At 45.2% G+C, this 72,089-nt stretch overlaps 1 protein-coding gene across 3 annotated transcripts; it reads left to right on the top strand.

Annotated features, from left to right (window-relative positions):
- Positions 1–1,065: 1,065 nt before the first annotated feature.
- LOC144104993 (venom metalloproteinase BumaMPs1-like) lies at positions 1,066–36,473 on the top strand. 3 transcript variants are annotated; one of them, XM_077638216.1, is made up of 16 exons: positions 1,066–1,227; positions 2,227–2,406; positions 3,283–3,446; positions 5,501–5,590; positions 7,051–7,183; positions 12,517–12,573; positions 15,831–15,952; positions 19,262–19,336; positions 25,335–25,480; positions 28,279–28,328; positions 30,041–30,149; positions 31,927–32,094; positions 32,169–32,310; positions 32,528–32,629; positions 35,880–35,926; positions 36,350–36,473. In XM_077638216.1, exons 2-16 carry the CDS (start codon positions 2,346–2,348, stop codon positions 36,375–36,377), a joined length of 1,494 nt encoding a protein of 497 aa, XP_077494342.1. In that variant the 5' UTR covers positions 1,066–1,227; positions 2,227–2,345; the 3' UTR covers positions 36,378–36,473. The 3 variants fall into 3 exon arrangements, with proteins under 3 accessions (XP_077494342.1, XP_077494341.1, XP_077494343.1); XM_077638215.1 differs by lacking the exon at positions 35,880–35,926; XM_077638217.1 differs by lacking the exons at positions 12,517–12,573; positions 35,880–35,926 and having other exon boundaries at positions 1,108–1,227.
- Positions 36,474–72,089: the final 35,616 nt, after the last annotated feature.

The raw sequence follows: 72,089 nt of genomic DNA on the forward strand, positions 1-72,089 counted from the left end.
GCTTTCTAGAGCGTGTCCCTTGTAACCATTATCTCCATGCAGGTCCTGCAAGAATGGAACTAAGAGACGGTCTGACTACTGCTCCCATAATGCGGCAGAGGTTTAGAGTGAGGTTTGAGAACCTCTGGATCTTGTCTGGGCCGATCACACTGCGGACTCTGCAGAGAATATTTTACTATGGAACCTTACTCACATGAGAGATGGCTTTTGAAAACAGGCGCGGAAACATGATTGATTCGATCGCACTTAATGACACATTCACAGACGCCAATGTCAGGCAGCTGAGTTACCAAGTCATCAAATTTCCGCTGACCATACACTGCAGCCGAGGGAAAAACACATTGCTCGATTCCATAGTGGCACTAGACAAGTCGACCACCTGTCGCCAAATCAAAATTTAAGATTTCAAGGAGATTTAAGTATTGTTCACGCCACTGCTGTTCTATTCGCGGGAAAAAAAATTGCAGATTGGCGCCACGACTGGTAATCATGGTCACAAAAGGTGAACCAGACTGGCTTATCTGGCGGATACACTCTGTGTCAGCAGGAGGATTTCAACGGATTTTCGCGGCATTAATCGTACACAAAAAGTGTTACAAGTAAAGAGACAGGCATGAATGAACGCAATGTGTAAACTGGCGCACAAATATAAATGATAAGTAAAATTTATAAATAAAAAATAATATGAAGTGACGATATTTAGCAGCCTAAGTGGAACTTTTTTTCACTATTCGTGGCTTCGTCGTCTCTAGCTGTGTTTGGTAGTTGAGACGTAGAAGCTTTAAAAAGAGGAGTGAACAGACGAAATATATTCTTTATTCAACTTAAAAGGACGGCGAGAAAACGTTCGATAGCTGAACACATGTCTAATAAAGCCCGGAATCATCTGCGCTAATTTTGCACAAGCGGATATATAGGACTCCTACTGAATGTTCGGCAAGTGCACACATGTTCAAAACTGCGCCGCCGCAAGAGGTCAAAGCACTCCTTGATATGCCAACACTTCTGAACTTTATTGTGCAGAGAAACTGAGCCGCAGAAAATGCCATCCCTCTTGATGCAGTTGGCAGCAGCGCCTCGGGTACTTTCCTCACAAGTGCCGCGACAGCTGCATTCACTCGTTGGCGTGCCTTCTGCGCCGCACTCGTCTCTTTGCAACCATACGCTATCAGCGCACCGCGTGAGCAGCCAGACAGCGAAATTGAACGGTCCGACTTTTTCAGCGAGGTAACATTTAAGCATGCATGCCACTATCCTGGATGTGTCTTGTCCTTGTTACTTTTTACTTTCGGCTTAAACCTGCAGAAATGTGATTACTGAATTTTCGCCGTCTCCAAAAAGCATAATACCTTGTCTTTTGAGTCCCGTCGACAATGTTTGGAACTGACGAAATTACTCAAAACTAGAGCCATGGAATTATTGCGATAAGGGTTTTCAGTCGGCAGTATAGGTAATTGTAAATACCACAGATTATCACATGCACTTCTATTTTAGCCAGTCATTAAAAATGCATTGGCTGCTCTCCATCGCGACATCTTAAAATCAAAAATGCTTACCCGCAAGTTTATATGCTTCAGTGTACCCGTTGCCTTCAAAATACATTTTACGTGCTTGATTTTTTTACTGTACTTGTGGCAGAAGGAGGTCTTTTTTGAAAAGATCAAGACTTAAGTGGCGTTTCTATAATCGGAAGTGAAGTTCTAAGCAATGCAGAAATTCAGTTCTCACTGATCGGCTGCCGGCCCAAGATAATATTTCTCTTTTCTTCTTAGTCATATTGCACTGAATGTGGCCAGTGCTGTAGAGGATAAAACTGATACTTGGGCGAGTTGGTATGACATTTTCATGAAGAACAGCGCTTGCTAGGACAATGATTGAACAAGGATTATCACGTGCACTTCTGTTTTAGCCAGTCATTAAAATGCATTAGCAGCTCTCCATCGCCACATCTTAAAATCAAAAATGCTTACCCGCAAGTTTATATTCTTCAGGATTCCCGTTGCCTTCAAAATACATTTTACGTGTCTTCCTTCAGTCCTTGTCCAAGTTTGCGCTGTGCTGAGTAGAAAGAACTCTCATTTCTGGCGCGTGGAAGAGAATTATTGAGTAAATATTATTTTAGACAGCATGTTCGCCTAATAAGACATATCGTGACTTATTATATGCTGTTGTTTTCTAGAATGAAAGTTATTCTTACGAAACTGCTTTTTGTCTCTTGTTTTCAAGGTCTGTGTACCCAAGAAAGATTGCGAACAACGGACAGACAACGCATTGCCTTTTTGACCGAATACGATGTGACTAAATACAGCCTTCAGGTCGATTCTAGCCACGAGTTCAGAGCAGAAATGACTCTTTTCACGTTCATCGCCGTTTTCATATTCTGCACATCATGTCGTGTTACAGGAGGTGAGCCATCTGATGCCTTTTATTTGTTAAATTAAGCATATGATGTAGTTGATGAAATTCTATACATCTACAGGCTGCTGAGGCCATGGTAAGCGGAACGTTTGGCTCCCGTCCGCATCATGGCACACTAAAACCCTTTCATCAGGTGGACGTGAGCTTGTGTGAGAGACAACCGAAGAGTTTATAATGAGAGGGACCCTGATTTAACTGGCTCAAATATAGGCTGGCACTAAAGCAATGTCCTTTCTCTCCCTATTCCTTTGCGCTCAGTGCGGTGGGCAAAGTAGCGGCAACCTAAGCATATGACTGCAAATAGAGTACACATATTTTCTTCACTGTTTGGTTTTGTGCCCTTTCCTGACATTCCGTGGCTTTGAGCATGCGCAGCATTGTATATATGCTTCTACTTGGTGAATGCGATAATTATTTCATCAGGAAATTGGCACTGACTCTATCGAAGTGATTTGTAAGTACCTGATGGAATAGGATATGTCGCGGGGTAGTTTGTTAAAATAAGTTTGAGTTCTAGGCTATAATGGCGATCCTCATTTTTACAATGTAATGCACACTTAAATTATTAACCGAACAGTTCTGTTTAAAATCCAAAAATCGATTGATACACTCCTATTCGATGAAAGACGGTGAATGGATGATGTTGAGTTTCTTCACAGTAACTGGTGTTTGGAAATCAGAAAACTACGTTCATTATGAGCAATAGAAATAAAATATCGACCCTGAGCATTCCGAACAGTCATAAAATCGTGACAGTGCACAGGGATCTATGCCAGTGTTGTAGTCTGTACGAATTTTTATGTTAAGCTTAGATGCAATTGCATGCCGTCTCTTTATATTTTCAAACCTCTTTCTCCATTACAGCCCCGACATTTGTTTTTCCGCAAATCTTCCAAAGCAGGAGTAAAGACGGTGAGAAAGTCTTGACGATAACAAGAGATTTGACACTGAACCTCCAGAAAAGCTCCGTCTTCGCACCGGAATTCTTCATTCATTCAACTCGAGATGGCGCACCCGTCCGATACCACGTGAGTATATTTATACGGCTAAACACTGGCACCTGGTAATGAATGTTTCAATGCAGTAGCTAGTTTCTTACGCACAAAATTACCCATTTAGGTAATAGTAACAGATTTTAAAGAACAACTTGCTTCTTTATTGTGATTGCCGGAGAAGAGACAAAAAGGAACGTGTTATAATGCACAGGGGCCCATACATTTCTACATTCTTGTTGAAAAGAGCGGCCACCATTAGGCAAGAATTATCTCCATACGAATAAAGCAAATATTACCAGGAGTAACTAAAAAGTCCCTTTTTATTTTAATTAATCGCCATTGCTGTCACTTTAAGAGGCTTCAAGAATTTTAGCTTTTTCACGCAAAGCGTACCGAACCCAACACGTTTTATTCGTTAGATGCTCAAAAAGTACATATTGGAAGCATGTGGTACGCCCAGTATTTCTCCCCCATTCAAGGAATACGAGAGAAAGTATGATTGCACGCACTATGAGCATGCTTGAAAACGTACTGTCTGTTGTCTAACCTTAGGAACACATTCGATTTAAGCAGCCAAGGAGGAAACTTGCAATTGGAATGATGTCCTTGTGAAGACATTGCACCGGGTTGATTGCCAGCCGATAGTTGTTTAAGAAGCTTTGCTCGCTCTTATTAGCAGTTTTTTAGGGCATCCAGCTTTTGTCACTAAAGCAGGCTCTGCGGCCTGGCTGCTTTTGATATTAGAAAACTTTCCGGGGCATCGCTTTTGAGAGGCAAGTTATTACGTCACACATGCGTTTAACGCCACCTAACGCCTGAACTATCACAGTTGAAACTCTTAAAGCATATTTTAAGCAAGAAAATGCCTGTTATATCTTCATCGCGCTTCAGGCGTTGTTTTTTAGGCAAGATTTCAGGCAATGATAGGACGTGACAAAACATTGGACCTCCATGAGCGCTTCCTTCCGAGTAGCACAAGAAATATGCTCAGCTGCACTGCTTCTCTGTGACAGACAACCCTGTTATGACGAACTGTTTTTTTCCTTTCTCGGGGTTTTGAGTTTCAGAGCATACTCTTTGGACAAAACGCGTCTAGAGGCCGTCATGTGACTTTAGGTCAAAATACTATGTCCCAACTATGTCCCAAATACTATGTCCCAAGTACTATGTCCAAAATACTATGTCCCAACTATCGCTCTCACTTGTTCACGCCAAAGCAGGCGAAACATTTCGCATCGGTTGTTAACTTTGTACGTAAAAACTATGAAACCACTTAGTAAACATGATACCAAAAGCACACTGAAAAGTATAAGCCATGAAAAAACTACTCAGGCCGTGTAACAAATACCTTTGAGCTTGTTATGCGTTAAAACCTCCGACAACGCTGCAAATAATAAATATTCATCTGTTCTTTACGGCCAAGAAGGCTGCAGGTTGTATTAGTGATAGAAAATGTTATTTCTTCAACTTTCCTAGCTGAATGATGTGCACACAGTGCGCTAAGAATTTATCGTCACGTGCCTAATGCGCCGCGAGGCCTCCGCGCTTAGTCGAAACGACAACGAAGCGGTGGTTGGCTCTCGAGGCGCTCTCGCTCCGAGACCTGGAACCTGGCTCTCTAATTAAAAGAGGCTCTCGGTCTCGGGTTGTTCCCGACCCCAACCCGCTCAGCTCGTGCGGTCGTGACAATATTTTGAAGCCACAATCTCGAAAACAAGATGCACATTTTCTAAAAAGATGTAGGTTTATAGAATGCAACAAAGATCGGCTAAAACACCTTTCCTATTTTTGAACTTTTGCGTTTTGCGACAAGAAGTCCATAACTTGCGTGCAAGGTGCACATACTACTTAAAAATAGAGATTCCTTCTTGTCATTGCAGTAAGTATTTCGGAAGCAATGAAAGTGTGTCACGACCATACAGAAATATTTTCCTTTTGCTTTTTTCCGCAAGAAATGGAGGACATGCGGATTACGATTCCTGTTGTCGCAAAAAAAGCATTGTTTATTTGAACCAAAGTAATTTTAGGAAGTTCGCGCGCTGTTTAAAAGAAGATAGTTTTTTATACACTATTTAATATGTTTTCAGATGCAAGGACCTGAAATGGAGAAGAATCTTTATCACTCAGTTGAGAGCATGGCCTCCGTCGATGTATCCGAAGAGGAAGGAGTAAAAATAGTACGCATGAAACCTACCTGTTTTACATGCTCGAGAACGTAGTTATGCTGCCGAGTAGACTGGCGCGTTTCTGAGTGAGCGCATTCCTAAAGTGTTGCGTGTAATTCTTTATTGCTGGAAAGAGATAATATGTAGCGGCCATCTATTCAGCCACTCCTAGAAGCGCACAATTTAATGCGTATTTTGAGACGACCTTTCAGTTCAAGAGCGGTAACGTTTTATTTCTGGAAACAAAGGGCAGAAAGAGGTCCACAGGATTAAAGAAACAGACACATCTCTCCGCTTATGATATCGTGCGCAATGTTTCACAAAGTAATGAACCAACACTTAAACTAGTCGATTCGTCGCAATTTCGCTGGCTGATTAGGCAGTTTATTCGCGATAGAAGAGTTGGACGCTAGATGCGGTCATGTAAACTCGTAAAAAGCAGCTTTTTCGTCCACTTTATCATTGCAAAAACAAAAGAAAAAATCAGGTTGCGGAGAAGCTGGTTTTTCTGCTAATGAAACTGAAGAATATCTGGGTGTACAAGATTTTGGGGGGCTGGTTTTGAGATTCTTTAAAACTGCGTTTTTCAATCACTAATTCTAATACATGACAAAAATTATGCATTTACGCAACAAATTTACGTCGCACAAATAGCAGGCGTTTTCGAGAACAATTTTTTTTAATAGGCTTACAGGGAAGAAAGTCGGTTTTTGCTGCAAAGTATTACCAGGGTTGGCGGAAAGCAGAAAACCGGTAAATTTTTTTGAAAAAGAAAGCTGGGTACCTAATTTTTGTTCACTTTCTGATTATTAGGATTAGACGCCTAGTTGCAATCAGAGATTTGAAACCTGTCTTTAGTAATTTCAAAATCAGTTTTTAGAATTAGGATTTATTTTTAGATTTTAGAATTTACTGTGGGCGCTCTGTCTCGAGAAAAGTTGGCTACATCTTGCAAAAACATGCGCTTTCGAAAAGCATACAGGCCAGGCAACCTTTCCAGTGCGCGTAACTACTCACAAAAACCAAATTTTGTTGAGCCGCAGTGATAAGTGTAATCGCGTTTTCTAAATTATAGAAAGCAAAGTGGCTATTACTAACAAATCTCTGATTGCAACTAAGCACCTACCTCTAATCACTAAAAAGTTCATTATTAAAAATTAGTTAGCCAGCTTGCTACTTAATTCGATTCAGTAGTTATCTGATCTCCGCCAACACTGGTAATACTATGCAGGAAAAGCAATATTTTTGCCCTAAATCCATATTTTTGAAAAGAAAAAAAAAGACTGAATATTCCCTGAAACGCCTTGTAAATTATTCTGTTTGAAGACAGAGACTGAAAGACTATTCAAGCATTCGTTTTTACTTGGTGTTGTGCGCCAACTAGAATAAATGCCAGGCTGAAGCAGAGTCAGTAGCAGAAGACCAATGTTTCTCACGACAGGAAAGTTTTTTCTTTATTCCGCTCATTTTAGGAGGGCATTGTTGGCGACCGCCTGCGGATAAAACCCACGTCTAGAATGGCACGCTCTTTGGATGGCGCAGACGCCCACTTGCTGTACACTGCAGAAGAGCCCGTTCGGCACAGCCAAGGTCACAGTGATTATGGTATGATTCATTTAGTACATTGAATCAACATTTGGCTTGTTAAGGCAACATAAAGCTGTACTTTCTTGCCAATGCAATACTTTAACGTCTGAGATTTATAACGTGGCTCACTTGTGACGGGATTACAAGACAGCTACAGAAACACAAAACTAAGCTGCTTCCTCATTTTACAGCAATCTCAGTCCTTAAAATATTGAAGTTTCATTAAGATTAGCGTTTTAAACGGCAAACAATTAAATATATTTTCCTGTGTGATCCTCATCAAGTTTCTTTTTTAAATCCGACGAAGCACAGAACCCATCAAACAAACATATCGCAACTGAGCCGCAATAGAATTTCTAGGTTTCAGAGAAGCATAACAGTTCTGGGCAATAATACTGTTCTTTTTCCCTTTCTATTATTGTTTTCTCGCAAACCTGTGACCTCAACCAGTATTGCTGCCTCGCATAGCAAGTGAACTGAGAGAGAGAGAGAGAGATAATGAGGAAGAGGGAAGGCGGGGATGTTAACCGGAACGGTGTTGTGATTGGCTAACCTACACTGGAGAAAAGGGATGATGGAGAGAGGTAAGCGAGATGGGGCGATGGGCACTGTCACAATTGTTAATTGAACTGAGAGTGCACATGAAGGCAGTTTGCATTTCTCGTTTATGATGGGCTACAATATCTCACAGTTGACCAATTGAAACTGAAAAACCTGTAAAAGTAGGGAAATATTCATGAAAAAAATCTTCCTCTTTCCCACACGAAGCGCAGGTGATAATAACCCCTCCTTGCTCGAGCGGCGATGATGGCGATGCTGTGATCGTGAAAGCGAGAGGAGTAAGCTATCATATCGGTAGCGGGCAAAAGGACGAAAGGTGGGAGGAGGGTAACATGAATGCAAGCGGCTTGATCTGGACAGCGAAATTGATGGGATCCGAACCTAACAAATTTAACAGCTTACTCCAACAGCGCTCATACCACAGGTTTCGGCAACCACTTTAAAAAGATCCTAAAGATAAGGCTTTGTAGAAAAAATGAAAATCTTTACAGGAGGCAACTCAGCAGTGCCGGACGACAGTGACTGTTAAAAACATGCTAGTTAGCTAGGATTTACTAAGCTTAAGAATAAAAATTTTAATTACAAAGTTTCATGGTGATTGACTAACAAAATTTGGTAGCCACGAAGAAGACGATGCCATGCCGTATCAGCTTTTCAAGCGAAACAAATGCGTCATTTACTAAATACCAGCAGCACAACAAAACCTCTTGCTTGTTGACGCAAAACACCGTAACTCAGCGCGTAAGGAGCGTAGAAAATCTGGGCTAAAACCAACCTCTGCTGTTGGCGTGTTGAAAAATACTGCGGTGCCCAATTCGAAACACCTAGGGAGCCGCGATCCACAGCTTTGACTGCGGGTTGGGTTTACTTCGTCGCACTGCCCAGAAAGAAGGCAATTAATCGCGTACTACGCGGCTGTCAATTATGAGAGCCTTGGTAAGCGCAGGGTGCAGTTTCCTTTGTGTCTGCTTCTTTTGATGCAGCTATCCGTCGGGCTAGATAGGAGGCGTCATAATCCGGTCATTTATTCACCAGGTCTAGATACTGTTCGTGTACAATCACTGATTGTTAGTAAGCGCACCAGACAAAGAAGGGTTTCGTTAGCGAAGCAAGGATAGCTTGCGCGGCAGTGGCTGTAAGCTGGTCGAAATATATACCTGTGGTTTGTAGTTCCAGTCTCACAAAAGCATTCACGTTTGCTTTCAAGGCTCTTCTTTTGAGGGTACGCGGGCGACATGGTCATTGTAGTGTCAGGATCTCAAATTACTTTAATAAGCCGGGGTTTGCCTTCGCCCGTGTTGACATCAAGGCTTCAACGTTGCAGCGCAAATGTCATGAGAATGGCCGCTCCATTGCAGTTTCAATACTCCGCCGCCGACAAGGTGTACACTGCGATCGCTTTTGTTAACGCTCAAATGGACGGAAAGCTTACATTCAGACTATATGCTGCCCAATATCCCGACCGTCGTTAGCCCATTAGGCCCACTTTTATATAGATATTCGGTTTCCCTATACGACCATTGGATCTGTCGATGTTAAGAAAAAGAAATGAAAAGCCAGTACTGCCAGTGATTTTGATTTTGACATCCATATCCTTACATACATCCCCGTCAGGCAGGAAGGAAGCGTCATGGAAATTGCTGGGGCATATAGAGCGTGTCGGTTTAAGTGTGAAGGTCACTTGGAGGACACAGCTCTATCCATATCGTGTTTGCCTTCACCAAAAGCTAGACGAAATGAATTTCAGAGACAGCTCAATTTTTGCAACTGATGCCTAATTTATTGCGACGAAGAATTATAATTTCTCCACAGGGTGCTTATGACCGACGGGGCCTTTATTGGCCCGTCTTGTGCGAATACATTTCCAACATTTGGCCGATTAGCTGTGCTGCTGGGGATCGTACGCAAGTGTATGGTGTGGCATTTATAAAGACATCATTATTGGTCTTTGATTCGTTAGCGGAAAACTTAGTGGAAAGAAGTACACTGTCTGCGTTCTAAACATATAGTTTCTTAATTTGCCCCTAGTTGCCACTGGTTGTGTTGAAAAAATGTGGCTCGGGCATGGCAGAGTTGCGCCGTATTTTTCTTCATCGCCTAGGCAAATCATTTATTTATTTGCCAACAATGTATTTGGCGTAGTGAACACAAAGCATTGCATCCTAGGTCACCCAATTTATTACCTTTGCATTTTTTCTTCTGGAGATATATTTAAAAGATGGCGTTTACAAGACAAAGCCAGCCAGCCTCTACGATCTCAAACAACGTGTAAGAACACCACATGAAATCATTTCCAGACCTAATCTTTCCCTTGCTGAGAAACGCCAGTAGATACCTCTTTAATCTGCGCATCGAAACCTAGGTAAACTAATTTGAGCACATAACGTAAAAATTGTTCATTTTCATCCCAAATGATAATCCTTTCGTGGGGGAGGGCTCGAAATGGGCTGCAGCCAAATCAAACATTCAAATATATGAATTTTATTAATTCAAGTTTGTTATACTACTTGTAACTGCTAAAAACTAGTTATTAAAGTTTCCTATTTATAGGATACCACTTCTAGCAACAAATGAGACATGGCTGCTTCCGCACAAGGCAAAAAAAACTGAGGCATCTGGTGGAATGCAACGTCGCGCTACAATTCCAAAAAAGTTTTTAGCCCCGAAGTGATTCTCGTTTATTTTAGCTGTCAAGCTGGTACATCGTAAAATAAACGCTTAAGAGAAATTACCCAATGAATGTGAAGAAATCCGCACCGCTAAAGAGAAATCTGCAAGCCCTCACAGAAGCGTGGCTTTATTCTCCTAACGAATGTAGTGTTATGAGAAACAAAAGAAAAGCTGGCCTCCCAAGTGAACTGCACAAGCAGCGCGCATGGCCAGTTCCTATGAGAGTTCTTAAAATTGACGGCACAGTATTTGGCGATGACTAGAGTTTTATTGTGCCGAGCGAAGAAGCACAAGTTAACGACGGCTGCGATCTAAGCCTATTCACGCACGTAACATGAACATGCTCAGCTAAAGAGAACCACTTAAAGCCACACAACTTTGAGCTGGAGCACTGCGAGATGACGCCGGCCAGCGGCACCCTGCCAAAACGAGGAGGCGCTAGTCGCCATCGCTAAAGCGGAAGCCACTGGAGTCTTGGACTCACGACCCCACCCACAATTCGTTCCGGCCTCCTTTTATAGAAATAAATGTTTATTCTCTCTCTTTCTCTCAACGTCGAGGCTTGGAAATAGCACATCTATTTCGAACTCACCGCCGCAGTCAATGGAACAAGTATGTCCTCACTAGACATTGCGTCTGTGCTACCGACAGTCCTCCTACATTGAGTTTGTGTTCGGTGTAATAGCAAAAGGACGTTTTGCCGCATTGCAGGGTTTTAAAAAATACTTTTCCTTAGTTTTAATAATTGATACAGCACCCTTTGACGCATGGCTACATGCTGCTGTTTGGCTGGAACCGGTAAATATTGTTAAATAGAAAGTTCATTACGAATTTAGGTTGAATACTTTTGGCAATTAATACGTTTTATATGAACACTGCCGTCCGCTGCAGATGATATTGTTTTTCTGTAGACGTTTGCTTTTTGTCGGAGAAGTCTATTTTTAATAAATTTGTAAAATGTTTCCTTAAACAACCTTTATATCCTCCCCTATTGGCTCATGTACAATGTGACAGCGCGGAATTAAAACTGAAAATACGACGACAAACAGACTGTGAGCACGGGTACAGGATGGTAGTTGCTCGTTGAGGAGGAGATATATTTTGATCGCTAAAACATGCACTGCTGAATATCGATTGGAAAAACTGCCAAACGCGTCCTGTCAACTCGCTATGTCAAGGTGACCGGGCTTGTGAACTTCAGAGACGCGGCTGAAAGCCTAATGCTTGTATTCCGTAGGCGCCGGTGCTTTTTCGGCGCAGATTTTATGAGGCGTCCCACGGTCCCAGTGGCAACTATCACTGAAACCTTGGGGAAAATTGGAATGAAAGAGGAGCAGGTTGCAAAATAAGGAGCGAAGGAGCTTCGAAATGCGCGGCGGAGTCGGTTCTTGTTCTCTTCGATGCCACCCCGTGGTGCTCCGTAATGACCGCATAGAAAAAGCGCCATGGAATTATTTGTGACGTAAAAAGAACTGGGAATAACCGAGTGGCCTCAGAATTGAACGTGGTAGCTGGCAGGTGTCCGGATTACCGGTGCTTGCTGGGTACATATAAAATGTCTGTTTAAAGCCGTTTCTGGAGAGTATGAGTTAACAAAAAATATATAAAGTGGATGCCACATTACCAATAACAAAAATGCATTAGTGGATGATGTAGAAAAAAATTAACATGCGTGTGGACGGAGCTAGTTTCAGGAGGAGCGCAGTAATCTAAAACACAACCTCTATAATTACCTTTTTCGCTGTATCCATCCTTCCCATCTCCATGCTATTATATATAGGCAATTTAACGTCGTTATATAAACGGCAGAACAAATGCACAAAATGAGTATCATATGAACACAGAAAAACCTGTGCCTCTATATGGAATCTTAAGACTTGTAGATAAAACAGTCTTGAGAACATGAAGTGCGGATGGTTGGTTCAGCATGACTGTAAATTAGTGCAAAGGATGGGATGTAAAGAAGTTGGACGTCTTGATCTCTTATAGTCCTAATATGGTCACAGATATATTTGTTGTTATAAACACTTTTGCGCCTGCATGCAATTTAAACCGGTTGAGTTCTCTGGGGCAAATTTTGCCTTTCAGACAATCAACTTTCATTTGCTTCTTTCTCAAAGGAATCCCAGCAAACGAAGCATTATTCTCACCAGAGCCAAGAAGTCTAGGCTCGGAACGTGAGTATATGAAACCATGCGGTCGTAGCCTGCGTTTTCTTCAGTCATTTTCACAAACACTTGGCAGGAGTAATCCTGTATTTAGCTAATGTGATATTTCTTCCTCTACTTCTTCTGTGTAGTTCTTCAAAAGAGTTAAATTGTTTTGTCTCAAAACGCTGTCTCACAATGCAGTAGGCGTTCCGAAGCATACTGCCTGGAAGTAACGCGTTAGAATGAAGAATTTCTGGGCTGAGAAAACAAATTATCTCTCTTTGAATTCCTGTGAATGTTTGACATGAATTTTATTACCACAAAATACATCACGAGAGGTAGTGCTTCCTGTTCCGTCTTAGCAATTTCTGTGACCACGTTTTGCTTACTTCGGCTTCAGTTTGATGAGAGATAAAACGGCTGCCAAGTATGACGTTTAACACATAACGCGAGTGCAGCCATATACCAATAAAAAACACACAGATAAACGGCCAGACATGCAATTAGGAAAGTACCCAAATGTATTTCGACTTCGAACCCTATGAAAACTCCTATATTTATCGGAAAATGTTTATACCTTGAAGCTCCCATTGTCTGAATGAAGCGAGGTAGTTTGCTTTTAGGGAACGAACTAATGGGCAAGTAATTTCCAACTGTACACAGGGAAATCTCAAGCTCCTCATTGACATATGTAGCCGCTAGAACGCTCTTTTAATATTTTCACCGTTTTATCAAACACTTTATGACCGCGGGAACTTAGAGAACAGAAAGAATGCTTTTAGAGTACAGCGAGTGAAAGAAAAAAAATGAAAAGTGTGCTTTGATTCAGTGCACAAGATGTGTCGTCTACTACACTAACCATATATTCATATGCGTTCAACACTGATATCAATTTCGGCGCAGAATTAGTCCATGCATTTATAACGACCCGTAAAGGATTCCAATACAGCGCAATCGGTGCCGTGATATTCATTTACAGTGGTGAATACGGCGCGGAGTTAAGAAATGTAGTGAGGAAAACCTGTTCGGCTGCTTAGCAAGAATATTTTCAATCGTGTTTCTGTGCGTATAATTGAGATAATCCACTATAGTTTTGCCGGAAACGTAGTTGGCCTGTTAGCCTGCTTTTGAGGTGCAAAATGGACCCCCGTGTCTATTATTAATCTATCCTCGTTACAGTAAGCATACAACAGGCCTAAGTGTATATATTCAGTATCACGAAACTCAACAAGCTATTAAATATGTTCGCGACCGCCATCGAGCATCCTGTCACGAACTGGTTTCAGTGTATCGTGTTTGGAAAAGCTCCCTGTATTTTAAAAGTCCGCTTAAACAGGGAAGCCTAAATTAAGACCTGTCAGTGTTCATATTATTTGCTCGTCACAAATCTGAATAAAACATCTCATTCAACAGAGATCCCACAGTCTAATCTGAAATGATGTAAGTTGTTGCAGCTGTATGTTTCGTATAAACCCTTTTCCCTAATAATAATGCTGTTTCGGTAATAATAAACATAAATACAAAACAAATGTGCCCCAACACTTGCCAAGCACGGTAACGGTCTGAAAATATATGGTAGTAGAAAACTAGCAAAAAAATTTCACTCAGAAAGGAAAGTGGGAAAAAAGATAAAAACATTTGAGACTATTAGAACCACTGCATTTGGAAGGGTTTTTACACAGTGATGTTTTTTTGTGAAACCGGATAAACAATCATGAAATATTTACTTGGCGAGAGCCTTAGCTAGTGAAAATTAAGAGAGTTAATGTGTTAATAGCAATGATGTCAGGCCAGGATATCGGGCTGTAATCCCGTGCGGGCGGATGAGGATTATTTATGGACCCAGACGGAAGCAGATTAATGGTAGAGAAGCTTGAGTTTTGCTTCCTCCTCTTGCGGCACTGGAGGGAGAATATGTAGGTATGTGTGAAAAAGAAGTAACAGCAGATAATGAATGTCACTTCCCCCCCCCCCCCCCTCACATACACTTGGTCTATCATACCGGCCACATCCCAGTATAGTTTACTCCAGCCACATGCTATCAGTCTACCAGCAAAGCTTTCATATGAAAAGTATGGTGTTGCTAATTGTCAGAACCCGGTGCACAAAACAAACACACTTAGATGCTAATCTATTATTGCAATGTGCAATTAGGGATGATCAACTCAGTGTACTCGCAGGAGTGGTTTCAGACACGGGAGAATCATGAAAGAGGACAGTTATTGCTCGATTTTTTCGAAGCGCACTTTTAGCTGCCAGAACGTCTGATAGATGCAAAGGACTCCAGATTCGAACATAAAACGTTATGCTCAGCCTTTTTTTTCTTTTTCTCCTTTTTTTCAAAGTACCATTGCGTTGACAGAGAGCCTCCTCCCCAAAGGCCTTCACTTCTCACTCTTCTGCATGTAAATAAAGGATTGCTTTCAGATCCTGGCCTCCGTCTTCTTTAGTAGTCGCTATATTGTCTATAACTCACAGTACTGACTGCATTACTTTTTTGGGGGGCCAATGAATGGCCCTGGTATGTTTACATATACATATTCCAAGATATTTTGTTCGACATTTCTGCGCTACTCTGTCTCAGGACGCCGAAACTTTATTGCATTATGAAGAAATTGAAATTTGTTTTGGGGGAAAGGAAACGGCGCCGTAGCTGCCTCAGATATCGGCGGGTACCTGAACCGCGCCGGAAGGGAAGAGATAAAGGAGAGACTAAGATAAGAAAGGAAGAAAGAGGTACCGTAGTGGAAGGCTCCGGAATATTTTCGACCACCTGGGGATCTTTATTGCGCACTGACACCGCACAGTACACGGATGCCTTCTGCGTTTCGCCTCCATCGAAACACGGCCGCCACGGTCATATTCTGAGCCGGGTACTGCGGCTCAGTAGCCGAGCGCCCTAACCACTGAGCCACCGGGGCAGGTATTACATTATGAGCCATAAGTAATTCTCACCTGAGTACTTAATAATGATAGCATGCTCTTGTTGCGAAGTGGCACCCAATTAAACAAGCACACTGATAAACGAATATGCAAATCAAACACTAATGTATATGATTCGGACATTATGCGTACAGGTACCAGTTTCTACATCGGGCGTTTCTTCGCTCTATATGAAAATTAGGAACTGGAAGATTTCTCTATAAAGAACAAAGTTCCAATGGGCACAGAATTATTGAAGTACACAGCGACTCATTCAATCTAGAAGCGAAGCTACAAAAAGTGCGCTCAACAGCGGAAGTGCTCCCGGCAATAACTGAAACACATGCTTTCCGTCTCCGCAGGAAGGCGTCTGCCTGAAGAAATACACCCTGAACTTCACATTGTGGTAGACTACCAGTTCTGTCTTGAGCTGGCCTTCGATGAAAAGAAAATTTCTAAGTACCTGGCCATTATGACTAATTCGGTATGCTACAGCTTTGGTCTATTACATTTCAACAGCGGGAATACTATACCTGGTAACGTAGTCCCCGAACCACCAAAGCTCGAGCTTAACCGGATTATGTGTATTTCACCATTATCGCGCGAATCAGAGCTCTATCCAGGACGATAGCGGAAAGGCCATGTAATGATATCTGCGCTCTCGTACCAAAATCTCCATTCACAAATGTACAGCATGAATTGCAGTCCAGAGCGCTGATTTTAGGCAGTACAGTGCTTGTGACGTGAAATCATATTTCAACCAATAGATCTTCAAGGCTTCACAGTATTACACATTATGGCTGCTTATAAAAATTGGGAAGCTTCCGGTGCAACGCCCCCAACTGAATGGTAGTGAAGCGTCCCGTGTTAATTTCGACCACCTGGGGTGTATTGACATGTGCTCGCATTACACAGCTCACGGGAGTTTTTATATTTCCCCTTCATAGAAATATCGCAGCTGCGGCCAGGATAGAGCCCGTGACATCAGATCAGCAGCCGAACGCGAGAGCCACTCTGCCAGATTGGCCGGGTGACTGCACTCACATAAAATCAGTAGCGAGTGGGGCTGGTCCGGTCCTGTGAGTTCTACTTTTGTTGTCGTTCGTCGAGTCGTTTTGATTACATGTTCAAGACTACGCTAAAGTCGGCTTATAAGAAAGGTATTCTCAGCTTCCTGAGCATATGCAGCAGATGTTGGAAGAAGAACGTGATATACCGAGGTAAGTAAAATGTGTTAAATGAGGAAGAGTGGCCACCACCAAGATTGAACGCAAATAGTGGTATGCAACAGCTTAGATTAAGGAGTTAGCCTTTAAGACATGAGGAAATATCTTCAGAGTAAAAAAATAAGCATTTTTCTCCGCTTTTTTTTGCGGCCACTGGTTGACATCCGGGGAGATACGCAAGACAATGTCAGTAATAGACACGTCAGCGATACATGTGCGACATGCGCCCCAGGAAAGCGTATCTAGCCCAATATGAGAACGGTGTCTATATTTGCTTTTCTAGTGAAAATTCTTCATGTCACATGGTTTGCTGTTCAGCCGTGAAGTGTAGATCTTATGAAATCTCACAAACCCACATTCACTGCGGGATGAAGACTCTTCTTCTTGTGTTTCACGAAATTTAATCATTAACACTAGATCAAGAGATTTGCGACAGGACTTGAAAGTGAAACATGGTTTTAGCGTTGCACACATAAGACCATTTTTACCCTCTTTTATTTGATTGTCTGGAGAAGTGTGTTGTTTGCTCGAAAATTTTGTCGTTGCATTGAGCCAATCGACAATAACCGTCATTCTGACTGACCTTGTTTCATTTGAGCACACTGATCTACTCGGAGTGGATAGGCAAAAAACACTAATTTTTTCATAAACAAGCAGAGAAAATTTCACAACTGCACATTTCATACAGATCTTCCGGCAGTGGGCAAGAAGAACGAAAATTGTAGTCACGCCTGAAGAACCGCTTTGTCATCACATACAAGCTTCTTTGCTGCGATCAAAGCCTTAAGCTGGATCTTGATATTAACAGTTTCTGGGCATGAGGCGTAACGTACATATATCACGCGTAAGTAAAAACTAGCGTATATTCTTTCTTCTGCACATGGTCTCCCTATATAAAAGCGCTCCGCGAATTTTGCCAAAGTGGCCCTAAAACTTACCTTTATTGGCGTTAACGGGGAGGCCAGCATTTCTTTCAGTGGCAGTTGGAGCTAGGCACAGTCTTGGTCAAAATCCTTCGGGCCAAAGACTATACCATCGACCCGCATTATGGTGTCATGACGGCATTATTAAAGACCACAGGGCTTTGGAAAGCTAAAAGATAGTTTCCTCCTGCTGCCGAGAAGCTTGCTGCTTAGCGTGTTTCTTGAATGGTCCTTTACAAAGGGAATTAAAAGAACATTCATACTACTACACGCGAACGCTGTGGTCCAAAGAGTTTTCACCTGAAACGTTCATCTAAACTGCGGCTTGAAAAATATCTTAACATGCATGAGCCCTCTTATCGAAACTTGTTTGTTTACTTCTCAAGCATGGAAACTCTGTTTTCACTCGATGAATGGCGGGAGATGTTGTGAAGGGCCCTAGAGTAAATGGTTTTAGCACTCCCAATGGTTGTGCGATGAACTGTACGAATTTTACTTCGGGATCTCGAATCACGGTAGGTTTTATTAACTTCAAGCAATGCACTGTGACAGGCAGTGATAGCTGGCGTAGTCACGGGACAAACTGCTTGGCCAGTTGGTTGCACATACCAAATGTTTCCCGGCGCACAAAGAAAGGGCGAAGAGTGGCAGGAAACACAGCGTATTGCGCCTACTTGTTCGTTCTGAGAAAATTCGTGTGGTGCTTTGTGATGTATTTTGTTTCAGCCTTCATCTCTTCCTTGTGTGCAGAAAATCGTTTGGTAGTCACAGAGATTTGATTATGTGTGCTTAACTGACCACGACGCCAGCTGCAGCTAGTTGTCTGTTGCCCATGAACACAGCCGCTTAGCTTCAGCACAGGACTGTTTCTATGAGATGTATGAGGTGTCCTACTGCAAAGTGGTTTGCGTTTTTGAGCAAAATGAAATAACACCTACAATTTTACTTCACGGTTCCTAGAGACCAAGTGAAGTACACCCGTGAAAGCACTTAAAGCGCACTTAATGGCTTAAGAGTATATATATTTGTTTAACAGTGTGCGCTGCATACCTTCTACTCAATGGCTAACAATTATACAGGGTAACGCTTAAGGGTATTCCAAACCTAAAGTTAAATCTGTAGATGGGCCATTATTTCCGACAAAAATTTCACCAGAAATTATGCAAGGCGTGTTACTCACTCACTACAAAAATGAAATATTTCAAAGAGATGCTGTTTTCAAGACCAGCTGTTCCGAGAAATACTGAACAACAGCCTCTGTATCGGCAATGCAGATCTACAACAAAAATGATGCAAATGTTTGCTAATATTTCTGGAGCTTATGAGTCGATCACTTTCTACAGTTCACTCAGCCAAAGTTTCTCTTAGTTTTCAGGAGTAAAGCATAGAAAAGATATTCATGTATGATATAATTACCGTTTATGCTTAGGTATCTGAAACGAAGAAAAGGTGCTCTACCTTCAAAAACATGTCGTTAAAGGGCACTTCACACTCCATTTTCTTGAAGAGAGCTGTAAAGCAGCTATCGCACTAGCGTAAGACCACTATGACGAGAATCTTTGCACTGATCAGTGGTGAAATTTCAATTGTCATTGCGTTACCTGACTAACAGTGTTCAGGTGTTGCTTCTATGTCATGTGCCAGGCTAACCTTCGGTTCCGCAGCATGGTCCAGCCCAGAGTGCAGTTACGGATCGTCGGAATCACCGTAACTAAAGATGTAAGTGAACTTCTTCATGAACTATATTTCGGACTTACGGCAAAGTGCTACTATGAGAAATTTAGGAAGCATGAGCAGCGTGAAGAGAAGAAACCAAGATGCTACTTAGCGTGTGTATAAACAATTGTTATTATACATGCTGTGCCATGAGTGACTGTTCTACCATGTCTATCTTTAAAAGGTTAAAAAGAACAATTTGGCCTTGAAATTTGCGGTATGAAAAGGTAGACAATAGTGGCAAGAAGAAAAAGTGATTATTTTGCAAGGCCGTTTTGATTCTGTCGGGAGTTACTTGTGCCCCGCCACACTTCCTTGCCTAATTTTGCTCATTGTAGTTCGTTATATTTGGGAATTCAAAGATATGCTTTCTTACTCTCTCTTTTACATACTTAGAATATACTGATCTCCTAATGCTGCATTTTATTATACGCGAGCGAGATCAACGCAGTCAAGGAATAAGAACTGCCAATTATTTCCAATTATTTGTTTTAGTCATTGAAAATTTCCTTTTTTAAACGTTTTCACACCTCACAAGTGTATTGCTACCTGAGGCTCCAGATCAGTAACTATTATAAGACGTACGATTTCATAAAGTGAATTGCATGTTTACTAGAGGGCAGAAAGTTTGCTGAAGGCCGTTATGGTTGTGATAGAGAAGACCGCATTTGAAACGAGCTACGTAGTCAGTGGATAACAACCGTTTATTACTTACTATAATAAGCTGTTCATAACTCATACTTCCTTGTTTACAGGTTTCACTTCATATTTCATCCCTCTGCTTATTTTGATCCGCCGCGGTGGCTCAGTGATTACGGAGCTCGGCTGCTTACCCGAAAGACGGGGGTTCGAACCTAGCGGCGACGGTCGCATTTCGATGGAGGCGAATGTTACTCGTGTACTCTGCGATGTCAGTGCACGTTAATAAACAGCTGGCGGTCGAAATTTCCGGAGCCCTTCACTACGGCGTCCCTCACAGCCTGAGTCGCTTTGGGACGTTAAACCACCTCAGCCAAAATCAAATATGCATCTTTAACGTGCAGAGTGCAACGTTTGTTTCGAAATACATACAGTAGCTTAAGCTAACACAAATTTCAAGGTAAGGAAGAATGAGGTTTAGCTGCGTTTTCAAGGCTATTTCGATCGTCATTAAATTCAGTAAATTAAATTTTGCTTTTCGTAAATACGTTACTAGCCTGCAATATATGCGATCGTCTTTGTGTATTAAAAAAAACAAAACCTTCATGGGGGCAACTTTTCTTGAGAACAGTGAAGATGTAGGGGTAAGGTGTCTGCTCGAATATGGTTGTATTCATATTTATTGGGCACAACATGCAATATTGTTGCAGGATTTAAGTAACCAATTCAATTCTCTAAAAGTCGAATGCTTTGAAAACCAAGTGATAGCTACAGATTCACTTCCTGAGCCAGATTCCAACTTCTTCAAAGTGCTAAAACTCTTCGTGTGGTGGCCAAGAGAAAAAAGTAGTAGTTATCACAATAAAGAAAAAGATACAATGATTTGTTAATACGAAATGAAATTAGCGCTAAATACCATACTATTAGCGGTAAATAACATACTCCAGGTGTATACCAGAAGAAGTGCTGTGAGAAAGCGATGAATAAAATAGTACCCTGACGCGGCGCAGCACTTGGCTGGCCACACTTTACCTCCATCGATGTGAAGCCGCGAAAGCACAGAACTTAAGTTTGGAACTTGGGCTGGTAGCGCGATCTACGTGCGGCCGAGGAACGAAAGAAAGACGATACGTGCTAGCAGCGGAGGTCAAGACAGACTGACGTTATTTATAAAAAGGAAAACGCAACCAAAAAGAGTCATAGGAAGGAAGAGATGGACCTTCCCGGTAATGTATGGTCCAGTGAGCCGGCCATGACAGGCGCGTGCTTTTTTTTTTAGTTTTCGTTAATAGCACGAAAAATCTATCAATAGCTACATTATTTCAGGCAGGAAACAGGCCAGAAGGACCCTCCCTAGAGTGCGGAGAAATGGCTTCAAGACCCGATATTGGCGCTCATATGCCGCTGTCACTGAGGCTTAACTGCGTGGCGGTGCACAACCACTGTCGTTGCAGTGTCGATTGCTAAAAGTTGAAACCCTAATATTTTTAAGAAGGCGTGTCGGAAGGTCGGCTGTAGCTGCTGCAGCAAGTTTACGGGCTCTCAATGGGATATCCAGATGTTGGCTTGGTGTTTTTCTCTTCATCGAAAAGTTCTCTGACGAGTCTGACCGCCCAAGAGTGGAGCATTTCTGCTGCGCTGAAGCCTCGGTCCTCTTTTAAGATCAAGCGCAGAACTGAGAGCACAAAGAGACCCTTTGTTCCTAATGATACAGCTCGAGTTCTGCAGGGAGCTGAACTCTGGCCTCCTTTCGCTGCAGTCGGTCCACCCTGCGGCTTCTTGACACGTTTTTTGCCGTAGTGTGTTATAGGCGTGACTCTGGTGTCCTTGAAAGGGTGCAGAAAACAGTCCCGCGGAATTGCTTTCCAGGATAACTTTTCGGCCACAGTGGACACCCAGTGCGCGAAACTCTCCTCACCGTAGGTTCTTGTTCCACGGCTTCAACGGGGATATTCGTGACAGGATTTGCTTGTGGCTACCGGTAGTATCTTTCTACGCACGTGAACATTTATGTGAAGCCTTAAAACTGGGCCAAGGGCCCTAGTGGGTCCTCGTGGGTATGTTCGCAACGGTGTTCAGGGCGTCGAAATCTTTGACGAGCCGTCCGGCTGTGGCAAATGAGCTTCACGGACGTTCAATTCTGGCGCATTTGCGCCGAGCTCAGAACATAAGCCTTATCCTAGTCTTAAAGGAAGCGCTCAGTGATGAATCGCTCGTTGTCGCGGATGCCAGGTTAGCTGATGCCGTGCAGTGAATCAGAATGTACTCCTTGAAAATTCAGTGGGACGAAAGGTTGCAGATTTGATTTCGATGTTTCAAGCAACACCGTTTGGTCGAAAAACGCGCTGGTCGAAAAAAATGGCAGAAACAATCTCGTGTGTTATATACAAGGTCATTTCGGAACTAGGCTTTTTGTTCCTGTATTTGGAATATATTGCCGCCATCCTTTGTAGTGTTCTTTCCTTCTAAAAATCTGCCGCCACGCCGCTTTATCACTTTCTGCAGTGAAGACGCGATCAGAATTATCTAGATTGATCGCAGCCAGGCGGAGCCGATTAAACCTCGTTCCAGAATTTTCTAGGTACTTTGCATACAATATCTCGAAAGTTCGCTGTCAGCATCAAATTGAGCACTGCCGCAGCAGGGGACATACTGTTCGACGACCGCTGAACACGCTTGTCGCTACGCCACCCCGAGTGCTTCATTCAGTTCATTGTGGGCGCAAGTCCATCCAAATAAAAGTTTTGTTTAGAAGCCATCTTCGCTGTCTTTCCGCTCTCCGGATAGCAGTCACCACCACGTGACAATATCTGGGTATCGAGCACTAAACCGGACGAGGGCGACCAACTCCTCCTCGAGGGCCTCGAAGAGCACGGTTGAAGCCCAAAATTGCATGTTTGTAGAAGAAATCATCAGGGTCCTAAGTCACTGCGTCATTTTTCAATGTATTATGACACTGCATTCGCAATCGAGGTTCTTTTCACCCAAACTCCCTACCGGAATATTCAACAGTTCCGAACATCATAAATTTCTACCGGCGATATATCCCTTCCTCTTCGAATTTCCCCGATCGCTGACTGACCCACTCCGCGGTGCCTAAAAAAAACATGCACGCCCAAATATTTATTTAAAAACCTCCGCAGCGCCAAAAAAGGCATTACTGCAGGGGGGATATAATACGTATCAAAATTTTGAAGTGCGTTTCTCGGACCATGATACTTTCAAAGAACTCATGTAACAGCAATGATACAGAAGAAAAACTCATGCACGAGCACAGAGTTATTAACGGAATGTTGATATGCATTCTATTGAAGAAAAAATGCACGAAACTCCCATTGAAGCATGGTCTCTTTCTTCACCCCTAGCTGGTCGTTGCCGTTACACTCCATCCTAGAATTAAATGGCAGCGCTACCAAACCACTACTTCCTCAGCCAATGAGAGCTGCACATTCAACGTGTTCCTCCGCCTAGTCGTCTGCATCTCGTTTGCTCGCGGCATACAGAGATATGGTTAAGAAGTGCATGAATCGACGCTTTCTGCGTACTAAAAGCGTATGCACGCTCACGTATAGGATAAACGGAAGTTTTTTTGCGGGTAGTTAGGCCATTCGTCAAATTTGCTCTCAGTTCAGCATATGCAATTCAATTAGCAAAGATACATAATGGTGGTTAGGCGCCGGTTTGCGTGCCTCGCCTTTTTCCTGGTCTGTGTGTGTTTGCGCTGTTTAATCATCATTATGTATCACCACCAACAAGCCCAATCTGCAGTTCTTGTATAGCAAGGATATTCGGCATAGCGGCTTTAGCTGGTTGTTACAATGAGAAGTGATTTTCTGAACAAACCGAAGCTGCTCATCAGGAGCACAAGCCGCAGAATCGCCTCTCTGAATAAATATAAAACAAGCATATCGCTCGTATGTTTCGTTATAGGCGAGATGAGGCGAAGCAAAAGCTCTATGCCCCATTTATGACCAGTGAGCGTATTGAAAGTGGCAGTAACATAGACGAATTTCGTCCGAGGCGAGGGGTCATGAATCCAATGGCACCGCTATTCTGGAAGTATGATTTAGAGCACGCAATAATCACGCACGCTAAGCTCGGGAAATAGCGTACATCAAAGCTAAGAAATACCGCTTAGAGCGTTCACGCTTTAAAACACGCTATCCAAAAGGCCCTAATGTCTATTTTATGCTGGCACTACACTCCACAGCGTCAGAACGTTGCCTCTGCGCTCATGGCAGCTTTGGTAGCGCTGCAAGTAACTACAAACGAGACTACACGACAAATGAAAAGCGCATGAAGCCTCTGCTTTGTCTGAAGATGCCCGCACCTCAAAGTTTTTGCGATATCAAGTGCCAGGTCTTCAGATTACTTCGGAATTTTTCAAGATGATAGGCTTCGCCCGTACGCGTCGTTTCACGTCAGAGAGAGTGGGAGGTGCAAACAGGCTAATGTTTTTGGTCTGAAAGAGGTGACAAAAAATAATTCGTCCTATTTAATGGCATTGAAAAGCTTTCTTTTTCAGCTTTTTACAGAGTATATAGAATGACGCCATTGCCAGAAAAACATAAATCACGGCGGTAGCGCTCTATCGGCAGCCGCCTGTTCTTCGCCGTATGAATGCAGCACGGCTACGGTGCCATGGCGTCCTGCCGTATTGGTACCAGCCGTCCGATGTTCGCTGTGAAAGTTCGCTCCCTGTAGGCTGCCGTTCACGCGCGCAATCTTGGAAATCTCTGAGCTGTGTCTGTATTTTGGAAGCCTGCTTGACCTGAAAAAAAAAAACTAAAATCTAATACTTTGTGGCCGAAAGTGCGTTTGGAACCCGGGGCGGCGCGAACAGATTATTTTTGCTGGCTAAAAGATGGTTGGTTGGTCTCACGAAAATATGGCGCATATCCACCACGGGGGAGCGGTCAAACCGCAGACGGTGAACTGCAAGAAACAGAAGCGTTTTGGGAAAAAAGCAATATAATATTATTAGGTTATTGCCTGAGGGATTGCACATAGGAACAATAGGAGTGGTACTACACAATCGTCGCGTTTTTTGCTTTATTAGCTGAAGTTTATATACCCTGACAAAACATTAAAAAAACATCAAAAGAAGGTTTAGACGAAAATAAGAACTTTTGCCAATAACAACCAACCAGCAGGACTGGCTTCAGGACCGTCGAGCATCCCGTGTCCGAAAATACCATTCCCCCACTGTGGTTTAGATTTGGTTATAATGCGCAACTTCCACCAGTGCGCAGTGAATCGGAACACCAAACACAATTTTTTCTCCAACACTGTAAAGTGCTGCATTCATTTAGCTGGTAGTAACGGATAATTTGAATCAAAGTCGCTATTTGTTTTCTTCCAGGTTAGCGACGAGCCTTACATCGTCCATCTGGAGGGTTATAATCATACTAAAAATATTCTCTACGAAGAAACAGTTCAGAAATTCAACGCATTTGTTCTCAACCATACGTACTTTGCGGACGCCGACATTGTATTCCTTCTCACAGGGCAAGTGAAATTATGCGCAGCCTTTCAACTAAGCTTTAATTATATCTATATTGCTTCAGGTTGGTCACTTAGCAACGCGGACTCTAGGAAGTAAATGCAGTGGGATGTAATGTAGGTAAGCGCTCTGAAATAAAAGCGTTCAGCTGACATTGTGTTTCATCTCTTCTTCGCACGCCCGTCGTATTTTTGCAAAAAATCAGGCTACTAGCAGGGTGTTCAATTTCGGCAGAACTAGTGTCATAAGCCAAAAGTGCTGCATTCATTATAGCTTGTAGTCTGGAAAGTCGTCTTCCAGTTGCATCAGACTATCAGCCGAAATATGAATGCCTCTTGATTGAATGGAAAATATGCCGTTAGGCTCACCTCTATTGGAGAAGTAAATGACGTCATTGAAAGATGTAGACCCTAGTTTTCCTCGCTTACTTTGCGTTCAATCTTTACATTTATTGCATGGCTGACCTCCTTATCTCTTCCTTGCTTTCTAAACTCTATGTACAGCAACAACAGGTTAATTTTTCCTATCTAGACGAGCACTTGGCTATTTATTTCAGTAGCATTCTCTGAGGCCAGGATAGTGCATGTTTTCAAGCTGGAATACATTTGTAGCGCCAAACATAAAAGGGACAGGAAAGGAATTTAATAGGCGTTTTAAGTGTTGCGCTACAAGTATTCCGCCCTGGTCATCCATGAAGCCTCTATCTTAGTCTTATGAAACCCTTAGATATACACAACAGGCTTTTATCGTAAACGATTTTATCTTCCCAGTTGGCTTATATTTTTAAGAGAAAATGGTACTGAAAGGTATTACAGTCCATAGCGTCATAACTTTACAAAATAAAGCCAGCGCTGTCAACCACAAAACGCGAGAAAGGCTTAATGCAGTAACGGCCAGGTAGGTACATATGAGGGCTACTATTGGCTAAGTGCATACGGCTCATGAAAGCTTATGTTGTGTTTTACAGATGTACGCTGCGTCTTTTTAGCCCTGAGGAGGACGGAAGGGTAGAAAACTAAGTGCAAAAACAATCCGTGGAGGCTTTCGGAGCTTGACAGAGGGTCATATTAAGATAGTCACTGAAAGCAATTTAGCTGTTTGTCCGCAGCGTGAAGACCATTGGTCTCTCACCGCTTCGCTGGCTAAGTGATCCGTGATGGGTTTGAAATTCAATACGATATACTGAGGATACTAGTCTGCGACATTTAAAGTATCTGCAGGTTACTGACCCTCGAAGAAATGGCAGGTCTTACTCTGTCCGCTGCCTGTTTTATCTTTACACCATGAAACCTTATTCCTTGAAAATCTTTTTGCATTGAACTGCAAAGAGAAAGGCTGGACGAAAACTTATGGCTTCACAGAATGAGAAACATCATACTATTGGCACAATGAAAGTCTTTAAGACTGTAGAGGAACGTCTGAAGAGCTTCAGGAGCGGAGTGTAGAGTAGCTAAATTGCGGGCCCCTATTGGCTGTGTTATGGCAACCAGTTTACAGGAAATGAAAACACTGGCAAGAAAATTCAACGAAAAACAGGCACGTCCTCTTCGAAATAATTGCCATACCCTACAAGAGTTATTTATTAGCTCATGTAATTGTTACCAGACCAACTATGCCTTTTTCACGGTAGCTGACGCGTGACGATAGAAGTCATATGTTTCTACGCCTCAGGAAAATGTGCCGGCTCTTAAATGATAGCATCCTGACGAGTTCTCCAGTCCTGAGCCAAAAAGCGTCGATTTCAGCGACGTTTAAACGATCTCTTAAGGAGGCTGTCAAAAACAGTACGGTATTCCTGGGATGTTCATGACTGGCGCTTCATGAATATGCTCTAGCAAATTTTTTTTTAAATAGGTTTTGTTGAGGTTGTGCTATTTGAATTGAAAATGTTCCTTTCAGCGACGGCGCGTCTTTCCATCTCCGCTCATCACTGTTTGCATGCTCAAAGAATGGCGTGCCTCTGCCGGCACGCGCCGATTCCCCGGGGTACAGTCAACTTTCTGACTCACCGGAGCGACGCTCCTGACTGGCGGCCGCCATGGTAGCTGCGTGACGCCTGAAAGAATATAAACCAATAGCCATCTCTGCACAGAAGGGCGCACTAGTGTGCGACGGAGAAGAGCACGAGCATGAAAAAGTCGCCGGAAAGGGCTCGCCAACTGTCGCGCGCGATTGTGGGTTCTCTGCTGCGTGTAGAAGTGCACTACTTGGCTCAGGTGTTGATGAAGAGAGTACGAAGTTATTGAGCGGGTTATGTGCTCTCCTTATAACGTGTTTCAGAGCGCCTTTAAGCACCCTACTGAATATGATTTTTATATTTGCAGTCGCGCTGAAGCGTCTTCTAAGGCAGTTGCGATTTGAAATGCGCTGGCGCTACCTGTTGGAGAGGATGGTTTGTATGCTTCCTAAAGGTGGCACCTCCTAACTTTGCGAAAACAAAATCGGCAGTGTTTCCCTCTCTATACGGGCCAGTGCAAAAATGGAAGCAAGCTTAAATCAGTTTTTAAGATTTCAGCATTTGACGTGTTTTAAATACTCCGTGTTCACGTTGATGTGCATGTGATATGCACAAACAGGTTAATGGAAGTACCGGAAAATTGCCACTGCCACATGGTGCACCTCAGCATAATTTATTAGCATTTTTATTTGGGTCTAGCATATTGCATGAGAGACTCCGATCATGACGCCTCGTAGAAGCATGTGAAACATTTCTACTCCTATAATATAGCATTTGTTTGTGCGGGCTTAAACAAATTTTGAACAAATTTACAAGGTGCGGCTAAAACGACAGTTCATTTTCCAGAAGAAATATGTCGCGGTGGAAAGACGGGACGCTTCACCATAGAACAGGAGGTAAGCGTGATTTCTTTGGTATGCTTTGTCTTCTAAATAGGCATTCGGATTAAGGGTGCCAGAAAGGTTTGCTGTGTCCAAAAACGCTTTGAGAATACAAACATTTGTTCCTAATATTCCTTAAGCAATATACTATACATATTTAAAGGACAGAGTACTAGATTTCCAGCAGATGTTTCTTTTTTGTGCCTATCACGCATACAAATGCTTTGGCTCTTCCAACTTGTGAACGGTTATTGAGTATGTCTGCTGTATTGGCAAACCCGCCTCAGCCTCCTGAGAGGCTACTGCAGAATGCTGAATTATGTAAATAGGATACCTCAATACATCTACTGTGTAATGATTTTGCGAGGTGTGAGTTTTTAATAAATTTGGGGCACTATCTGAATTTCCAGCCAGCTAAATTTTAAGAAACAGAACTTGAAAGGTAACACTATGCAGGCCAAACACCTTGGATTTGAATGTGGACAGTTTATTTTAACGACGAATGATGTTGCTTCTAACGCGAGAAAGACTGGATTACAGGAATTTGTAAAGTTTATTTTCATGTTTACTGAACTTCTGGGGATCTTTCTTGAATTCTTGAAATATGTGTGCTTCAGTTTGTAGATATTTAAAGTGTGCCTGAAAGCCACCGTACATTATTCTGGTCTTTTGTGGAAGTCGCTGGACTACGCTCTTTCTGCATTTCAGTTTTTTCCTGTACATCGGGCCGAAGCGAAACTTGGGGTACAGGACGTTGTAGTTGAGTACCTGGGATTCGTTCACACAACGTGGGCCTTTTTGACGTGCGTTGACATCGCACTGCACGCGGGCGTTTTAAAGCGGCAGCATCAGAGCGGTCGTTTGGAGGAAAAGCTGTAAGCATCGTCACACTAATTCAGGATTAGCCGAGAGGGTTCTAATGTCAAATTGTACCTTCAAAAGGAGAGTCAGTAAAACTCCAGTAAAATCCTTACTCAGAGGCGATAGCCGAAATGTCATTACATGAGAGGATGTAAATTAAGTTAGTTACGTTACGCTGAAAATAAAATTCGGGTAGTAAGTTCGCAACAAAACCCATTACGCTGTGTTGTGATTTAAATAGGCTTCACTAGGCCGCTGAGGCACGCTCATCCGACTTGGTTATGGAAAGACCTTGCGTGTCTTGTGGTGTCTCACGTGGCCCAGTACGCCTACTAATGTAGGCCTACATATGTAATGAGTACGTGTAGTTAGATATGGGCAATAATTAAAGAGACAGTTGGAAATAATCATTAATGTGGACGCGTCAAACACTTAGGGTGGAGTAAGGTGTCTCTAATTTTTGAACGTCGTATCCAAGAAAATATTGCCACCGCGGCCGAGGTAGAACTGGAGAACTACGGATAAGCTACAGAATGAAAAAGCGGCTCATGCAGCGTGGCGCATCAAATTTAAAAGAATTAGTGTGTGTGTTTGCAGAAATACTTTGTGAGGTCTTCTGTATGCGTAGTTTGTTTAATATGACAACTTACCTATTGTTCTGCGCATTCAGACCTTTAATGTGTATTTTAAAAGCCTAGCATCTCTCTGGTTCATTCTCGGAATTTGTTTTTTACTCGATCTCGACATTCTCTTTCATAAACCGAGGAAAGAAAGCACATTGTTTCTACGCTTGTTTACATTGTTAGTGATGGTCAACAGCCAAGCCTAATTTCCACAGTTCGGATCATCAGATATTTCTTTTATAGGATTCGCCTATCTTGGAGGAGTGTGCACCAAGTGGAAAGTGGGTATGTCAGAAGAGAGAGCTCAGAGCTTCTACGGTGTCTACGTGTACGCCCACGAACTCGCGCACAGGTGAGCTGAGGAGAATTCACTCCTGCTATACTAATTTGCGGGGATTAGCGTTCCAATGTCTTTAATTTTGTCGCCATTAGAAACTCTATAATGTAATTTGATTAGACATAAGTGCAACTGTGAAACAGAACGCTGAATTCTTCAAGACACTGCTATCCACGATTGGTTAACAAATAAACATTAATAACTAATTGATTTAAATTACTACCTTTGTAATACATGAAAAAGATGTTTCATGGTTTCTTAAACATGGCAGGTGCGTTGTCACACTTGGCATATAATCCTCGTTGCAGCATAAGTTTGTACAAATTTAAAGGAATACAAACACCTAATTTTGGTGGCATGTTTTCTTCTTTATAATTATGCGGAAGAATCTACTACGCATGAATCACCATGTGATATTTCCCTGCAACCGTTAAATAATTTATAATTGATTTCTTTTTCTGTCGTGCTTTCTCGGTTTTGGTTTCAACAGCCGAACGATGGTTGTGACGTCAAAGAGTGCTTCTGTGTCACGTGAGGCATAGAAAAACTTGCATATAATCGCTGCTTCGTCTATTTAATTTGCTGCGGTGCTGAAGCCAGCCTTCCTCAAGAGTTTAAATGACAATGGTTGAGGAAGGAGTGAGTATACTGCAGATTTTTCACGTCTCACGTGAACTGTAAGTACACGTTGACTTCACAGTCCTCATTCGGCAGCAGAAACCGAAACCGAAAGAGGAGGAGAAAAATATGCGATTTTAAATTTTTCAGCGGTCCTAGAAGATTGCCAGCTGGTAATCCATTCATAATAATGCCTTACGCATCAATGCAAACAAAAAAACACGCACCCAAAATTTAGGTGTCTATACTCCTTTAACAAAAAATTTCTCCGGTATCATCGATTTCAGACGTTATTGGCGCACTTAATCGTGAAAGATGGGGGATTAACTTGAAGCTGGCTGCAGTGAATGGCATGGAATTAACTTTGACCACATACATAGATTTTTTTACCAGCACGAACAATGAGTGCGCAAGGGTGTTCAGGTTGGGCAAATTAGGAATGCGATTTCAGAAGTCGACAACCAAGCCTTGTGCTTGCGAATTTTCAGCCAGTTTAGTGCGTGCTTTGCCGGATGAAGAAAGATTCTCTTTTAGGCATATACGGAGTTTAATGGGTGCCATCTGTGCTCCACTACACGGCTAAGAAACAAGCTCTGCTGACTGATTATGTTTAGAGAACAACGTCAGTGATAATACATTCGGACCTCGCACCATACACACAGAGCTAAAAAAAGCACACCTTTCTTTTCACTTGAGAACATTTCAAAATAATGTCGAAATATTGTTTCTCAAAGTGTCGGTGTTTAACACCTACTCCGATCATAGAGACGCGAGAACGTTCCAACTCAAGAATCACTTGTGTCACTTTGTTTTCTTACATAGCTCATATAGGAGCCAGGTAGAACGTACAGTGTGTATAAAGAAATTATCTGTTGAACGCATACTCACATAATGATTATGACATTCCCACCATATGGGAACTTCGAAAATGACGTTGAGGCTATATAAAAAAACATAATAAGAGCTAAAATATTTGTGTATTCTCTCTATAATGATTGGCTAGCATTCCAATTCTCTTGCATATGCGGTGCATACGGCAAATTTCAGAAAAAAGAGGTTATATTATGAGTAATCATATGATTGAACTAATCTCTGCAATGGCAGTTGATTACGTTTGTAAATTTCGTGGACAATGACTCTCAGTGCAGTTCAACTTTGTTCTGTTTGGATGCAGCCTCGGATGCGCGCATGACGGAGATGGGGCGAGCATTTGGCCGGCAGGACATATTGGGTCCGAGGACTGCTCGTGGTACGATGGATACATGATGAGCTACGAGTTTGTGAAACCAAACATGTTCTTTTTCTCCGACTGCTGCCAGAGAGAAGTTATGAACATATACAAGTATGAACTTCCAACCTCTTCGCAGGGTGCTACTTTGTTTACACTGTTTGCAAAGTGTCATGCTTTAATTTCAGCCGCCCTAATTACCGTTGCCTCAGGGAAGAAAGTTCCCAAAATACAGGACTGTCTGTGAGCCAGCTTCCAGGCGAGGTGTCAGACCTGGACACCTTTTGCCAGAAAGTCTACAACATGTATCCCTACGTTGAAGCCGACATGGTGGGTTTGTTAGGTTTCACTTTCCTCAGGAAAGTGAAAAGTGCGCGAGTGAATGCATGCTTCTGATGCTATGTTCCTCATGAAAAGTTGAACTCGCTACTCGTGTGGACTCAAAGCAAATGACCGTTAAGCCTAATTTGCACTTGTTGCCTTAAGATTCAAATTTTTCTTTGGAAATTTTTATTCTTCTGCAGATATATTTTTCTTCTCTCCCTAGGAATATAATATGAGCAGCTGTGAAGTTAGGTGCTACATTGACAAGGCCCTCCGCAGCATGATTATAACTGCTGTCGATGGAGTTAAATGCGGGAAGGACAAAGTGAGTAAATTATTTTTGCCAGTTTCTGGCGATGATATTGTCTATAAGAGAGAGGGGGGTGAACGTCTATCAGAAGTTGGTTGGGGCCGGGCAATGTGGCAGGAGGTATTGCCAAAAGTTACCAACAAGGTTGAAGAATATATATTTCTCCCGATACTGATATCACACAATAAATGTGTCGTTCATTCTGGCTTAAAATACAGTAGCCCATGTAGTTTTTATTCCCACCTATTAGATGCTAGAAATAAAATTAGGCTCACAGCTGAAGAGCTAAAAAGGATGGGCAATTTATTACCAGATGCTGCATTGTAGGTACAAAAGACGCCCCTGCAACACTGGGTATCGCATAGAACGGAGTAGATATAGCCGAGTACCCCAGGGATCTTATTAAATATTTCAAATTGAAAGCGTTAGCTTGTCCCCATTATTGCGTGCAACTTTGAAACCGTGTTTTTTACGGTGTAGCCCTCTCAGGGTAGTTTCGCGCTTCATTTCTAAACCCGAAAATATTCTCTCAGCAATGTATTACTACCGGTACTTGTCCAGTTAACAGAACGGAAAGCTCGTCTGAGAGACTAGAAGAACTAACTTAGTTTGCAAAGAATTACAATATATCCGGTTCCTGCGGAAGAGGACTAACACGACAAAGTAAGCTTAATAATTAAAACAACACTGGACAAAAGTTTTCGCGAGTACAATTGTCCTCATGCACACAGTTCACTAATGCGTTCGTACGAACCCATATTTGCCGAAAATTAAAAAAAACTTATGAAAAATATAATTCGCAATATCAATCTTTTATTTGAGATCACAGTTAAGAATCATCTTTTTATGGGTAGAAATATTTTTCTCAACACCCAATTTTGAGCCACCCTGAGAAGTTGAAAACCAGTCAAATTCACAACCTGATATAATGAAAACTAAACATTTTGACAGATTTACCTGTCTGGTTGGGTTTGAAGACATAATAAACTGCACATCTCCAACCAAAAATGTTGACTTTAACCCAACGTTTCGAAGCCGACTCGGCTCCTTCATCAGGGGTGACTGACGGCAGTAGCTAGCTTCTTTTAAGCATGGAGGAGAGGGGGGGGGGGGGGGGTGGGTGATAAGAACGACAGCTGTGCCACGCAAGGCGCGGTGGAAGGGGAGGGGTTTTAGGCTAGTCACGCTGGCGCACTGATATTGTTCGGGGGGGTTTGGATATGTCCAAATGTGTGCTGTTGATATTGTTCGGGGTGGTTTGGATATGTCCAAATATGTGCGGTTGATATTGTTCGGGGTGGTTTCGATATGTCCAAACCACTACGAACAATATCAACCGCACAAAAGGAAACCTGCCCCCAGCTTATGCCCAGGGACTTCGCTCTTCAACGCAACGAAAAAAAGTCGCCATTCACCACCTCCCTGCAGTGCGCCAGCGTGAATAACAGCCTAAAACCCCTCGCCCTCCACCGCGCCTTGCGCGACACAGCTGTCGTTCTTTTCACCCCCCCCCCACTCCCCCCACACTTAAAAGACGCTAGCTACTGCCCTCAGTCACCCCTGATGTAGGAGCCGAGTCGGCTTCGAAACGTTGGGTTAAAGTTAACATTTTTGGTTGGAGATATGCAGTTTCTTATAAAACAACCTGATATGTGTTGCAAAGCTTCAAACACTTGGCATCGGGTTTAAGATCACATTCTCATTACACGGTGGCATTTTTGTTTTGACAATGCGGAAAAAATATTCGGTTTTTGCACAGTCACAGTCTAGTCGCTCTGGTCAAATTTCAAAAACGCCGTTCAGAGAAGACTGGCTGATCTTTCTGAGCGCACACAGCGCACAAAACTGAACGATTAGAAAACAGACTCTTGCAAAGCGGAAGTTCAAACCTTTTTGAACAGACGCTAGCGGCCGCAAGCATTAACATAAAAAATTTTACATTACTGTGCAAAGGCGGTGTCCTGCATGAAGAACTGAAGGCTTATATGAGTGAAGCCCAGTTTCGTCCTTTTGTGGAAACCCGTTACCGCTTTATTTGGAAAAAGCGCACCTTAAGACACGGAGAGAGGAAGATATAACAACACAGCGCTGAACGACAGAGCTGTGTCCGTGTCTTAAGGTGCGTTTTTTTCATATCTGAACTAGCGTCTAACCCGTTTGACCACCCTTGCCTTTACTGCTTAAATTTCTCGAGAAAGCCATTCGAGACGTGAGAAATGGACACGTACGTGCTAATGTGTCTACATCATATGGTGCAGTTCTGGTCCTCAGGCAGTTCTTAAATGACGCCAGTGTACCTGCCCGTGTCATTTTTCAGCGATCTACACACTTCTGAGATGTACGCTGGAGAAAATTCTGAGCTCGAATATCTTTTCACCGTCCGCAAGCTATTCTGCATGTTTTACGCGTTGGGACTGGGATGCATTTGGAAAGAATATTTTTGCGCAGTATTTCATATTACAATGTATATTCGCTCCGCTAGTCGTCCGTGAAACGTTAGCTCCTGCAAATTCAACAACTTATTGTCTGAGGATGCCACCGTTTCCATTTTTTTTATTCGTCCTGCGATAGTATGAACTTTGGCAGGCAGCGAGGCAGCAGTGTAGCTTTCACCACAAATATCCACACATATGCCGAGTGCATGGTTTTCAGCAGGTCAGAAAAAATAGGGAAAATTTTCCACGCAATTAGCAGCTCGAAAAACTTTCATTAAATTGAAAAAGGCATTTAAAAGACCTGCAAGTTCTGTGACGAGCGCTGTTTTCCTTTTTAGCGGTAATGCTGCGCTCAGGCTGATGCTAATGAGTAATAATGGCTTAATTATTACCATTAAGCAGTGCTAAATTCTGTCATCGTTCAGCTTCCAAAGCATTCGCTTACTACAAGTGCAAAGTTAGCATGACAGCTTCGAGATAACAGCAGCTAGGTGTGAGTATTGCGAGCTTCATAATGAAGAAAAAAACAGTGATTTCGGACATACATTCTCCTGAGCTGTTGTGGACATGCGTTGAAACACAAAAAGAATGGTATGATTCTGAACAAAGCTAAACGATTTGAGAATGAAATCTCAGCGCATTATTTTAGAAGTGCTAGAAGCCTGTGTTATAGCTTTTTCACTGTTCGTAAAAACTTGTTGCATTTTACACATACATCTTTGCTCCTGGGAGCAATTTGTTATAATATGCGCTGAAAACCTCAAAATACGCGGAAATGTTGTAACGCTTAGGAGAAAAATGAGCGAATGGTTCCCGTTTGTCCCTTACTGAAGGGAAAGGTTATGGAACTTCAAGCATATGAAATATATCAACACAGGTAAGTCTTCTAGTAGTGTGCATAGTTTCTGCTTTTTCTGTCCCGATGATCAAAGTTCAGAAGGATAGTTGTGTATGACCTAAAGGAAAATTGGGCGTCGATAAAGTTTAACATGGCACGTTAACAGTTGTCATCGCTTGGTATACGAAATTCAGGTGGCTTTATGCTGTAACAAATAATCGCTTTTTTTACTGTCTGTTTGAGTCTTCCAAATACTATGAGATTTATTCCTTAACTCAGCACACCACCTACACTACTTCATGATACCTGTAGACACGTCACCACAAGAGATATCTCTGTTCGGCCTAAAATTTTGCTGGTGTTTTCGCTGGAAGTCTACTGGCAGGCACTCCATAGCGCATGGACTGATTTGTGTTGTAGAAAAAGTAACATTTGCATCAAAATGTGCATCTTTTATTTCAGATCTGCATCCTCGGAAACTGCACGTTAGCAGAAACAAAACACAAACAGGTCAACATTGTCAAAAAGGCCCTCCGGTGGATTGGTTTCCTCTTTTCATAACATAATAAATTTGTTCCGTTCATAATATCATACAATAGCTTCAAACAATGGCATAATAGCAACTGTCATTATTCTCTATACAAAACATTTAAAAAATCCACAATGACCAAGAATTCAGTAATATTTCAGTCCTGATGTCGATGAGTTTTTATGGGGCCACCGCACAGGCAGCCAATTAGCGCTCTGGTGCGATATATTAATCTGCACAGGGTGACGTGAAATATTCATTTTTAAAGCCTTTTTAAAGAGTAGAAACTAAGCACTAAGCCAGAGGGAAGCTTCAACTATTTGGAGATCGGTGAGTACTCTGCAGTATTGGGGATTCAACAGGCTACCTTCCGCATGAGGTTCGATGAGGAAAGTGCGGGGATATAACTCGGTCATAATGCATAGCCTAATGGTGTTAAAAACAAGCATCCTATTCCTTTCATTGTCTGAGGGCATTCTTAAGTTGCCGCTCAGTAATCATGACCGTTTGGATATCAAATTAATGGCAACTATCAAACAGGTACAGCATCAGGATTAAGTACTAAATACAATTGAGAACCAGAAAACAAAATAATCAATTCAGAAGCCATATTTAAAGAGATTTTCTCTTAGAGGATACCTGTTTCATCAACGAAACCGCGACAGTAACTGGGTTATGCCCTTTGGCTTTGCGCAAGCAAGCACTGAATCTAACATTCTCCAGCTGAGTCGGGCAAAAGGTTTACACAACACAACGTGTCTTTATGGTCTTAGTCGGAGCCGCGTTCATTTTTATGAATGGTTTTGTGGAGGCAAGCGTTTACGTAAGTGGGGCAGCCTTAACTTACTGTATTAGTGCAAAACTGGGACCGGAGCGTCACGCTTCTTTTCTATTGTGGAAATATGGAGGGACAAACCTTTCGCCCCGCCCGCACTCCCACTCCGCGGATGCAGCGTTCCCGCTCGCTAACCGCGGAGGGGTTCGTGCTCGAGGGACAAAGGGAAGGGACGACACAGCGTTAACACTCATATGCTATTTATTACACTTGAAATTAATACACAGAGTGGGCCAGCTAGCTACAAAACATCAACGAGGCATTCCTCGGAAATAGAAGGCTACGTAAGAAGGACTTCCGACTTACCGGCTGGGGCAGGGGCGCGACTTCGGAGGTATCGGCGGCGAACGTTTGTATGCGCCGATAATGGCGGCCGGGTTTTCCCGTTCGCGCAGCATTCTTGGGGCAAAGCCATTCCCTAGCATTTGCTGGGGAAGGCGGTCAGAGCGCGCGTTTGCTGCGCTAGCTTCGCTGCCTGGAACCAGAAGTCCAGCGGCAAGGCACAACGGATCCCCGTGCGCCTGCCGCGGAAGGTGACGAGAGCGTGCGGCTCCAACCGCTCACCACGCTGGCCGGATCCCGAAGGGCCTCCCTCCGGTTCCGCAGAATTCCGCGTAACCTACGAGGTGGCGCTCCCGTCGCCGTTCCCTTTCCCCCATGAGGGAGACTTCCCTCCTCGCCCAGCCGGGGGCTGTCCGTCCCGACGGCCGACGATGAAGATGGGCCGCATCGAAACGGAGGGGGGAAACAGGTTCTCCACATCCCTCCCTCCTTAAATGTCGGCCTACGGTTGAACCCGTCCATGGATGCCATCGACGAAGGGGCCACGAGCGTTGCGATGATGACTGCAAGACAGCTCGTACAGGCGGGGTGCCGGGGTCATCCGATGAGCAGCAAGGTCACCGGGCACCCGTCCTTGTCCCGCGGCAGGCATCCAAAATTAGCGTGTCGGGAGGGTGTTGTTCGCGCCGACGCGCCTTTGTTGGAAGGTAGAGGGGCTGCCCCCCCCTCTCGTAGCCGCTGCAAACTGCTCGCCGGAGACTGCAGCTCGATGACTCATGGCCGCAAGGCAGCAGGCAGAGACCCATACAATGGACAGCAGGCCGGGGCAGCTTCTCTTGAACTCTGCATATCGCTCCTAGGATCTCCAAAAGTTTGCATCGAAAACAATGGAGACCGCGTAAACTCACCATTTGGTAAAGTGCGGAGCAATGCAAGTGCCAAACAGTCCTATCCGGCATTGCCCAAACGCTCGGTTCATTTGAACGTAGCTGGCTCTCTTCGGACGAAGCACATTCGCGGTTCGCTTTCCGGCATGGTGATGTTAGGCTCACTTGAGCTGCGTTAGCGTCTCTGGTTCCGCGAAATTATAAATTCGCTTCGCAGCCCAAAAAAGTAAGTTCGTTCGAACAAAGTCAGCTTTCTGTAGTTGAGCGAGACCTCTCGGCTCTAGCGAGGTTAAATATACAACAAGCAAGCCCGTTTGCGCGTGCTTGTGCCACGGTACGACTGTGTCCTCCCAAAAGCGACAGGCAGCTCCCGAAGAGCCTTAGGCCTACTCGCTCTTACACTTCCGGGTGCCAACAAAGGGCCAAGGACAATAGCTAGAACACAACGCCACGAGAAGATACGTCTCTGCCAAGGTGACCCTAACGCGAACGGCGCCTACCGCTTCCCGCGGTGTCGCAGCGCCCCGGTGCTTTTCCTGTAATCACGACTGCAATCCAAAACAGCTGACTACGGCACCCGGCTCCCAGAGCCAAAGAGACAGGACAGAGAATATTTACAACTATGTACAAGAAAAATCGGGCCACCCTCCAGGCTTCCGCATTCACTCGCTTCTGGCTTGCTGTTCTCCGTGGGCGTCTCGGTCTCGCTCTCCATGAGCGGACCTCGTAGGTTCACCTTCCACAGGTGTACCGATGAAGTGCTCATCAAAAGCTTAGCATGCACGGCAATCCTCCCATGCTGCTATTACGCTCATCTCGCTGTCAAGAAAGCATCTTCGCCTTGCTAGCAACTCCGAATTCGGTTCAGGCCTAACGCTGTTCCAAATCCGGGCGGGCATTCCACGAACCGAACTGACTGCCGTCCCTCGTCCCAAGAGCTTGCCACACGTTGGGGCGCCATTGTGGAAATATGGAGGGACAAACCTTTCGCCCCGCCCGCACTCCCACTCCGCGGATGCAGCGTTCCCGCTCGCTAACCGCGGAGGGGTTCGTGCTCGAGGGACAAAGGGAAGGGACGACACAGCGTTAACACTCATATGCTATTTATTACACTTGCAATTAATACACAGAGTGGGCCAGCTAGCTACAAAACATCAACGAGGCATTCCTCGGAAATAGAAGGCTACGTAAGAAGGACTTCCGACTTACCGGCTGGGGCAGGGGCGCGACTTCGGAGGTATCGGCGGCGAACGTTTGTATGCGCCGATAATGGCGGCCGGGTTTTCCCGTGCGCGCAGCATTCTTGGGGCAAAGCCATTCCCTAGCATTTGCTGGGGAAGGCGGTCAGAGCGCGCGTTTGCTGCGCTAGCTTCGCTGCCTGGAACCAGAAGTCCAGCGGCAAGGCACAACGGATCCCCGTGCGCCTGCCGCGGAAGGTGACGAGAGCGTGCGGCTCCAACCGCTCACCACGCTGGCCGGATCCCGAAGGGCCTCCCTCCGGTTCCGCAGAATTCCGCGTAACCTACGAGGTGGCGCTCCCGTCGCCGTTCCCTTTCCCCCATGAGGGAGACTTCCCTCCTCGCCCAGCCGGGGGCTGTCCGTCCCGACGGCCGACGATGAAGATGGGCCGCATCGAAACGGAGGGGGGAAACAGGTTCTCCACACTATGCACCACTACCAATCTCATTTCTCCAGAACATGCAAGTGTCGCAGAAAAGCCGGCGTCTGCATATCGTTGTGCTGTCCATTTTTCCGAGCAGTTAACTTGTTTTCGGTGCTTTTCTGGTGTTTGTTGGATTTTCTCTTCGTCTGACAGCGCATAATTGCTGACAAATTTTGTAATATAGAATAAGTTGCTCCGACTTAGAAAAAATCGCGTTAGTGCCGGTTTTCATTTAAAATAGATGGCGCCTTGCATCTACACAGTGAGTGTTGCTAAGACGTCACTTCCCATTTAACCGGTCTGGCAAAAAAACAGCCGAACAGACACCCATTCACGAAGCTGTTAGCTCCAGAAATAAGCACATTTTATGTTTTGTGCCTTGGATGAAACACGGAAAACACGGGTGCTTGGGTTCGAAGAAACCGGCACTCTGGCGAAGCTAAAGAATGGTCTCGAATAAAGTATACAGTAACGCAACTATACGAGAGTATTTGAAAACAGATGACAGCCCTGATTTTTCTTCACGTTACCCTCAGCCACGATTATTAAAAAAGTGATGAAAACTCGGTTTTACCTGGTTTTCCCAGAAATTCACGTAGTGAAACAGGTAAGCATGGCTGCCCCTAGCACTCACTCACTTAAGCAGTCTAGTGGTAATAAGCTGCCAAGACCAAGCTGAGGCTATAAATCACAGCACATGAACCGCATCCGTTTGGTGAGGAATGCATAACTTAGGTTCTGGAGGCCTCGAAACACCTCACCTACATATTCAGGCTGCCTATGCCCAATGCAGGTCAAAGAATTCTTGCCATATCTATTTAATCTGCTCGGCACTATGCCGGCTGGGGCCGTCTTATTCCCGCAGATTTCATAATCATTGAAACTGTTGCTCACTATATATGAGCTTGGGCCTTGTCAATGTTTACGACCGTTTTATTCCTCACTGTTTCCTCAGGAACCTGTGGCATCGAAGCTTTTGTGCCCTAAAAATAGACAGGGACATTTGGAGACTTCCTGTCCTGTTCTGTCACTTAAAATTTGGTTTGTTTTTATGAGCTTTAACGTCCTAAAGCAACTCAGGCTATGAGGGACGCCCTAGTTGAGTGCTTCTGAAATTCAGACCACCTGGGGTTCTTTAACGTGTACTGACATCACACAATACACGTGCCTCTACTAATTCGTGTTAGAAGAAGTATTTTTTTCATAGGAAGTCTCAAACAGGCATACAGTTCAGCTGTAATGGCGTGAAGGTTGGGGGAAATGTTGCTAAAAGCTTTGTTCCCTTTTATTTTCACGAAAATAACGGCATCGTTTATTCCATGTTCCTTTGAAACATTTAAATGCAAAATATAAAAGCGGCTGCACAGCATCATGCCACCAGCATTTGTAATCCGACAAAAAAGTTAGGCTAAGATTTAGCATTATTTACGAAACGAAACTTTACGAAATCAAGAGCAGTCACTTCATGTTTGACTGAGTGAATTTTACCAAAACAAAGACAAAGTTACAAAATGTTGCACATGCTTCCGGGAAGTAGATTTTTTTGCCCATAAAGAGTTCGTGTAAACTACGGCATGTGGGTCCAATTTTTTTTCTCAATATGTGTTAGTCCTTAAGAAGAAATTGCACTTGTAAGTTATCATTCTTTTTTTAATGCCTTTCAGTGCAGTCCGCTTGGAGATATTGTATGTATATTATTATCTACTATTAGGAATGTTAGTATCTACGATTAGAAATGTTAGCCTGATCTTATCTGTAGATAATGGTTGGTTGTTTTATGGGGTTTAAGCTCCCAAAGCGACTCAGACCATGGGGGATGCGGTAGGCTATGGGGGACGCGGGCTCTTTAAGGTCAACTGATATCGCACAGCAAACGGGCCTCTAGAATTTGGCATCCATCAAAATTTGACCGCCGTAGCCGGGACTGAACACGCGTCTTTCGGTGCATACAGCATGTAAGCGATACCTTCCAGCATTCGTATTTGCATTCTTTTGCTCTTTCTCCGAGTTTGGCGCTTAATGCCAATAGAACATGCGCTTATGCCAAATTTGTTTTAATCTTTGCGCATCTTTCGTTAATGATGCGTTCCTTACCTCCTTTAGTTCTTATGGAAGCATGAGAAAAGAAAATCCGTATGATATGGAAAACATAAAAAGTGACACGATTACAGTGTGGTATTCATTGAAGTTCTCTATTTCTCAGGCCTGATTTTCGTGCGATGTGCAATGAGTAATAGGAAGTTTGTATGTACTTTGAGTTCTCCTTACGCATTCGCCGTGCAGATTCCTTATGTTCTCTATCGTTTCGATGCAAGCGCTGCAAGAAAGGTGAATTATTCTGGGATTTTTTTGTGTGAGACCATTCACTGGACCATTCCATCTTAGCCTATACTGAGATCGGATCACCTTCCACGTGGTGGTACATACCATCACTTCAGGTCACTGTTACCAGAGCCAGCGATGTGCATTTAACGGCGAATGAAATGCGTCGATGGACTTTCCTGACAATGCAACGCTTTACGGTTCGCTCAATGACGTCGAATTAATTTAAACCTGAATGATTGTATACTTTTCAAGGTTTAGTTCTTTCTATGTATTCTACCGGCCTCTCCGTCGCTCGTGCGGACAGTCCACGTTTCGGAGGGTACCATTTCATAGTGATAATTCGTGACGTTCGTTCCTGAGTTCTGATGCACAAATCCAAGAAGTTAATACATGCCGCGAAAAAAGAGAGGAAGTGATAGAAAGGAATTAAGGGGAAGGTAAACCTTTACAACAAATTTTGTAGCGTTGACTGCGTCGTCATGCTGTCTTTTTGAGCAGCCACTTAATACACTCCTCACCCCTGTCCCCCCGTCTTCCTTGTGCCGCTTCCGACCTTCCGCTGCTTGCCTGAATAACCCCGAAACAGATGCTCGTCTGGAGGCTTTCATATTGTCGTGCCCCGTAGCATTAAATCGCCTCATTACGTATTCGCTTAGCTCCAAACGTGGTGGATGTGTCCACCTCGATTAAGCTGCCGCATTAGCTGGCTTTGGCGATCCTGGCGCAGAACATTCTGAATGCCTGATGCTTGTCAAAATAAAGTTGTGTCCCTCTCTCACCACCAAGGCACTTTGTTCACTATGCCGAAAATGTTATTGAACGATACCTATTTATTTTTTGAGACGCCATTTTTTTGTTTCTCTCAGCAGAGGCCTCATATCTAAGCCCCATGAAAGCCAACCAGTTAGTTATCGAACAGGATGCTTCAGTACTTATTGCAAAGCACGCGTGTACAAAATGACTCAGTAATTAACAAGCTGGGTGGAAACTACATAAATTAGAACGAGATGAGTCCCGGCACACAAAAAAAGACGAATACAGAGAACACAGCGCAAAGCGTCATACTTCAACTAGTTTATTTTGACGCGAAGCGCTACATTTATACAGTGCAGAACAAAAGCGTGCGCAGAAAAACTACAAACATATAGGTGATACACTGGAATCCTCCTTTTGAAAAATAAGAGACGCCGACCAGTGAAAAAAGGTTCGTTATTGACGTTTCGGTTTCCGCGCGGAAGTCTTGTTCACAATGAATTCATCACCAAACAAGGGTCGTTTAAATACGGTTGAATAATCGGCACAAGGAGCGTGCGTATATCTGGTTTAGATTACCGTTGTTCCGGTTTAACGTGTGTGACGTAGTTTGTACGATTAGGGATTCCAAATGAAGTCGTGATGCTGCTACTTTTTCGGTTGCGATGATCCTTGCCTTGCCACAGTCAATTTTGTGGCCGTTCACGATGGCGTGCTCCGCTAAGGCGTTGTTGCGAATGTTTCCATTTTTTACTTCCCGAGCGTCCTGCTGTAATCGCTTCCGGTAGTTTATACACACCGTCGCAGTCTGCGCAGGTGATTTCGTAGACAACTCCGGGGAATCTTTCCTTTGGCAGTGTGTCCTTCACCTTTACAAGCTGATGGCGCATCTTTCTGGCCGGGACATGTGCCACCTGCACGTCATATTCCCGTAGGACACGTGCCAGGCATTCACTTGTACCTGGGACATACGGCACAGAAGCCCGTTTCTTGAGCGGAGGGCGGGCGTCCGGTTGTCCTTGTTTTAACAGCTGACGTTCCACCGCGTCGACGAAGCGCTTAGGGTATCCACAGTTTCTGATTCTGAATCCTCCTTGATAGTGACGATGAACTACGTGCGGCAGGAGGCAACTTCACAAACTAAGCACCAACTCATTACTGCACAGCCTAGCTAGGATACACGTGAATGGGCACCCTCGGAGAAATTTCTACTGCGTCATTATACGTAAGAAGTGATGCTAATTGTCAATTAACAATAAAGAAGATGTGCTGACCCAATTTCCTTCAAGCGTTACGATTTACCCAGCCTCAACAATTTTCCTTGTGGTCTTTTCTGCACACCTGTGAGGAACTGTAATCGGCTCAAAGCAAGAACCTTGTTATTTGCAGTGACTACAGTCACGGCGATGTAAGCCTAGGTGTACATTCAACAGACATGCACAGAAAACGTGTTGTGTTCAATATCTTTGCCCTGTGTACGAGCCTACGTTGTCTAGACTGGTTGAAGTCTGAATGAGAGTCTAAGGGAGCACAACTACAACGTTACTGTTGCCTCTCGACTTCCAGGCATACTTTGCCGTGACTGCATTAAGTGTAAGGAACAAGGTCCTTGCTTTGAGCAGACCACAGTTCGGCGCAGGTGTGCAGAAAAGACCACAAAGGAAACTGCTGAGGCTGGGGAAATCATAAAGCTTGAAGAAATTGCGTCAACACGCCTTCTTTAATGTTAAGTGACAAGGACTGTCATTTTTTTGGGCATTATGACGCAGTAACGACTGCTTTGAGGCTGCCCGTTGACGTGTATTCTAGCTCGGTTGGCCAGTAATGTGTTTGTGTTTAGTTTAGAAAGTTTCCTCGTGTGTTACGTAGTTCATCGTCGCTATCAAGGAGGATTCCGATGTGTCACCTATACGTTCGAGTGCTTCTCCGCGCGCTTTTGCGCTGCATTGCATACAGGCTTTACAGCGCCGTACCATGGGGGCTGCCATCTTTGATCACGTGATCACGCCGCCATTACACGCCTCCTGACTGCTCGGCGCGAGCCTACTTGCGACGGCTACTGCGCCTGATGATTCGGTTCCCAGAGGCAGCGTTTCGGCTGATACTGTTGTAAACGAGTGAGAAGACGACGCCAAGGTTTGGCCAAAGCTTCAAAGGAATTGTGAGAGCCCTAATTTGATCAGTTGAGGCGTGAAAATGAGATCGGGCTTCATGTCGCGGAGCGCCGCTCAGCTCTCCCGCTTCGAGCCAAGGGTTGGATCGCCTGAATGCTTGTCTTTTCATCCACTGAATGCTTTGCTGAATGTTTTTTATTGTTATTGTGTAAAGCGACAAGTTTTAATGCTCCTGCGGCAGCGCAGGTAGTTTTCGTTTTGTGTACATGCATGCATACACAGCTCTAAAACACTCACGTGCGCGTCGTACGCATTCGTTTACAACTTGTTAGCGGTGCTTAGGAAACCTTAAAATATTTTCTACCGGTTTGTTAAACATAGAAAGGCGAAAAAAATACATAGAGAAACAAATATAAGCTCTCATGGTAGTAGTACTATACATAATGCAGTCTTCACGCGCTGCCGTGCGTTTCGAAGGATTCCGCTACATTACTGTTAGAGCGCGCGTAACGAATTTCACAGTTATGTCAGCCTCACATATAAAATTGTAGTATGCTCTACACTCGATATGCGGACATGAAAAAGCTCGAGGTTTCGTTGGTGGTAAGTAATCAGCTTCACTCTGAGCAGTGGTCTGCGGAGTTACATTAAGTGGCGGTCTCGCATGGAACGCGAGGAAGTGACTACCACCCGGCACACGAGACATAACGCAAATGCCTTGTTCCGAATAGAGTTCACTAAAGCCGCGCAACTTGGAGCGAACTTTAACAGTAGCACCAAGACGTCATGTAATACACGGACTGACACTAAGCGTGGACCTCTTGCGCGGCTGTGCACTGCATAATCTGCAGTAGCGGTATGTAGGAGCGTAAGTCATCTTTCTTTTCCGTCCGTAATTCGTCCTCGGTAGCTCCTGTTACTAATGGCCGTACACCCTAACTTACGAGTAATTGGGTCTCGCTACGCACGCAGACACAAATTCATAGCATCTGAAAGCACGAAGTGACGGTTTCGGTGGCAGAACAGCTCGTTTCATACGGCAATGCAGTGCGCTTCCCCTTGCAGAATTCCCAAGGTCTAAATGTTTCTTCCTATATTGGCAGTCTGCCTAGTAGGCCCGGGTCATCTCACCCTAAGCCACGTTCTTGGTTTGTGGCCCGGTCAGCCCAGCCTTGAACACTCCCTCTCCTGTAGGCGTGGAGCAAGTTGGGGGGAAAATAAGTGCCTGGTTGGTTGGTTGCAACCACAGGTGGGTCCCCTGGAGGTGTTAGGTCATGGTGCCGAGGCCCGGAGGGCCGATAGGCTGACGACCTAAGCATCTACCGGCCGGATCACACCACACATACTTCCGGTGTCTGAAAAACCGCGAAAAGCACTCGATGGAAAGCAGCTCGCAGGTCCGAAACAAACCCTGAAAGTCGTGGTGGGGACCGTGGTAGCTCAAAACGGGTTAAGTTTTCCTGTCGCTGGCGGTCGGAGCCCGTTGCGTTTGTGGGTGGTCGAGCATCCCGTGAGCGGGGCCGCGCCATTGGGCAATCTTGACGCCCTCCCTGTCCTGGCCAGGTAGGCCAGTAATGGAGTAGAGATAAATGAAGGATCAGAGCAAAAACTTGCTGTCCCCGTTCCCATCCCAATTCCCATAACTCGTTCATCCAAGCCCTTCCGCTACGCCCCAGGGGAGATCAGGTGAGTCTGCCCGGGCCCACTCACCCGGCTGTGGTTCGCTATGCAGATTTTACCCCCCCCCCCCCATTTATATTTTATTTTTCATTTTTCCCACCTACGGGTGGCAAAATTATAGCATTGCCTTCAGACATTTTCATTTATTTTCAGATTGGAATAAGCCTGTTTTGCGTCAGTGGTGAAGTAGGGGCTTATTATTTTTCATTGTTTTTAAGTTGCCCCAACCTAACAAATATCTAGCGCTGGCGAACGTATTTGTCCCTTTCGCACGTTCAGAATGGGTGCATGCCGAACGGAAGCGACAGGGGCAGTACATCCTTGTGCAGTTCGGTTCCGTGATGATCGCAAACGATCGCATCCCGCAACTTTAACTCTCTCTTGCAATCCTTGCAATCCAGAATGAAGTACGTATTTCCTTTGCCTTTGCACACATTCCTAGAAAGAACGCAATCGGCAGCCACCAGCGATATTTCCACTGCCGCGTCGAGGCGTACACACTGGCGACTTACGAGGCCCGTAATGACGCCGTATTCCTAGCGCCCCTGTGGCACCATCTAGTCTCAAACGGAAGAAACGCGCGTTGTAGAGCGTCTATAATGTAGCGCGTCGCGTGAAAATAAACTAGTTGAAGTAGGGCATGCTGTGGTGTCTTTTTGTCTTCGTCTTTTTTATGCGCCGGGTCTCATTTTGAATGTTTGACCAAATAGCCCACCAGTTCGTCATGAATAAAAACCAGAATTTAAGACAATTAACATCCTGGGGTAATGGAATTATGCTACAAAATAATGGCTTCGGATAGTTCATTTTTGTTGGTTTCAGAGAAGTGCACATCGGGACGATGCGTTTCATACTATGCCCATGATCGCAGATTAATAACTGCTGATTGCTGCCTAGATAATCATAGAGTGACTCTTCTAATAAATATGAAAGTTAGCGTCAGTCCCGTTTGTTGTGTTGTCCCGAATTCTGTTGTGCTGTCCTGAACAGAAGGCTTATATTCAGCAACGGATTGGCGTAATGAATGCTCGAAACATATGTATAGAGGAAAACTGCAGAAGACGTGCTACGACATCCAGAGTTATTGGAATATTGGTTGCTGCTTCAAGTAGGTGGCATAAAAGGCTGCCATGTGTTCTATTTGAAGGATGTCTAAATATCTTAAATCAAGATTTAAGGAGTTAGTATACCGCACTCATATAAAAAATGCCAGTTCGAAGTGTACACAAGTTTCTTGGTAGTGACTTAAAGATTTAATGCAGAAAGCATCGCTTGCCATCAACTGGTGGACGTTTGAAAGGCTAACAGGACACAGACGCATTGAAGAAAAAAAATGAGCCACAGATGTCTGTCTGCCCTTTGCTCCAAGTGTGCATCTGTACTGCTGCTTAGAAATGATTGTTTGGTAAAGCGAAACGTAGCAGGCTTTGCACACTACCGTGAATGATACCTTCAAGAATATTATTTGGTCTTCTTTGTTGTCTTCTACTTGTGTCTTTCGTCTGTTTCGAGCTGCAACACAAAAATGAATATTATCAGACTTCACATTGTAATTGGCAGTAATTGCCCAATTATCGTGATCAGCATCGTCGCAGTCGTGTGTCTGATTACGACCACTGCAGGCCAAAAGCCTCTACCTTATCTGTCTAATTAACCCTACCCTGTGCGATTGACGTCGGCCTATTCCCGCAGATTTCTTTATCTCATCGGCCTGTCTAATTTCCTGCCGCCCACTGCTGCGCTTGCCTTAACTTGAATCCAGTCCTTTTCCCTTACCGACCAAAGAGTATCTCGCCTTCTCTTTACATGCCCTACTCAAGCCCATTTTTTCTTCTTGTTTTCGACTTGAATGTCATTAAGTCGTGTTTGTTCCTTCACGCATTCCGCCAACTTTCTAGCTGTAAGCGTTACACGTCTTAGCTTCTATCCATAGCCCGCTGCGTTTTACTCAGTTCAAGATCAACCCTTTATACTAGCGTACTCGTTAGTGCCCGAAATTTACTGCGGAGAAAATCTTCTGATCATATGACCGCTTTATTTTACCTTGCGAGACACGTGTGCAAAAAGAAAATCGAAATCTTCGTTCTGTTCTAGGCTGAAAGATTTCTTTGCGAAGTAAACATAAGCATTGCCCAATTTTATCGGCTTGCAGTATGCGCTAGTTGTGCATATTTTCACATATTTTAGTTAATAATGCTTGCTTAAAACCACCACTTTTTGGAAATGAAAACAAACAACAATAATAGGTATTCTTGAGAAACATAAAAACATTATTCGACCCCTAAGCCATGCGATATATAGCAGAAATTTTTGAACCAGATTAACACACTTGACAATTTAAAATAAATTTTGAGGATTTGTGAAAAAAAGATCTTAATTTCTTTAGACAGAGGCCTTCCGAGCAAAAATATAAAATGCAGCCGGCCACCAGTATTACCGTTATCTAGGCCATCGCTTTTTATCGCCGTGCTATTCGTTTTAGAAGGGAAATAAATTTTTGATGAGCATCACCTGCACCACAGTTAAATAGTGGTCCGCAATTGCACTCCACTGCAGTACACTCTTGCCATTTTAAATAAGGCACGCGCTGTTAGCTTTCTGGTAAGATGGTTTCATGAACGCGGGCCGCTTGAAAAAATAATTGCTTGCTTCCAGTATAATTGAAGCTTGATGCTCAGCATCACTACGGGATTCCGGTCTGACTCAGAAATTGTGAAAGGACGGAGATGACGGACGTTCCTGGCGAGCTTTACTGGCGCTAATCCCGCAGCGAAGCGGTGAAATGGCGGAGCTCGCCGCCTGTGACTTCTCCGGGCATAATACAGACGCAGGATTCAGGCTAGCCCCGGTGGCGCGAAATACCGGCCGAGCCTGTGATTGGTAACTGGTTTCCCGTATGCTGTTCCTGTAGTCACGATTGACGTCTAAACCAAAGGAAATGAAAACGAAGAAAAATAACCCGAATATGGTTCCGGCTCTTCGTTACAGCGTACGTAACTTACACCAAGGGGTACATTTTGTGGGGCGCTGCTTCACTTGTGCAGTCCGCTGGAAGAGATCAAATCGGAAAAGACTGTCTGGCGGCTCTCGTTTGAAATGAAGCTGTGGATGGGCACCAGTTAAAGAAATTCAAAATTGCTGCATAGCGCCGTAATTAAATGCCTCTCGGTGTCGCAGCGTAGATGGAGAGTAGCCGCTGGCCGAAAACACTGTAGTGGGTCTGAGCAGGAAGTAGTTTCCAAAAGTAAAAGGACAAAGGCCGGCACTCCATGTGAATGGACTGCTCAAGGACGGCTCCGATGGCATCGCTGAAGGCATTCACCATCAACTCACAAGGGACGCTGCTGCGCGGATGTGTCAGAAGCACGGCTTTTGCGGCAGCATTCTTGGCATGGCGGCATGGACTTCTGATGAGCAGGAAAGAGCAGAGGACGGACAAGCGGTCGACCGAAAGAGGTCAGTGAGCGTGCAGAGCAGCTCTGCGCAGTGCGGTACAAAGCGCTGGTAAATATTCACCATCCCGAGGAAATGGCGAAACTGGCGCAGTGTCGTAGGCTAGGGATAATCATGGATGGTTGTGACCTTTGGCGGGGGAGGACAGATACCATGCGATTACATGCGGTGGCTGAAAGCTCGAGCTCAGATGCGCCAAAAACACACTTAGTGGCGTTCACGACCCAGCTGTACTGCTGTAGGTGTTGGAAGGAGCGATGAACCGCTGGAAGGTTTGAGCCGAATTGTGGAGCCCAAACGCATGCGGACGTGCCGAAAGAAAGCAACGGGCGTCGTTATGGCCGTCTCAGTTAGGTCGACAGAGTAGACAAGCATCTGGTGGTATGACTTAAGCAGGTCCACTTCGTCAAAGCGTGGTGTAAAGTCCTGGGCGTGATGCAGCGGATAGCTGTTGTGGACAATCCTGGTGTTCAACGCTCGATAGAACCGCATGACCGCCAGCCACCGAGATTACGCCTGGGGACTAGATGCAGCGGAGAAGCCCACGAGGTGAACCACGAGTTTACATAGCCGAGCTGGAACATGCGTTTGAACTCCCGTTTGGCGATAGCCAGATGGCCCTCAAACAGGAGGCGTGGTTGTGCGGCTGCCGGTGCTCCTCGGGTAAAGATATGCTGCGTCACTGCATAATCAGGCGGCTGAGTGAGCTTGTATAGCTTTGTTCAATCCGTAACGTCCAGCAGAATTTTCTCGAATGGAAGGAAAGGTATCATCATGCGGCGGCCGATGTCGGCAAGGCCGGACAGGACTCCAGAGATCGAGAGGCGATTCAAGCCGACAGTCAGCGATGACGCCGCACGCTTACGTAGAAGTAGGAGAGCAAACCTGAGCCGGTGATCGGTTTGATACCGTCAGCGACGAGGACGACCCATCGAAAGGTGCAGCGAAGCCTTCAGTTGAGGGTGAGGGAGCGAGGTCCGCACATCGCTATAGACGAAGCGTTGGCAGCACGGAGCGTCTCCCCTGCTAATTTGGAACAGTCACCCTTAATCAGGGGAATCACGCTGATATCGGCGCCCTTGTCTATAAAGAACCGGGCGCCAGAGAGCCACCGGCTACCAAAAAAAGGCGCCCAAAACGAAAAGCGACATCACACGCCGCCACAGTGATCTCAGTGGGCGTTTCCCGACCGCGAACAGGGATATGTGCACTTCGAGACGCGGTGACGGAAAGGCCGGTGATACCAGCGGATAGGTGTAGGGGTGGGGCTCCAAGTTTGAGGTGCGCGCGAAAAAGAGCAAAGGCTGGGACAAGGCGAACGTTTCTCTGGGGCAGGCGCTGGAGTGCGGCTACTGAGTCGGTGAAATTTTCGATGCGGGCCTCAAGGCGCGAAATCGACGGATCAACAGACGACAAGGAAGCAGTGACGTACACGAGGAACCACCTGATGAACCTGATCGGCAAGCTCCGCCTGGCGGTCGAGGGTGATGTCGACGGCCTCTGCGAGGACAAGGCGTGTCGGTTGAGGAAGGCGTTGGAGGTATACGTTTCGAAGCAACTTTGCATGGGTGGGGACGTCGCGATCGCCGAGAAGCTCCCGCATCCTGCGCAGCAGATGGGAGGGGCGCTGGTTGTCATGGTCCTCCTCGATAAGGAACTGCTGGAGGCAGGCGCGTTCTGATGGCATGGTTCTTCCAGCACCTTGGTTTAGAGGTCATGGTATGGTGTATCTCCCCTGGGTTCGCAAAGAAAGTCCAAGAGCTCGCTGGCAACATAAGGAGGAACGGCAGGGAAGACCTGGCAGTAGCGAGTCGTGCCCGATGTGATGCGGTGGAGGTGGAACTGCGTCTCGATATGTAAAAACCCTGCGAGACAGCTCATTCGGATCTTGGCTAGAACAAAACTGCCAGCACTGACTTCACGCTACTGTTGCCTCTAAAGCGATGGCACATACCACAGCTGGGCCTCGTCTTGTTTTCTTCGTCGTTCGAGCGTGTTGGCAGTGTTCTAGGCGCATCAAGAGGAGTGCCCTATAACGCCTTTGGTATATAAGCGAAAGCGTAAACTGGTGGATGAGAGCGAATTTGATTATTAGCACTTCGACCAGAGCCATAGTTCTCAGGACCTTAGTGCTCTTGAGGCTCCTCTATTAGATCATAATGCTTGACTTCTTACCTCGGATCAGAACTGCTTTGTGTCTTCTTTATTAGGCGAATAACCGCCTTTGCAGGCGTCAGGCTCCAGGCGAGACATGTCGTATTCGTGCGAGAAGGAACAAATGATTGCAGAGCGCAGCTGTGGAGAGACATCAGCCTCTTGACACGACGATATTTTATCTACTCTTTAGCCATCTCATATCTTCCAACCACGCCAATACTGGCGTAAACACCACGCCAGAAACGCTGGTGCCAAGTGCATTGAGGTCGCAGGAGCATCAAATCCTGAACGCGTCACTACACTTTGGAATAAAAATTGCAGTCTGAGTGCAACATACAAGTTGTACAGTGCAGTGCGAGAGTAGGGCGAAAAAGCCCAACTGTGCTGCGCTGTTTGCAGAAATTTTTGGATTGCCTACACTGAAAAACACTCACACTGCCCAGATAAACTCTCATTGTAATAGCAGTAACTCTTGATACCATGAACGCCTCATTTTGTGATTTCACTTGAAGGTCATCTACTTTATATTGCCGCGAATATTTGCAGTGTTTGTTCGTTTTTCAAATCTGCCGCGACACCACTTTATCGCTTTGTTTGCGACGCAAGACGCGACTAGATTTATCTCGATTGATCGCAGCCAGGCAAAGCTGATTCTACGTTGTTCCGGAATGTTCTAGTAACTTTGCGCCCTTTATCTCGAATGTTCGCTATCAGCTTTAAATTGAGCACGGCCGACAGCGGCGGGCATTGTGTTCGACGACCGCCGAGCACGTTTGTCGCTTCGCCGCCGCCGAGTGATTCAGTCCATTTTGGGTGCAAGTCAGCCCAATAAACAGTTCTTTTAGAAGACCCTTTCGTCCGTCTTCATCGCTGCTTCGACTGCCGTCACCACTGCGTGACATCTGGTGGAGGTGCGGGGTAACTTCCATGTTCCGGACGCCGCCTTCAAGTCGTGAACCCAGCCCTAAGCGCTTCACACCCGAGGACGAACCAGCAGCTCAGCGAGCCAGCCGACGTCTCCAGGGAGAGGAGCCTGAGTTCGGGAAACTGCCAGACCGCACCAGACAGCGAAAAGACGCTGCTACCAGCACTGCAACCTCGCCAAAGATGTCGACACCGATCATACTGCAGCAGCCGCGGGTGCCGCCAACTTTCAATGGATCCCTAGGCGAAGACCATGAAGAATGGTTGGACCAATTTGAGCGCGTGGCGTCATTCAACAAGAGGGATGATGCGGCAAAGATTGGACACGTTTTTTTCTCATTGGATGGCTCCGCACGCACGTGGTACGAAAACTACGAGTCGTCCCTTACGACATGGGGCTATTCAAGAGAGAACTATTGAAGGTATTCACCAGTGTCGTGAGGAAAGAAAGAGCCGAACGACTCCTCGAGTCCAGGATCCAGCTTCCGAATGAGCCCGTCCGCAGTTACGTCGAGGAATTGAAGCGCCTATTTCGCCGCGCCGATCCCGGGATGACCGAGGAAAATAAAGTTCAGTTTTTAATGCGCGGCGTAAAAGAACAACTCTTTACAAGCCTCGTCCGCCAGCCGCCAAAAACAGTCGAGGAGTTTATGCAAGAAGCCTGCACGATTGAGGATACCCTCGACGTTCGAGCTCGGCAGTACAATCGCCCTTCCTCTGCCTGTGCAATCCGTTCGGACACGCCGGCCACCACCAGCGACAGCTTGCGGGAAGTCATCCGCGAAATCGTCAGAGAGGAGCTACGCCGATTACTGCCATCTTCCCCATAGCCACAAGCAGCGACTCTGATGGATGTGGTACGGGAAGAAGTGCAACAGGCACTTGGCACCCCGACGGCCACAGAACCCCAGGCCATGACCTACGCCGCTGCAGTAAGTACTGCTCAGCCCCAGCGACAACCCCCACGTCCTCCCCGAGATGAGCCAATCGTTCCACAACGCCGCCTCCCAGCCCCCGCCCGCCCAGCCTATGACCGACGCTCAAGCCCCAGGAAATGCGACGCCTGGAGGACTTCCGACAACCGGCCGTTGTGCTTCCATTGCGGTGAGGCCGGCCATATTCTTCGTCACTGCCCGTACCGACGTATCGGTCTTCGAGGATTTGCCGTTAACGCCCCACGACCACGCTTCGGACAACGTCCGCACGAAATCGACGAGTACCTGCGTCGAGAAGAGTACACGCCGAACCGCTTTTCGCGCTCACCATCGCCGTCAACCTCGCGCTTTGCGTCGCCACGCCGCAGCTACGCAGCCGCGGTACGAGGAAGGTCGCCCAGCCCCCGTAGGGGAAACTAAAGGCAGCAACCTCTGGAGGTGAGGTTGCTCACGAGCTAAACGCCGAAGATCCTCCACCGACCACGCCCCATGAAGACGCTGCACCCGCGACGCCGCATGAAGAACCAACACTCGCTGCACCGACGCCGCACACAATGAGAACCTCGACCACGACGCAAGCTACCTTGAAATCGACGCCGCCCCCCAGAGGAGCTTCGACCACACGCCCAACCCGTGACTCGCATACGCCACGAAGCCGTGACCCGACGCCGAGAGCGACATGCAATGCAAGAGCCAGGACCTCCGACCTAGAATTGACTATCGACGGCCGGAAAGTTACCGCTCTAGTCGACACAGGAGCCGATTACTCGGTGATGAATGGAACATTCGCTGCGCAGCTCAGAAAAGTCACAACGGCTTGGGACGGCCCACAAATTCGCACCGCTGGGGGCCACCTCATTACGCCATCAGGACGATGCACAGCGCGAGTGACTGTCAAAGGACATACCTATCCTGCGACCTTTGTTGTGCTACCGCAATGCTCCCGCGAAGTGATCTTGGGTATGGATTTCCTTAATGAGCATCAGGCGATCATCGACCTGCGATCCAAGCTGATCACGCTTTCGACGGACGAAGCCATCGCTTCGATGAAAACTCGGGAAAACCACGTTGCCCTGAGTATCCTGGAGGAAGAAGTGAGCGTCCCACCCCGATCAAGCGTTATCGTGACCGTAGGCGCCACGAAAGCCATAAACACTGAAGCCATCATCGAGGGGAACATGCAGTTGCTACTAGACCGAGGAATCAGCATCGCAAGAGGCATCGCACCGAACGGAACAGCAGCAGAAGTGGCCAAATTTTTCGTGGAGTGCATTCTTCTTCGACACGGTGCCCCCGATGTGCTCATCACGGACAGAGGAACAGCACTTACGGCGGAACTCACGCAAGCCATCCTGCGCTACAGCCAAACCAGCCACCGGAGGACAACTGCATACCATCCGCAGACCAACGGACTGACCGAGCGCCTGATCAAAACCATCGCCGATATGCTCGCTATGTATGTCGATGCCGAACACAACACCTGGGATGTCATCCTGCCTTACGTCGTCTTCGCCTACAACACCGCAGTGCAGGAGACCACCCAGATGACGCCTTTTAAGCTCGTCCATGGCAGGGATGCCACGACCACGCTAGACGCCATGCTGCCCAACGTTACAGAAGAAGAGAACGTCGACGTTGCCGCCTACCTTCAACGCGCAGAAGAAGCTCGAAGGCTTGCCCGATTACGGATCAAAGATCAGCAGCGGTCCGACGCCAGACGCTACAACCTACGAAGACGCAACGCGGAATACAAGCCAGGAGACCAAGTCTGGGTGTGGACGCCCATTCGCTGCCGTGGATTGAGTGAAAAGCTTTTGCGCCGCTATTTCGGCCCGTACAAGGTTCTTCGTAGGCTGGGTGAACTGGATTATGTAGTCATCCCTGACGCAATGACTGCATCCCAACGACGCTGCGTACGACCAGAAGTTGTCCATGTAGTCCGTCTGAAGCCGTATTATGCGCGCTAAAGGCCGCTGCGTTTCCATGCTCTATTTTCGCAAGATCCGTTTTTTCCCTTACTAGTCGCATTATTTGTTTTAATGCATCGGGTCGATGCTTCTTTGAGAGGGGAGTAATGCCGCGAATATTTGCAGTGTTTGTTCGTTTTTCAAATCTGCCGCGACACCACTTTATCGCTTTGTTTGCGACGCAAGACGCGACTAGATTTATCTCGATTGATCGCAGCCAGGCAAAGCTGATTCTACGTTGTTCCGGAATGTTCTAGTAACTTTGCGCCCTTTATCTCGAATGTTCGCTATCAGCTTTAAATTGAGTACGGCCGACAGCGGCGGGCATTCTGTTCGACGACCGCCGAGCACGCTTGTCGCTTCGCCGCCGCCGAGTGATTCAGTCCATTTTGGGTGCAAGTCAGCCCAATAAACAGTTCTTTTAGAAGACCCTTTCGTCCGTCTTCATCGCTGCTTCAACTGCCGTCACCACTACGTGACAATATTTATGGATTAAAGCTAGGTCAAAGACCCCTTTCCCAACATTTAGTGTTTTTGTCTAACGTAGACTTCTGTTATTTTCGATTTCACATATTTTTGGTAATCCATATATTCAAAGCAGCTTTTGGTAATTTTTGTACTTCTCATTAATGAAGCGTATGCAATTAAATATTCCTGAACTGATAGTTTTCGATAAAAAGGCTAACTAAAAAATTTATTTATTCTAGCAGTTTTCTTTTAGGTGATAGGAGTGCACGGCGCATATAAATTATAACAAATTTATTTCGTGCTTAAATAAACAAACTACATCTTTTCCAAACTTCTTTATTCAGACTTAGTTTTGTGCTTAACAGTAACATTTAAAGGACCGTCACGTCAATAGAAAAAAAAGACCTTTCACTTTATTTTACCCTTTTCTCTCCAGACTCCCATAATTTTGCAGAATTTTCGGGAAAAACTAAGAGACGGTCGAGCGCAAGCTTTAGTCCTTGGCGTGAAAGAACCCTGCTTTTTAAACGCGTAGCAACGTGGTGACACGACATATAACTGTGGCAGAATAGATCAGGACACTGTGAGATTATTTATCAAAGCTTCGCGAGGTGCTTCAGAAAGCAGGTCTCCAAATTCAGTACCAGAGCTTGCCATTTCTGAAGGAGCAAGGAACTTAACCCCGGTGCGCGATACATCGAGGATAGCTTTCGCTGTTGCGTCTGAAGGTGGGACTGGTGATCACGCGGCTAACGTAGGCATGGTGTATTGTCTGCGGTAAAAAATTGTTTTTGATTAGCCCTCTTTGTGCAAGCGTTCTTGGTAGGAACGTCACGCATAAAGCCGAGCGTGACGTCAAGCGGATGAGCAGTTGTGCGCGTGTGCCGATACCATGTGTCACAAAATTCGGCGCATATTCGAAAAAAAACGGTGCTGCGCGTAAGCAACCGCGTCTGCGCACAGTAAAATAAAACAAAAAACAACAGCTGAGAATGAGCCCCGGAGAGTGCGTAGCATTGCGTGCGCTGCTGCCCTTTCCGTTTCGCTCCCTGGTGCGGCGCCATCCAAGACATGTACGCACGCGCCCTCGATTGTACCAGAAGGTCGGAGTAGCATCTACTCGTTCTCGTCGGAGAGCGCGTAGCCTCGACGATGCAAAGTGGTGCCCTCTCCCTTTTAACCCTCGTGCCGCCAGCGGCGCAAGACGAGAGTGCCCACGATGCTTCTAGAACCTTGTCTCCGATCTTGACCATGGGGTCGCGCGCCCGGTGCGAGGAGAAGGTTGTGCAGTTGATACTGCGTGTATGTGCGCGCCTGCCTTGGCGCAAATAACTAACACACGCTTACCGCACCTATAAATGAGAGCTTTAACCGCTGTCTGTCAACCAGAGCCGTCATTTAAGCTTCTAAGAAACGCGCCCGCTCTAATCCCGGGAGAACACGACTGCCCAGCCACGGAGCAGCGAGGCTACGTGCGCCAGTCTGTGGATCTGCCCCGTCGTGCTCGTCACGTCGTCGGACTGTCACAGTGCCCGGTGAAAAAATTGCGATTTGATGTGTATTTTGTTGAATTGTTATCTCTCTCTATTGTTACTTTGCACGAGTGCATTGTATTTGTAAATCACTTCGTATCTGCTCGTACGAGTGATTGTGAAAACCTCTGTAGCGTCTCTTCGTTGCATAAACTTTGTTTTGTTTTGTGAACCTTTGGCTCCGACCGATTCTCTGGCTTTCGACCAGCGAAACCTTGGCACCAACCGACCAACCCTCTTTTTTCAGTTGGTAGGTGGTCTCAGGCTGAGCTTGCCACGATGAGTCGAGGGCACCTCCTTTGTGGCTGAGACCGCTCCCCCCCCCCCCCCCCCCCACGCTCTAAGTTTGTCTGGCAGTGCACGCAAAAGTGCGCGAAGTGGTGACATATTCTGGCGTCCGCGACAGGACTTTTGGTACTTTGTAAGCTCAGAGAACGGAGAAAGAGTCGAAAGGAGTTTACGAAGAGGTCGTAAACGAGTGTTTAGCAGCAGAGCGATGTTGTGAGGAGCCACGCTGGAGCGGTTATTGAGGTTTACCATGTAGAGGTAGTCTGCCTTGAGTTCAGTATCCGAAAATGAACTTGAAGGAACTAGTTGAGGTTGGCATCCAAATGGGGATGTCCAGGGCTACTGTAATCGGTGAACCAAGAGAGAGAGAAGGTTGAAAAAAAACAGAAGGCAAGAGAAGCTGCTGAGAAAGAAAGGTTCAAAGAGAGTATGCAATCCTTGTGAGGAAGCTTGCTGAGGTTCGGCTTTTGATTAACGTCAGGGAGCCAGTAGAGCTTATACCCAGAGCGGCCGGGTGGAACACAAACGAGTCTGATTTGTCGGGAACCACGGAAGAGGTCGTAACTAGCTCCACTAGCAAGAGTCTAGTTGTGGAACAGCCGGTTCTTACAGCTGAGATTGAACAAGGTGAGGATCAGACCGGAGTGTCGCTTCCTCAGGACTGTGATAGTGTAGCTACTACCAAGGCAGTAGGCACTGAAGAGGAGGCCAACTGACACTGCAGTCACAGGGAATCTTAAGGAAGGCGCCTGAAGTTGAGGAAGAAAGCAGGAGTTCACCGAGAATTCTGATTACTGCACGCCTGATTATTGCAGTAGTGGCCGTGGGAAAGAACGGTCAAATGTCAAAGGGTGCGAAAGCTCCGACGCACTTGCAGATGAGGAGAGCACCACCAGAGAAAAACCAAAATCTGTTCCGAGTGAACCCTCGAGCAGCGAGGAGGCCTTTCCCAATGAGGAAAGTCATGAAAATTTTGCCTGTAAGAAAGGCTAAAGTGCAGTGCAAGGATTGAAGGACCACGGCACTTAAAGAGTCGAGCTCAAGACAAGAACTCGGGAAAAAAGTGCGGTGCTCAAAGAACTAATACGGACGGAACCAGTAGCTTCATTGCGAGAACTAATCTCGAACGATGCAAATGAAATGTAAATGGGCTTGCCCCGAAGAATAATGAGGAAGGAAGAAGGACGAAACAGAATCAAGCTGAAAACAGCTAAGTCGGGTGCAAAAGAAGCTGCACGAACACTGCAGCAAAGTGAAAAAAACGCTGAGACGAATTAGCCCCACTTTCAGAAGGGACCCAGTGTGGAAGCATAAGCGCAAACAGAAGAACGCACGCCGAGAAGACGAAACACACGAGAAGTGGAGCCGTCATGAACGACCTGACGTAAAATAATTTCGCAACAGACGCGCTAGCCGAAGGAAAAGAGGAAGGCCTCGAAGTACGAGCAGAAACACAGAGAGCAGTACAAGTAGGAAGAAGAACCAGAACCGCGTTCGGAAGAGAAGCCTCAGTATAAAGAGGAAAACGAGCAGAACGCGCGACAGGAAGGAACCCAGAGTCGCGTTAGAAAGCGAGCCACAAACGCTTCCGAAATCACGAGCGGGCAACTTTATTCCGAACCGAATCCATGCGCCGAATGAGGAAATATTGGCGCAGGAATGCCTTTAACGTGTGTGCTTCCTCTTTGTGTTGTAGTAATCTGTTGCCGAGTGGCGGCTTGTATTGAATTTTGTCAATTGACAAGTTTTGTCTACGTGGAGACATCATTGTATTTCGGCATTCGCCATTGAGTTTGTGAGCGCAAGCATGTGCGTACGAGTTTTGTGTATTGTGAATATTGTTTGAAAAATATTCTTAAAGGAAGGGGCATTATCACAAAATTCAGCGCATACTCGAAAAAAAGGCGCTGCGCGTAAGCAATCGCGCCCGCGCGCACTACAATAAAACAAAAAAGAACAGCGGAGAAGGAGCCCCGGAGGGCGCGTAGCTTTGCTTGTGCTACTGCCCTTTCCGTTTTGCTCGCCGGCGCGGCGCCAACGGAGACATGAGACATGGACACGCGCGCCGTCGATTGTTCCAGAAGGTCGGAGTAGTTTCTACTCATTCTTGTCGGAAAGGGTGTAGCCTCAACCATGCAAAGTGGTGCCCCCTCCGTTTTTCCCTTCGCGTCGCCGACGGCGCAAGACGAGAGTGTCCTCGATGCTTCTCGAACCCGGTCTCCGAGCTTGAGCAACGGCGTCGCGCGCCCGATGCGAGGAGAAGGAGCTTGTGCAGTTGATTCGACGTGTATGTGCGCGCTTACCTTGGGGCAAAGAACGAGCAGACGCAGACCGCGCCTATAAATGAGGGCTTTAACCGCTGTCTGTTAGCCCGACCCGCCGTTCAAGCTTCCGAGAAGCGCGCCCGCTCGACTCCCGGTAGAACACCACCACCCTGCCACGGACCAGCGAGGCAACGTGCGCCAGTCTGCGGACCGACCCCGTCGTGCTCGTCAGGTCGTCAGGCAGTCGCAATGCCCAGTGAACAAATTGCGTTTTGTTCGTTTGTTTCTCTCTGTGTTCGTGCACGTTCGGTGTAGGGATTCTGTTGTATTTTGATCTCTCTGGTGTTACATTGCTCGAGTTCCATTGTATCTGTAAATCACTTCGTATGTGCTCGTATGAGTCATTGTGAAAACCTCTGTATTGTCTCTTCGCTGTATAAACCTTGTTTTGTTTTGTGAACCTTTGGCTCCGACCCATTCTCTGACTTGCGACAGGCGAAAGCTGGGCACCAAACGACCAACCTCCTTGTCACTTGGTAGCTGGGCTCCGGCTGAGCTTGCCACGCTGAGTCGAGGGCATCTCTTTTGTGACCGAGACCGCTACCCCTACACGCTGTAAGTGTGTCTGGGAGTGCACGAAAAAGTGCGGGAAGTGGTGACACCATGGTAACCAGAGAGACCCCACCGCTGCGCCGCATTCTTCGCTGCCGCCTCGCCGCACGCCGCTCTATCCCCCGGACCCCGCGTCGCATGCCAGGATTGCGTATAAAAGGCGGAGATGTAGTGGGCCTGTGTATCACGTTTGACAAGCGTGCATGCAAAGAAGGAGAGTCCAGGCGCTGTTATACAGGGGTATAGACAAGAGAACATTAACTCTTCCGATCCTGAGGTTGTCGCCAGGCAGTTGGCTTGAATCAAATAAGAACGCTGGAGTCTGTGTGTATGTGAAACAAGGTATCACCGCTGTCAGACTTCTCCTTCCCTCACGGTGAATAATGGTGAAGCTTGCTGTGTTTGGCTTCTGGAAAGCGGCATTATCGTCCAAAGAGTCTACGTGGCACTGGGAGCATGTGTCAAGCATACGATTGATGTGGTTTTCACGTGTATACCAGCCTGCGGCACGGTTTCACAGTTGTGCGTGACTTTGGGTTATATCAGTAGGAAACAGGACTCTCTTAGTTAGTCTATGAAAGAAACTGTTTCACTTTAATTTAGCTTCGGACCCTCACGTCCAGCCCACACCATAGGAAACTACTATAGAACTTGTATACTAAAGACGTTCTACGAAATTGAAATACTGTATCGACAAAACTGAGACCGCTGTATGCTACTGCAGAGATATATGAGACAGATATTGCGCCATTTCCTTTCCCCAAAAACCAATTATTATTATTATTATTATTATTATTATTATTAGATCATCGGGAAGTCTTCGTCTCTGTCAAGCAAAATGAATAAAAGATGTGTATACCCTATGTATCTCATTGCTAAAAATACAGTGGCCACAACAAGCTCAGGCAGGGAAACGTACCTCACTCTAGGTATATCCTGGCAGAGCCGAGCTAAGCCACTGCCAATTTTTTCTCTTAGCCTTCTTCGCATAAATGCATTATGATCTCTTTACCGCATCGTTGCCTTCTTATGCATGCCTGGGATTTTCGAAAGCAAGCGCTGTTTACGTGGCCGCCAAGGAAACAGCTAAGTTATGAAAATGGCAAGTTGTTTGTATGTCTGATGCGCACTGCAGTCTATTTCGTCTCTGTAGTGTACCCCCACTTGCATTGGTGGTCCAGTTCAGGGCACCACATTGCATAATGACTTGATAACCACACCGTGATGAACACGATGTTAGGCACACTGTATCTTGGCAAGCGCAGAGACTCTTTCGTATGAGAATACATTTTTATGAGGTTCCTACAGAAGACTTCGCAATGAGTTGAATCGTTTCACTCACTTAGAAACAGCATATTTTCTGATATTTTTATACACGTGCTACTAAAACCTGCTTTAATCTGCCGTCTATGTAATGTGAAGATACTTAAATCAAAATTCACCTCCTTAGTACTGCAAGCCATTTGGGGTAATAATTAGGTTTTCGCAACTATAAGCCATTTGTCAGCTGTAAATAAGACCTCGGTGGCCTGTATACTGCCGTTCCCTTGAAGCGATCTTGTTTTGTCGCCCGCTAATGTCATTACCATGAGAGCTGTTCAGAGCGACAAATTTGACGAGTTTCTTATTCCGCTTGCACGTTGAAGAAACCACAAGCATTTCTACAGCAATATGAGGATTTTATGCGGCCTTTCGACTCCTGTTACTTTCAAAGAGAATGGCTTGATCACACAAATAAGCCATTACCAAAGCTGCAATCTCAACTGCGTTTTTAGTGAGATTAACTTTTATATTGCTTTCTAGGTATTGACATTTGAGCAACTAGGAGGTTTGCAAGCAGCTTACAAGCATGTTAATTTGGGTACCTTTCAAAAGCTCTGTTTATTCCCGCATCTGAGCAGTTAGCCAGGGTCACACTGAAAATCGCCGGTCCCGGAGTAAAAATGAAGGTGTTAGAAGCTTTTATTTGCGCGACGTGACGCAGCTAAGACTCCGATTGCCTCTCTCGTAATCCTGTGAGGCTCCTGTTCCCACACACAAAGATCTCGGCCTTGGGGGTTCTCTGGTTTTGATCAGCTTATTGTACCGGAAGAGCAAAGCCAGGGCTCCTACTGGGGTACACTCACTGATTTCCTCTATTGTGCTAACCAAGATTCTTCTCTTCAAATGCTTGTTATTCAATACGCCTACCTATACCGCCGCATCCTTCGTGCTGAGCAACCTCCGCTCCTGCTTCTCGTTCCCCAGCGTCTTCGCCCATCTCACCTTGCGGAACGTCATGACCTGCTGAGTGGGGTCCAATTCCTTTGCTCCCGCAGATACAATCAGGTTCGACACCGCCTCGTCTGACCCAGTATATACCGTATTGTTTGAGGTTATGCTGGCAGCTGTGACCAAGGTCAACAAAAGTAGAGGCTATCTGCGCAGCCTGCTGGCTTCCTGCAACTTAGCGATGTAGTTCTGTAACCCTTTCATTGTGTTAAACTGGATCTCCTCTGAACTTTTCAATGTCCTGCTCTTGCAACTGCTGTATTGCTGTCGCAAATTAGCACACAATAGCATATTCATTTCGACGAAGTTGCACCGTTGATGCCGCCAGTTTCCTATTCCACTTCACCGACACCACGGCGTTCCACACCAATGGTTGACGGACCGCGAACGCTACTTTCTGTCAGCGTAGTTGACTACATACTCCTATAGAGCCTAAGATTCCTAAAGTATAGCGTCCCAAAACTCAAGAGCTTTCAAGAAACTCAAAAGGGTCATGCCTCACTTGCTATCTATTGATGTCACACTGGAGCATCGTGACTGGGACATTGTTTTACCGTATGTAACATTTGACTCGAATTCATCGTGGCAATAAATTACGGGCTATTCACTTTTCTTCATTCTGTTTCATCAGCATGGCGAATTGCCATTGGATGCACGGACACCTCCTTCTACTTGGGCGGTCATTTAGTGTTTACGTGATGGCGTCTACCAAGCTATATTGACGCGCAAAGTCGCAAGCGCCGACTAGCCGCTTCAAACACCTGACAGAACTCTGTTTACGACTACCGGCACCGCCCAGTTCACTGCCCACCCGAATCGCTTGCCCTTGCTTTGTCTGCTATTTGCCGTGTCGGGCTGTACAAGAAACTTCCTCAGTGCAACGGCTCTTACCGTCTGCTGTGTCAAAAGACCGATGTAACTTATATAATTAGCCCCATCAATTTTCTCACATGTCCACCGACCCCAAGAAATACATCGTTGAGGTGGTTTCCCTGAAACCGTACCACACATCTTCTATGGCTTGCGCTTAGCACGGTACCTTTGATGATAAATGCTCATGGCGCAAGTGCAATTTCCCAAACAGTGCACTGGAACAAGGTAGTCCTCATTGCACAAGGCCAGGGGAGCCGTTTCCCAAGCATTTCATCCTAGATAAGCCAGACACCAGGCCAGGGGGAAGCTTTTGCCGAGTGTATCACCATGGTACCCAATGGATCTCGGGATCAAATCCAGCACTTCCTGCATGCCATAACTTTCCATAGTAATTTGCTCAGCAAATAGTGTAAAGACGTACATTGCACAGCTCCAGCAAGATGGTAGTTGAAGAGGAGAAGCTCCTTCATAGCTACACTCTAAATGCGAAGGTATTTGCCTGTAGGAAAAACATTAGAAGTTTAGTTACTGCGGACTGGCGTCCATGCTGCTCATGCCGCTGCTACTGTAATGTTTCTCGCACGAACACTAACTTTTTGTTTTTGTGTATTTTTCTTGGCTGTCTGTTCTAAAACGTCCAAAGTACTGCAGTCTCAAGTAGCGCATGAATTAGCGAATGCTCAAATGCTCAAAAGGCCCCATGGGCGTTCACTTCTCACTGGAGATCACGCAACACACCACTATGCCACAGCGCGCTCCAAGAGCCTTTACGCCTGCACGATCTACCTCGTGGGCTCAAAACTTGCGTAAAAAAGCACCGACTGTTGATATCCGCGCAGATAAGATATCGCCTTAGGTAACTTCTACGAATTCAACGAATTCAAGAGTTGCTCTGACGGATCAGCGATAAGTTCCGCCGTCAACAACCTTAAATCTACCTCGTGCGGTAGAAGCCCATTTGTGGCCCTTTTTCTCAAGGTGGGGTCAAAGACCCATTTCCCAAGCATTTCGCCCTAAATAAGCCGAGCACAAGACCAGGGGAAGCTTGTACCCATTGTATCACCGGCACATTTCTCCGGACGACAAAGGTACATGTTAATACAGCCAGTGGGCACAGCAGTGTTTCGGGCAGCCTCTTCATAATGAAATTCGCATTAAGTGTATTTGCTTCCGAACCTGAGTTTAATATTTCTTTTGAGACTTGAGCATTGCAAGATTTCGGCAATTTATGGGTGTTCTAATCCATGCCATTTACCAGCAGGAAGTCGTCCTCCCAAACGGTACCCATGTAGCACTGGCAACGGCCCTGCATGCAAACACCATACTTCGCTCTTCGTCGTATGCAGTGCTGTTCACATTTTGCTGCTCTACATGCATCACTCTCAATACAGGAGAACAATAAAAGCGTGAGCAGAGCCCAGGTGGCAGCACTGAAGCTTCCTTTGAGAATCATTGTTCGCCCCGTTGAAGAACTGCAAGAGTGCAATAAGAAATTTATAACTCATATAATGGCGTGCAGCGTTCTGATTAATTGTTTCATTCAGCTAAAACAGGTGAACAATAAACGTCATGAACAGTGTACCCCCTGTACCGCATTCGCTCTCACCCCTCACGTCATCAATGTGAGGTAAATTTGAAAAATGGGAAAAAAAGTAATAAACAAACAGGAAAGTGTTGGGCGCAGTGGAGAAGTGATGTTTAAAAGCAAAACACATCCGGCGTTATGCATATTCAGTGATGGATAAAGTAATCTTTATGGAAAGCAAATTTGGAACTCTTGACCTTTATCCATACCTTCATGTGGAAGTTAAAACAGGGATGAAACGAAAAACAATGGCTAGGAGTAAGGAAGCCACCAACCCATTTAATTTGTCTTTTTTTTAACAGAAGTCCGTACTCTTTAAAATGTTTACCATTAAAAAAACGCCTGAAAAATGAGACCAATTCAACATAATCGCGCAATATCTTCTAAATGAACATTCACTAATGTGCATAAATTGTATCGGCATACATGTCACTCTATAAAGCATTACGGAATCAGGAGATCTGAGTCTGGTCGGGGTGTTTCGCCTTTGATTTTCTGCAATTTTCACAAGCAGGTTTTTTTATGTTAGAAGAGCGCTTTTTTGGCATAGCAGATTCAGCGGCGTACTACACAAGACTGCAACTAAGACATGCTAGCTATCAGGCTGGTAAATTATTACGAGTAAACTTTTTAGCTCTTACTGTTAGGCTCCTTAATTATTGAGAGGCGTGTAGCCCACTGTAATCTCTATATATGGTGTCATGATTTTCAAAACGCTGTTCATTTTGTTCATTTTTTTTATTCATAATCTTGCCATACAAATTATCAAAACACTGCCTGAACCCATAGCCAGAGGCTAGTGTGGGGTTCAGAAACAAAATACATAATGGCAATGACATAGCACTTCTGTAAAATGAAAAGCACAAAATCAACGGCGAAAGATCAAAATACCGCATACAGTGAGAACAAAACAAAATAAACTGCATTTTACAGCAGAATGTGTAAAGGTCTATTAAGAACAACAGTGTACAAGAAATACTATCCGAAAACGACTACCACAGAGGTCGAACAAGGATCATAAAATATGTTCTTAAGTATGTTCTTAAGCATAAGTATCTTGGTGTTACACTAACCGCTGACTTTAGATGGGACGTACACATCGCTAATGTAACATCGGCAGCCTTACGAAAACTGTTTTTTTTTAGAAGATGCATCCGACTCGCACCAGCATCTACTAAACTCCTAGCATACAAAACTTTCATAAGACCTATTTTAGAGTACGCTCACACTGTTTGGTTTCCGCAAACAACCACTAACATAGCAAAACTAGAAAAAATACAAAGAAAGGCACTACGGTTCATCCATAACAAATATAAGCGTACTGACTCCCCATCGAACCTTGCAGCTATTTCAGGACTCCCGACGCTATCAATGAGAGCAAAGCACGCGCGTTTAAAATTTTTGTACCAAATGTTGCATAACGATTATAACATCAATGTGTCAAAATATATTTGCCCGTCCCAGACTCTACCGACACGACACAAACATGCGCTCACTCTAACTGATTATTCCTATCGCACAGATGCACTTAAACATTCATTTTTTCCTGTAGCCATCCGAGAATGGAACAAACTGGATGCCTCGATTACTCATGCGCCGACCTTATCAACGTTCGCTACAAGGCTCGAGGCCGGTATTGCCGCAGAGTAACGCTCTCAGTGATGCACATGGGCCTCTGGGTATTGATAATCCGTTTCACATCCGTTCTTTCTTGTCGTCTTAATCAGTGCATCACCCCTTGCGTAGTCATAGTTTGTTTTCCTGGATTCAATTGTCCGCTATCCTTCAGTATTATTATTGTTTCCAACATATACGTATCTTGTCTTGAGCGCCAAGGTTTTTTTTTTTCGCTTCTACGTGCATGTTGTTCACTGTTAGCCGTGTTTGATCACTTCATATGGTAACCTTGTCTGGAGCCGATTGTACATAGTTTGTCCTCAGGTAGGCAAATGAACCACTGTTCTACCAGATTTATCTTTGCATGTGTTCTTGCCGCATTTTGAAATTTCCTTGTGTTGTGTGATGTAGTTCTTGCCTCATTGTAACTGTTGTGTATGCCCACCTGCTAGGGCCCCGTAAAGGGGCCTGTAGTATTGAAAATAAATAAATAAATAAATAAATAAATTCGTTTCATGGGACTGTTTTATTTCTTGGAGTAGAGCATTCCAAACCTTCGCTCCTGAAAACTGCACCAATCTTTCGCTGTAGATGTTATTATTCGGTGGAAGATTAAAGTTACTATGCGCGAGGTTTTTTGTGAGCCGAGAAGGACAGCGAAACAGGGAGGCATTAAAAGGTTTATTATATTTTACTATGTTGTTTACACACACACCGCTATCTTTAAAGTCCGCAAGAGGTCAACAGGAAGAATATTTATTAACTAGAAAAGTGGTCTACTTTTCTCGTTATACTTGCTTTGTGTTATAATTCGGATAGCCCGTTAGACTCGGCGACAAAGTTTGAGCAAAGCGCGCCAAAATGCATGCCATTTCGAGAAGCTTGAGGGCAAAGGAACCCATTCAATCGCATAACTCGAAAAAGTAGACTAAATTTGTTGGGACACAGCGCGTAGGGTAACCGCGTTTTAAAAATTGTAAACACTGATTTAGATATCCCCTACAGTGGGCTACACGCCTCTGAATAGTTAAGGAGCATAAGAACATATCAATGAACCAGCTTGATAATTAGCACGTCTTGATAATCACCACTCTGATGCATTACACCGCAGATAATGCTACGCCGAAAGAAGGCTCTTCTGAGTCGAAAAGTCTGTTTTTAAAAACTGCTGAAAATCTTAGCTGAGCCACCCTCTATATCCGCTGCATATAGTCGAGAGCCGAGATCTAAGTAAGGGTATTTAGAAAACTCTTACCAGCAAATTCGAAATATTTAATACTATTCATGCATCGGTCAGTCAAAGTTCACTTTTTCACGCCGAGTACAACCGATCACTTCTCCATGGTTTGAATTTCATCTGCATGCCTCCGTCACTTTCGTCGAGCCGTATGCAGATAAAAAATACTTAAGCTGGCTCAGCTCGCTTATACTTCACAGCTGTGAGAAATGTGAGTTTGTTTACTTGATGCGATCTTATTTGGATAACACTTGCAGCTGCTTCTCCCTTTATTCGTTCCATGTTTTGTATTTCGGCAGAACCCTTCGTTTTCTTGAAAGGAAACAGTTGTTCTGTCAAGACAAAGCAATTGACTGCACGACGATTGTTATGAGCAGCCCAGTTTCGGCGCACAAAAAAAGCTTGTAAATTGAAGGAAGCTGAGAGCAAATATATTTTCTTTCTCCTTTGTCTAGCAAAGAAAAACGCACAGTAAAGCAATGCTCCGGGAGAGCTCACTGTACCGAAATGCGGATGAGGAAGCTATAGCTCTATTGCTCGAACAATCGTGCGTTCAATGTCATTGCTTTTTTCGGTAGTTTTTGAAACGCAAACTATTGGCATTGATACTTTTCGCTTCTTTCCTTTCGTTGAGGCAAACTAAAGGCGTAGGTTCTCTCGAACGCTATATAGTCCAAGAGGTTCATACAGTAGAGAAAGTCGTTCTCTTAAAACAAGTAATGCGTCGGCGACAAGCGCAATTTATATTTTTATCTTGGCCACACTTAGATATGCAGTGTGACTGATTTCATAAAAATCTAAAGCTTGAAATAAAACAATATTATTTCGTCTCCCGCCGCCATTCCTCAGTGCCTATCGGTTAGAGACGATCAAATCGAGGTCATACAAACCACAATACTAAAGAAACGGTAGGAAAAAAGCCCCCCTTGATCTGGGAGGTGTGCAATATATATCCTCGGCCGATCAATGCGACTACTGTGGAGGGGAATGTGTTAACCTTCGTGCTCCTATTTATTGAGCGCAGTGACTCGTGGCGCTATCTTGGAGCAGTCACAAAAACTTGCAGGTGCACCGGGAATCTGTGGCGACATCTGGGCGAAGCTCTGCTAACTAGAGCCATAGCGCGACAAGCTGGTAGTTTAAAACGCAGCGATGAGGGCTGCTTGTCGTGCATTAACTTTCCTGGAAATAATTTCGAGCATCGATTTGAACAGTTTCAAAGCACAGCATGACAGTCTGGCTGTTTAACACGTCGAAAGAAAGGGCCGCTTCTGCTCTATTAGAAGGGTGTACTTGAACCTTTACATGAACTTGAATGGTTTTACGGAGTAAAAGGTGTGGTCCTTAATACAGATAAACCCGAGGAATTTTGTCTAGATTGTTAGGGATTGAGGTCATGTAAATTGGCAGGATAAGCTGCATAAGTGGGGTCTTTGAATGTAGAGGGGCTCCTCTGTACCAGATTCGCAAGAGGAGGAGGATACTGGATTCATAAATACTGAATATGGTACGACAAGAACTGTGTTGGATGGGTCGGAGACATTCACTGTTTCCTCTGGCACAAGCCTGAAGCATCATGGTTGCAAAACTTGCCTGCGTTCAGCAATTCCTTCATTGTGCGAGGAAGAAGACGGAGTTAATGCTAAAAAAATTCGAAACTTCTATTCTATGGCTTGCGACAGGCGAAAGCTGGGCACGAAACTTCCTCTCCTCTTATCACTTGGTAGCTGGTTTCAGGCTGAGCTCGCTACGCTGGCTTGAGGGCATCTCCTCTGAGATTGAGACCGCTAGTCCAACACGATGTAAGGTTGTCCGGGAGTGCACGCGAAAGGTGAGCGAAAGGTGACATCCAAACACATTGAAGTAATGTCAGTAGTCCACCTTGGACACTGCATAAGTTCCACCGCCTTCTTCGTATAATTTTTCGCGAGCGCAGAAGAGTGCTTCGGGTAGTAATTCTGTTGAAACACATATCAAAATCCGTGACTCTTGACCGTCTTTGAAAGCAAAACTTTTTTCAAGAATGCTCTGATCAACCTCTTCGCTCATGGTACTTTTTATTTAGACCAGGAAACAAACTGAACAAGGGGAGAATCAGCCCTGTGCCATTCCAATCCGTATCCAGTAGTTTCTCCAATATCGGCCCAATATAAGAGTTTTCTTGACCTCTGCTCATGTTCTCATTTCACACTCCTTGTCAAACAGCGAACCAGGTTTTCGTCACAGTCCTCTGATAAGCTAGACATAATAAGGATGACTCACACGGAACTGCGTATTTCTATCACCCATTTCCCCGCCATTAGTGACCAAGACTTGCTTCAGTTTGTTAAAATATGGTTTTGGGGGAAAGGAAGTGCCGCAGTACATGTATCACATATCGGCGGACACCTGAGCCGCACCGTAAAGGAAGGAATAAAGGAGAAACTAAGACAAGAGAGGAAGAAAGAGGTGCCGTCGTGGAGGACTACGGAATAATTTCGACCACCTGAGAATCTTAAGCATGCACTGACATCGCACAGCACACTTCACTTAATTCTAAAAATTTCTTTTCTACGCTCACGTGTAAAAGCAAAGCACATTCGAGGCACATGACTTTACTGAGCTCTGCATTGCGTTCATTCTATTGAGATGTAACCGTTGTCCGTAAAGTTTCGAGACTGATTCCATTAAGAAATGTGTTTAGCAAAGAAATCATTTTTGCAGCACCCCTTTGAAATAGTCTTCCTTGCCGGCTATACACAGCTTCCAATGCTTCTTCAGTACTGGGGAACAGCTGAAAAACGCATCTTTTGGCAGGCCTGTCAGCTCCTTTGTCGCGGCGTCTTTAATGACCTCCACGCTCCCCATCCGGTGACCTTATAGGGCTATCTTCACACGCGGAACCAGAAAAAAATTGCATGGGGAGAGGTCAGGCGAGTATGGCGGATAGGGAAGTACAGTAATTCTGTGCT

This window comes from Amblyomma americanum, chromosome 9, assembly GCF_052857255.1.
Source record: "Amblyomma americanum isolate KBUSLIRL-KWMA chromosome 9, ASM5285725v1, whole genome shotgun sequence".
In the NCBI taxonomy this organism is placed as follows: domain Eukaryota; kingdom Metazoa; phylum Arthropoda; class Arachnida; order Ixodida; family Ixodidae; genus Amblyomma; species Amblyomma americanum.

What these genes read in the sequence shown, in the direction of transcription:
- LOC144104993 (XM_077638215.1), top strand. Translation starts at nt 2,346, where the DNA reads ATGACTCTTTTCACGTTCATCGCCGTTTTCATATTCTGCACATCATGT. An exon ending in TGGCCATTATGACTAATTCG is followed by an intron (nt 15,953 to 19,261) that starts GTATGCTACAGC and finishes GTCATGTGCCAG; the next exon opens with GCTAACCTTCGGTTCCGCAG. An exon ending in GCTTCACCATAGAACAGGAG is followed by an intron (nt 28,329 to 30,040) that starts GTAAGCGTGATT and finishes TTTCTTTTATAG; the next exon opens with GATTCGCCTATCTTGGAGGA.